Here is a 72,089-nt window from a genome sequence, read left to right on the forward strand (position 1 = left end):
CTTCCTCTTCCAACACGTACCCAGGCAGGGATGTTCAGCTCAGGGCCTGTTAGATCTGACATAGAGCAAGTCTTATCTTAAGCCATTCTCTCATACGAAACGAAGGAGAGAAAACACCCGATTTTTGGTTGAAAAGGTTGTTGAGACAGCTGTGTGTGAAAATCTTCACTGTTGAATCATTGGAAAATGTAAACCTTATGGCCTTCAGTCATATCAATCCCACCATTAAAACAATCAGGTGCATCACAAAGAATGGCTTTGATAGTTTTGTCATTGTGGACCACACATGAAGGACCCCATACACCTAGAATTGGTCTAGGAGACATGATTTCTGTAGTTTTCTGTGGTTTATCTATCTTGAGGTTTCTTGTTCACAAGACAAGTCTAACACTTACTTACACTCAGGCAGACCTACCCCGGAAATAACTGTTTAATTCTACAAGGGGTCACAAGGTCACTACACAGCAGCTCCATAAGTTCACTTCAAAAATTCCCAACTGTTTAAAATGTTCAAACACATTTTCTTTCAGTTCAACAAGATCCCCACACATCAATCATCAGGCCATTACTTTTTATTACAAACATTTGCTTTACTTCAAATTAACAGCTGTACTATCAAGTTACATAACCACACCCTAAATAGTATGAGGACATCTGGACAGGATGCCCTTAAAAGGGCATGAACACAGGACACAGGAATAACTCGTCAATCACTTTTTGACAGCAGCCGTCGACTATATTCTCTCTTACAGTTCTACAGGAATATTAAATGATGTGTTAAATATATTCTCTCTTACAGTTCTACATGAATATTAAATGATGTGTTAAATATATTCTCTCTTACAGTTCTACATGAATATTAAATGATGTGTTAAATATATTCTCTCTTACAGTTCTACAGGAATATTAAATGATGTGTTAAATATATTATCTCTTACAGTTCTACAGGAATATTAAATGATGTGTTAAATGTGTTATTTTTATTGTAATTGAAACAATTGTGTGATTCCAAGTGTCTTATAGTTCGTAACACCTCAGTTTGCTGCTATACGCAGTTAGCTGCCTACTGTGACAGCTAGGTACTGGTTGCAACATTGTAACTCTGATGGGAATAGTTGAAGACCATGTTAAGTTTCCAAGTGCTACTGAATAAGCTAAAGTTCTACTCAAAAGCTCCAACATGATACATGTCATTATTCTAGTCTATCAATCCATTCGAAATCATTATCTGCTGCCATACTTTACATAACACAAGGGCAGCATATATAGCCTAGTGCGTCAGAACTGACAGGATACTGCCTGTTCTCTGAGCTCTTTATGTTTCTGGAGGCTTGTGTCCCTGTATACCACAGGCTGGACAGTCCATGTCCTTACAACAGCAGGTAGAAGTCTGATGTTCCTTTATACCACAGGCTGGACAGTCCATGTCCTTACAACAGGCTGGACAGTCCATGTCCTTACAACAGGCTGGACAGTCCATGTCCTTACAACAGGCTGGACAGTCCATGTCCTTACCACAGGCTGAACAGTCCATGTCCTTACCACAGCAGGAATAAGTCTGATGTCCCTTTATACCACAGGCTGGACAGTCCATGTCCTCACAACAGGCTGGACCATCCATGATCTTACAACAGGCTGGACCATCCATGATCTTACCACAGGCTGGACCATCCATGATCTTACAACAGGCTGGACCATCCATGATCTTACCACAGGCTGGACCATCCATGATCTTACAACAGGCTGGACCATCCATGATCTTACAACAGGCTGGACCATCCATGATCTTACCACAGGCTGGACCATCCATGATCTTACAACAGGCTGGACCATCCATGATCTTACAACAGGCTGGACCATCCATGATCTTACAACAGGCTGGACCATCCATGATCTTACAACAGGCTGGACCATCCATGATCTTACAACAGGCTGGACCATCCATGATCTTACCACAGGCTGGACCATCCATGATCTTACAACAGGCTGGACCATCCATGATCTTACAACAGGCTGGACCATCCATGTCCTTACAACAGCAGGAAGAAGTCTGATGTCCCTTTATACCACAGGCTGGACCGTCCATGTCCTTACAACAGGCTGGACAGTCCATGTCCTAACAACAGCAGGAAGAAGTCTGATGTCCCTTTATACCACAGGCTGGACCGTCCATGTTCTTACCACAGGCTGGACAGTCCATGTCCTTACAACAGCATGTAGAAGTCTGATGTCCCTTTATACCACAGGCTGGACAGTCCATGTCCTTACAACAGCATGTAGAAGTCTGATGTCCCTTTATACCACAGGCTGGACCGTCCATGTCCTTACCACAGGCTGGACAGTCCATGTCCTTACAACAGCATGTAGAAGTCTGATGTCCCTTTATACCACAGGCTGGACAGTCCATGTCCTTACAACAGCATGTAGAAGTCTGATGTCCCTTTATACCACAGGCTGGACCGTCCATGTCCTTACCACAGGCTGGACAGTCCATGTCCTTACAACAGCATGTAGAAGTCTGATGTCCCTTTATACCACAGGCTGGACAGTCCATGTCCTTACAACAGCATGTAGAAGTCTGATGTCCCTTTATACCACAGGCTGGACCATCCATGTCCTTACCACAGGCTGGACAGTCCATGTCCTTACAACAGCATGTAGAAGTCTGATGTCCCTTTATACCACAGGCTGGACAGTCCATGTCCTTACAACAGCATGTAGAAGTCTGATGTCCCTTTATACCACAGGCTGGACCGTCCATGTCCTTACCACAGGCTGGACAGTCCATGTCCTTACAACAGCAGGTAGAAGTCTGATGTTCCTTTATACCACAGGCTGGACAGTCCATGTCCTTACAACAGCAGGTAGAAGTCTGATGTTCCTTTATACCACAGGCTGGACAGTCCATGTCCTTACAACAGGCTGGACAGTCCATGTCCTTACAACAGCAGGTAGAAGTCTGATGTCCCTTTTTGGGAACCCACTAAGTTACTTATGAACTCAATCTGAACCTTTCAGTATTAACTAGTGGTTCTGGTGAAACAGGTCCTTTCAGTATTAACTAGTGGTTCTGGTGAAACATGTCCTTTAAGTATTAACTAGTGTTTCTGGTGAAACAGGTCCTTTCAGTATTAACTAGTGGTTCTGGTGAAACAGGTCCTTTCAGTATTAACTAGTGGTTCTGGTGAAACAGGTCCTTTCAGTATTAACTAGTGGTTCTGGTGAAACAGGTCCTTTAAGCATTAACTAGTGGTTCTGGTGAAACAGGTCCTTTAAGTATTAACTAGTGGTTCTGGTGAAACAGGTCCTTTAAGTATCTCCACAATATCCCCATACGTCTTACTACCTGTTCTGTCTGGATGTAACAGGCTGCCTAGTAAATTACATGTCTTTGGCCCCATTACACCAAAAACCATAAGCACAATGTTGTCCTCATCAATGTAATTTACAATAACAGAATATTCAAACCGTTCTGTATATGAGGTCCCCTGCTCAATACTTTCATCAAACTGTTTCCAACAATTCACACCATTTTTCATTTCTCAATAGGATGCTGATTGTCCTCAACCACAGCAATATGTTCCTCAGTCACATTATCTTCATTCACTTCGCTCATTTAGCAGTTTTTAATTCCAAAGTTCTTTGGTTTAAGTGTAATTAACGTCCTGTCCTTTAATCACTATATATTATTACTATATATATATTATATATGTATATTCCTCCCTTTTTAATCAAGTTGTTTTCCCGCTCCGACATCCGTCTCGAATCCGTTTCTGCCTCCATGATGATGTTAACTCTCTCTGTTAGCTCCACTTCCCTCCATGATGATGTTAACTCTCTCTGTTAGCTCCACTTCCCTCCATGATGATGTTAACTCTCTCTGTTAGCTCCACTTCCCTCCATGATGATGTTAACTCTCTGTTAGCTCCACTTCCCTCCATGATGATGTTAACTCTCTCTGTTAGCTCCACTTCCCTCCATGATGATATTAACACTCTCTGTTAGCTCCACTTCCCTCCATGATGATGTTAACTCTCTCTGTTAGCTCCACTTCCCTCCATGACGATGTTAACTCTCTCTGTTAGCTCCACTTCCCTCCATGATGATGTTAACTCTCTCTGTTAGTTCCACTATGCACTTGCCTCTGCTAGTAATACACTGTGTTAACATTAGCCTAGACTGAACCACAGAAAATAACAGTTTTAAACAGTTGTAAAAACAACTTCTTCCAGAAAGAATAGTTCCTGTAGATTCAGACTCATCGCCAATCTTTTGTTATGTTTTGTGGGTTTCATTACCTCGTCTGTATAACAATTCAATAATGATGAGACGGGAGACAGGAATCAGTTCAACCATTTATCTGGAACGTGATCATCTCAACACATTCAAACCCCCATGATGCTCTGCGGCACAACCCCAAATACACAACAAATACATCAATAAATGAGTAAATGGACAGTAAACAAAACTCAGAGGACATTTCAGTTCTAGAAAGTAGGGCCATGGGACAGGGTCAGAAAGGTCAGTATGTGTGATACCTGGTTACAGAGGTGACATAACAAGCATAAGGTCCATTATAACACAGTGAAGTAGGGCCATGGGACAGGGTCAGAAAGGTCAGTATGTTTGATACCTGGTTACAGAGGTGACATAACAAGCATAAGGTCCATTATAACACAGTGAAGTAGAGGTGGGAGCTAAAAGCAGACATGGACAGTGAGACGGTGTGAGGAGGTCAGGGGTCAAACACTAGATCTGGACAGGTAGAAATGGCAGGGCTGGAAATAGACAGAGACACATTCTGATCATGGCTCAGACCTGACCTGAGACACCCAATCAGAAGATGTCATAACAAAGTCCTGACCTGAGACACCCAATCAGAAGATGTCATAACAAAGTCCTGACCTGAGACACCCAATCAGAAGATGCCATAACAAAGCCCTGACCTGAGACACCCAATCAGAAGATGTCATAACAAAGTCCTGACCTGAGACACCCAATCAGAAGATGCCATAACAAAGCCCTGACCTGAGACATCCAATCAGAAGATGTCATAACAAAGCCCTGACCTGAGACACCCAATCAGAAGACGTCATAACAAAGACCTGACCAGAAGGCTTTATGGGATTTCCTTTCATCAACATCCAGAACATTTAAATGAGGCATCTGTCAATAAAAAGTCACTTTAGAGCTTTAAAGAAAGGACACAACTTCCGCCGTGTTAGGCGGACGATGTCACCGACCTTCTAGCTTCGCTGATCCATTTTTCATTTTCCATTTGTTTTGCCTTGTTTCACCTGCTTTCAATCCCATCAATTACATGTTGTGTATTTAACCCTCTCTTTCCCCTCATGTCCTTGTTGGAGATTGTTTGATTGTATGATGGGTTTTGTACCCACTTTTTATTATTTTTGTATATTTTGGTTTTGGAGTTATTTTTTAGCGACTCCGTTTATATCAAGTTCATTCTCCTTCCGACCACACCATTACAGATGGAATGACTTCAGAGTGTTACTAACATCATATAAAACATAAAAGGCCATAAAAGGCCTAAAACATAAAACATTTACAACTGATCTTTTTTATTACACTGAAAAATAAAATTAAAAGTGTGTGTGTCAATGTGGGTGTTTGTGAGTGTGTGTGTCAATGTGTGTGTGTGTGTGTCAATGTGTGTGTGTGTGTGTGTGTCAATGTGTGTGTGTGTCATGTGTGTGTGTGTGTGTGTGTGTGTGTGTGTGTGTGTGTGTGTGTGTGTGTGTGTGTGTGTGTGTGTGTGTGTCAGGTTATTATTTACAGGGACACTGAGGAGTCATCACAAACCCAAAACCCTGCATAGAGGGGCTCAGTGAATATGGAGGTGAATGTGATCAGGTGGGTCAGTGTGTCAGAGGAGGCTCTATAGAAGGACAGAGTGCCGGCTGGCCAGTCCAGATACACTCCTACTCTGTGGGAGCTGGAGGAGGGGACGTCTATGGTAGTGGGATTATTATTGTGCCAGGCAATGTAATGGTTGTCAGAGCAGTACAGACTCCAGGACTTGTCATTCCATCCAAGACAACAGTTCTTAACCCTTCCTCTCCTGCTGATTCCTTTATATGTCACTCCAATAGCAGCCCTTCTCCCACTCCACTCTACCTCCCAGTAACAGCGCCCAGTCAGACCCTCTCTACACAGCAACTGTTCACAGTCCTCAAATCTCTCTGGGTGATCAGGATACGGCTGCTCCTCTCTCCGACATGTCACCTTTCTGTTCTCCTCAGACAGAGAGAGGAGTCTGTTTACTGTGTTTGGGTCCAGTGTGAGATCACATACATCTGAGGGATGAAACCAGACACAATATTAGAAACCATCATCATTCATAATAGAATGTTAACTCACTTTTCACAAATTCATTTAATGTAGATGTTTCTAGGTATCAAAAGGAGAAGTTAAGGTAACTTGAGACTTGTTGAATGATCATATGTTATACTGTATGGTAATATAAAACACACTTATTCACATTAATCACACACACACACACACACACACACACACACACACACACACACACACACACACACACACACACACACACACACACACACACACACACACACACACACACACACACACACACACACACACACACGCACACACACACGCACACACACACACAGACACACACATTGCCAAAGCAACTCTTTGTAAACTTTGGTGTCCCTGATTTCTGCTTCTGTAGAACTACAGCTGATATTTAATATAACCAAGTCAGTAATGATGGTGGTCTTTGACTTTGACTTAACTTGAATTAAGACTTATTCTTAGTCATATTCTTCACTGCTGTCAACACTCACATTTTCTAAGCCCAGGTTTCATTCTGTTCTCTCCACCATGTTCCACACTGTAGCGGTAAGCAGAAGAACAGACAGTCATTGAGGGATACACCTGAACACACACACACACACACACACACACACACACACACACACACACACACACACACACACACACACACACACACACACACACACACACACACACACACACACACACACAGTCAGCATGTAACTTTGTCCAAGTGGTGGTCAGAATGTTTGTCTTAACCAGCCTGATAAGTCCAACATGTCTGATATGAACATTGACATAAACCCTCTACATACTTGAGTTTCTCCAGTCTGCAGTGTGGATCCTCCAGTCCAGCAGAGAGCAGTCTGACTCCTGAGTCTCCTGGGTGATTGTTACTCAGGTCCAGCTCTCTCAGGTGTGAGGGGTTTGACCTCAGAGCTGAGACCAGAGAAGCACAGCCTTCCTCTGTGACTAGACAGCCTGACAGCCTGCAAAGAGTCAAATCATATTAAAATCACACTGCTATTCTTTGGTGGTGAAAATAGTGGCAGTATATTTTTTTCAGCATATTCAGATACATCAGTGTCCTGAAACCTGCCATATCTATTTAGAAATTAATATATAATTATTATAAATGATCATAATATTACTTGTAGAGCACAAATATTTTAAATATTATGTAATAAGTAAAAATGCATATTACAAATATGTGAGTAGACTGACCAGACCAGTTTAAAAAGCAGTATCAGTCAGAAGACAGACAGTGAGGAATCAGATTTAGATTGTATTGAGTATACAGTCCACACCATATCTATTTAGACAGTGAGGAATCAGATTTAGATTGTATTGAGTATACAGTCCACACCATATCTATTTAGACAGTGAGGAATCAGATTTAGATTGTATTGAGTATACAGTCCACACCATATCTATTTAGACAGTGAGGAATCAGATTTAGATTGTATTGAGTATACAGTCCACACCATATCTATTTAGACAGTGAGGTATCAGATTTAGATTGTATTGAGTAAACAGTCCACACCATATCTATTTAGACAGTGAGGTATCAGATTTAGATTGTATTGAGTAAACAGTCCACACCATATCTATTTAGACAGTGAGGAATCAGATTTAGATTGTATTGAGTATACAGTCCACACCATATCTATTTAGACAGTGAGGTATCAGATTTAGACTGTATTGAGTATACAGTCCACACCATATCTATTTTGACAGTGAGGTATCAGATCTAGATTGTATTGAGTATACAGTCCACACCATATCTATTTTGACAGTGAGGTATCAGATTTAGATTGTATTGAGTATACAGTCCACACCATATCTATTTAGACAGTGAGGTATCAGATTTAGATTGTATTGAGTATACAGTCCACACCATATCTATTTAGACAGTGAGGAATCAGATTTAGATTGTATTGAGTATACAGTCCACACCATATCTAGTTTGACATTTATTTATTTATTTACATATTTAGACAGTGAAGCTAACATTTTAAATGTGTCTCTCTCACTTTATGTATCTAGTCCCACCGTTTGAAGAAGTCATAAATATTCTGACCAATTAACGTATAGTGTATTAAAGTTGTCAAAAGTTAATTATTTGGTCCCATATTCTTTAAATACAATGACTACATCAGCCTGTGACTGGCATGATCGAGAAAAATGATGAATGAATCATGAATAATGATGAGTGAGAAAGTTACAGAGGCTACAACAAAACATACTAACCTCTAACCATTACCAATAACAGAGACTACAACAAAACATGCTAACCTCTCACCATTACCAATAACAGAGGCTACAACAAAACATGCTAACCTCTCACCATTACCAATAACAGAGGCTACAACAAAACATGCTAACCTCTCACCATTACCAATAACAGAGGCTACAGCAAAATATGCTAACCTCTCACAATTACCAATAACAGAGGCTACAACAAAACATACTAACCTCTCACCATTACCAATAACAGATTAAACATTAACCTCAAATAAAAGGTGACATTCTGCACTGTTGCCTAATTTGAAACATTGTATCTCAAATCCAAAATGTTGGAGCACCACACATTTTGTCTGTCATAGTTGAAGTGTACTTATGATGAAAATTACAGGTCTCTCATCTTTTTAAGTGGGAGAACTTGCACAATTGGTGGCTGACTAAATACTTTTTTGCCCCACTGTATGTATGAATAGCCTCAAATAAAAGGTGACATTCTGTACTGTCACCTAATATGAAACATTATATCTAAAATACAAAATGCTGGAGCATAGCACCACATTTTAAATGATAAGCTTCACTGTCCAAACACATGTGGTGTGGACTATGTGTGTCTGGTAAACACAAGTGGATCTGGTGAACAGTTATCACTTGTTGACCAACTACAGGAATACTGACCACAGAGTCTCCAGTTTACAGTGGGGATTCCCCAGTCCAGCAGAGAGCAGCTTCACTCCTGAATCCTTCAGGTCATTGTTACTCAGGTCCAGCTCTCTCAGGTGTGAGGGGTTTGAGACCAGAGCTGAGACCAGAGAAGCACTGCCTTCCTCTGTGACTAGACAGCCTGACAGCCTGCAAAGAGTCAAATCATATTAAAACCACTGGACTGGTTTTAGCGAGCCTGAAAAGTCAAACATGTCTGATATGAACATTGACATAAACCCTCTACATACTTGAGTTTCTCCAGTCTGCAGTGTGGATCCTCCAGTCCAGCAGAGAGCAGTCTGACTCCTGAGTCACCTGGGTGATTGTAGCTCAGGTCCAGCTCTCTCAGGTGTGAGGGGTTTGACCTCAGAGCTGAGACCAGAGAAGCACAGCCTTCCTCTGTGACTCCACAGCCTGACAGCCTGACAAAGAGATCATCATGACTTCACAAACACAGTTAAATTAACACCAGTAGTGTAGAAGGACAATGGCAGATGCCTTTGGTTTATTCTCTCAAACAGCATATATATTCATATTCTGTTTCCTAGAATTGTTTGCTCATACATATAAATAAAGCACTTTATGTACAGTGCATTGCGAAAGTATTCGGCCCCCTTGAACTTTGCGAACTTTTGCCACATTTCAGGCTTCAAACATAAAGATATAAAACTGTATTTTTTTGTGAAGAATCAACAACAAGTGGGACACAATCATGAAGTGGAACGACATTTATTGGATATTTCAAACTTTTTTAACAAATCAAAAACTGAAAAATTGGGAGTACAAAATTATTCAACCCCTTTACTTTCAGTGCAGCAAACTCTCTCCAGAAGTTCACTGAGGATCTCTGAATGATCCAATGTTGACCTAAATGACTAATGATGATAAATACAATCCACCTGTGTGTAATCAAGTCTCCGTATAAATGCACCTGCACTGTGATAGTCTCAGAGGTCCGTTAAAAGCGCAGAGAGCATCATGAAGAACAAGGAACACACCAGGCAGCTCCGAGATACTGCTGTGAAGATGTTTAAAGCCGGATTTGGATACAAAAAGATTTCCCAAGCTTTAAACATCCCAAGGAGCACTGTGCAAGCGATAATATTGAAATGGAAGGAGTATCAGACCACTGCAAATCTACCAAGACCTGGCCGTCCCTCTAAACTTTCAGCTCATACAAGGAGAAGACTGATCAGAGATGCAGCGAAGAGGCCCATGATCACTCTGGATGAACTGCAGAGATCTACAGCTGAGGTGGGAGACTCTGTCCATAGGACAACAATCAGTCGTATATTGCACAAATCTGGCCTTTATGGAAGAGTGGCAAGAAGAAAGCCATTTCTTAAAGATATCCGTAAAAAGTGTTGTTTAAAGTTTGCCACAAGCCACCTGGGAGACACACCAAACATGTGGAAGAAGGTGCTCTGGTCAGATGAAACCAAAATTGAACTTTTTGGCAACAATGCAAAACGTTATGTTTGGCGTAAATGCAACACAGCTCATCAACCTGAAGACACCATACCCACTGTCAAACATGGTGGTGGCAGCATCATGGTTAAGGCTTGCTTTTCTTCAGCAGGGACAGGAAGATGGTTAAAATTGATGGGAAGATGGATGGAGCCAAATACAGGACCATTCTGGAAGAAAACCTGATGGAGTCTGCAAAAGACCTGAGACTGGGACGGAGATTTGTCTTCCAACAAGACAATGATCCAAAACATAAAGCAAAATCTACAATGGAATGGTTCAAAAATAAACATATCCAGGTGTTAGAATGGCCAAGTCAAAGTCCAGACCTGAATCCAATCGAGAATCTGTGGAAAGAACTGAAAACTGCTGTTCACAAATGCTCTCCATCCAACCTCACTGAGCTCGAGCTGTTTTGCAAGGAGGAATGGGAAAAAATTTCAGTCTCTCGATGTGCAAAACTGATAGAGACATACCACCAAGCGACATACAGCTGTAAACGCAGCAAAAGGTGGCGCTACAAAGTATTAACTTAAGGGGGCTGAATAATTTTTCACGCCCAATTTTTCAGTTTTTGATTTGTTAAAAAAGTTTGAAATATCCAATAAATGTCGTTCCACTTCATGATTGTGTCCCACTTGTTGTTGATTCTTCACAAAAAAATACAGTTTTATATCTTTATGTTTGAAGCCTGAAATGTGGCAAAAGGTTGCAAAGTTCAAGGGGGGCGAAAACTTTCGCAAGGCACTGTATTGTTATACTAATGTGAAAATCCATTAATTTATTCAATATGTTTTTCAAAATAATCTATTATACATATTATAATACATATTTTTCTCTAAACTGAATATTTCTTCCTGATGATTAGTTCTTAAATGTAATTTGATTTACTCACAGAACAGCTCTGGAGGCTTTGACCACTGGCAGCAGCCTCAGAAGACCTTCCTCTGATCTGGAGTATTTCTTCAGGTCAAACACATCCAGCTCCTTTTCTGAAGTCATCAACACGAAGACCAGAGCTGACCACTGTGCAGGTGACAGATTGGGTTTTGAGAGACTTCCTGAGCTCAGGTAGAATTGGATCTCTTCCACTAGAGAATGGTCATTCAGTTCATTCAGACAGTGGAACAGATTGATGCTCCTCTCTGGAGAGAGATTCTCCCTGATCTTCTCCTTGATGTACTTGACTGTTTCTTCATGGGTCTGTGAGCTGGTTCTTGTCTTTGTCAGTAGACCTCGTAAGTGCTTCTGATTGGACTCCAGTGAGAGGCCCAGGAGGAAGCGGAGGAAAAGGTCCAGGTTTCCCGTCTCACTTTGTAAGGCTTTATCCACAGCACTCTTGTAGAAAGCAACTTCAGGCTCGTCGTTTGTTTGCAGTTTGTCCAGTAGATTCTCATTGTTGTTGATGAATGAGAGGAACACATATACAGCAGCCAGAAACTCCTGAATGCTCAGATGAACAAAGCAGTACACCTTGTCCTGGTAGAGCACACATTCCTCTTTAAAGAGTTGTGTGCACAATCCTGAGTACACTGAGGCTTCATTAACATCAATGCCAGCCTCTTTCAGGTCTTCTTCATAGAAAATCAGATTGCCCTTCACAAGCTGTTGAAAAGCCAGTTTTCCCAGTGACAGAATGCTCTCTTTATTCCAGTGTGGACCTGTCTCTTCTTTCCCAAGATACTTTTCATTCTTCTGTTTGGTATGAAACACCACAAGGTGTGTGTACATCTCAGTCAGAGTCTTGGGCATCTCTTCTCTCTTATGTTCCAGCATGTGTTCAAGGACTGTTGCAGAAATCCAACAGAAGACTGGAATGTGGCACATGATGTGGAGGCTCCTAGATGTCTTTATGTGTGAGATGATTCTGCTGGACAGGTCCTCATCACTGAATCTCTTCCTGAAGTACTCCTCCTTCTGTGGGTCATTGAACCCTCGTACCTCTGTTACCTGGTCAACACACCATGAAGGGATCTTATTGGCTGCTGCAGGTCGGGTAGTTATCCAGAGGAGAGCAGAGGGAAGCAGATTTCCCCTGATGAGATTTGTCAGCAGAACATCCACTGAGGTTGACTCTGTGACGTCCCAACAGATCTTGTTCTTCTGGAAGTCTAGGGGCAGTCGGCACTCATCCAGACCATCAAAGATGAACAGAACTTTGTACTTGTTGTAGATGGAGATTCCTGATTGTTTGGTTTCCATTGAGAAGTGATTAAGAAGTTCAATCAAAGTGTGTTTGTCCTCTTTCATCAAATTCAGCTCCCGAAAAGGGAATGAAAATACAAATTGGACATCCTGATTTGCTTTTCCTTCAGCCCAGTCCAGAATGAACTTCTGCACAGAGACTGTTTTTCCAATGCCAGCGACTCCCTTTGTCAGCACAGTTCTGATAGGTTTGTCTTGTCCAGTTAAGGGTTTGAAGATGTCGTTACATTTGATTGCAGTCTCTGGTCTTGCTTGTTTCCTGGTTGTTGTCTCAATCTGTCTCAACTCATGTTCATTATTGACCTCTCCTGTTCCACCCTCTGTGATGTAGAGCTCTGTGTAGATCTTATTGAGAAGTGTTGGGTTTCCTTGTTTAGCGATCCCCTCAAATACACATTGAAACTTCTTCTTTAGATTTGATTTGAGTTCACGTTGGCAAATCACAGCAAACTCATCTGAATCTAGAAATAACACAGAGGATATTAATATTACATCTGTTTTAATGCCTACAGTATTGTAGGACTTTTATAAAGTTTTACATTGTAATAATTTGTTCTCGTAACTGACTGTCTAAATCTATAAAAGTTTTTAGAATGCGTTACAGACTGGTGTGACTGATTATATTATTATTGGTATGATTGATGGTATTATTAATGTTCTCTCTCTCTCTAAATTAATCACCACAACACATCCCTGCTGCTACTAATGAGGTCACTAGGTGTTGTGTTAAGGCTGCTACAATATCATTGAGTTACACAGCTACTTTAGCTGTACTTTAGCTACAGCTTTTAAATGTTATAAAACAGCATCAACATGAGGCAGACAGATCTTACATTTCTCCAGTGTGTCAGCAAGCTCCTTCTGGTTCATTTTCCTCAGGATGTGCAGTGTGATCTTCAGAGCCCCCTTTCTGGCACTGCTCTCCTGCTTCTCATCTTCAGCATCCACCACTTCCTTATCCTGCTTCTGACTCTCAAAGCCTTCTGGGAGTTCTGGACTAAGAATCCTCTTGAACATCTTCAGCTCGTTCTTCATAAATGTCATAATTTTCTCTTCAAGCATCTGAAATAAATAAAGTAAATAAGTTAAGCAAGAGACTAAATGCTTTCTCATTAACACATTAATGAATGATTGACAGATCAACTTTACTTGAGGTAAACAAAAACAAATGTACATAACAGGACCACATACACTGAATATGGAGGCCAGGTCTGTTTGATGACTCTGGGAAGACTGACCACTGAGAATCTCTGACTCTGATCTCTCCTGTTGGTTTCTGTGGACAAAACATGAGATTACATCTCCTCATCCAGGGAGTACACACACACACACGCACACACACACACGCACGCACGCGCGCACACGCACACACACACAGGGAGGGAATGTTGTGTTTGTTTAATATTGTTTTACGACTATGAAACGGACAAAATTATTAGCCTATGGATTATGAAAACAACAACAATAAATGGGAAAATGGGAGAGGAGAAATGACTTGAGACAGTGTTGTTTAACTCACTGACCAGGACCCATGAGTTCTTCTTACCTTTGTTCAGTAGAAAAGTCTCCCTCTCTAAACTCTATAGGTAGAAGCATAGACCGGTCACTCTTCATGGACACACAGCTGGGAACAGGGGAGGCTGGTCTCTCCTGCTGGATTGGACTTCAACACAACAGAGACAAACATTACATCTCTCATCTACTCTGAGCTCAGATGGGGAAACATAAGAAGAGTTTCATTCCAAAACGCTATATATCATAAATGTTCAAAAATTAGCTTTAACTTCTGAAATAAATTTTGAAATATATATATATTTCTTCACTATCTAATCATTACCTGGGGTTGTTCACTATCTAATCATTACATGGGGTTGTTCACTATCTAATCATGGCATGGGTTGTTCACTATCTAATCATTACATGGGGTTATTCACTATCTAATCATGGCATGGGTTGTTCACTATCTAATCATTACATGGGGTTGTTCACTATCTAATCATGGGGTTGTTCACTATCTAATCATTACATGGGGTTGTTCACTATCTAATCATGGGGTTGTTCACTATCTAATCATTACATGGGGTTGTTCACTATCTAATCATGGCATGAGTTGTTCACTATCTAATCATTACATGGGGTTGTTCACTATCTAATCATGGGGTTGTTCACTATCTAATCATTACATGGGGTTGTTCACTATCTAATCATGGGGTTGTTCACTATCTAATCATGGGGTTGTTCACTATCTAATCATGGCATGGGGTTGTTCACCATCTAATCATGGCATGGGTTGTTCACTATCTAATCATTACATGGGGTTGTTCACCATCTAATCATGGCATGGGTTGTTCACTATCTAATCATTACATGGGGTTGTTCACTATCTAATCATGGCATGGGGTTGTTGACTATCTAATCATGGCATGGGGTTGTTCACTATCTAATCATTACATGGGGTTGTTCAATGACAGACATGAATTTGTTTATAGTCTATCATTTGTTGGTTTCATTTCAGAGAAAAAGGCTTTTTTTGTAATAATATATATCTGTCTCACTCTCAGAGAAATCAGTAGTGCTGCTAGGTTTTATACAGTAATAATATATATCTGCCTCTCTCTCAGAGAAATCAGTAGTACTGCTAGGTTTAACACAGTAATAATATATATCTGCCTCACTCTCAGATAAATCAGAAGTTCTGCTAGGTTTTACACAGTAATAATATATATCTGCCTCACTCTCAGAGAAATCAGTAGTACTGCTAGGTTTTATACAGTAATAATATATATCTGCCTCACTCTCAGTGAAATCAGAAGTTCTGCTAGGTTTTACACAGTAATAATATATATCTGCCTCACTCTCAGAGAAATCAGTAGTACTGCTAGGTTTTATACAGTAATAATATATATCTGCCTCACTCTCAGTGAAATCAGTAGTACTGCTAGGTTTTACACAGTAATAATATATATCTGTCTCACTCTCAGAGAAATCAGTAGTACTTTGGTTTTATTCAGTCAAATGTAACAAATAAATACATTTTTTAATAAAGAAATGTACAAATGATACACTTATGACATCAATATTTAAATATTTAAAAACAATAATTCAATACAGTAATATGACATCAGTATGTGATATTATTAAGGTTACAATTGAAAATGCTTGTAATCTAACACCTGTCTCAGACCACTAGAACAGCTGAGTAATCTAACACCTGCCTCAGACCACTAGATCAGCTGAGTAATCTACCACCTGCCTCAGACCACTAGAACAGCTGAGTAATCTAACACCTGTCTCAGACCACTAGAACAGCTGAGTAATCTACCACCTGCCTCAGACCACTAGAACAGCTGAGTAATCTAACACCTGTCTCAGACCACTAGAACAGCTGAGTAATCTACCACCTGTCTCAGACCACTAGAACAGCTGAGTAATCTACCACCTGTCTCAGACCACTAGAACAGCTGAGTAATCTACCACCTGCCTCAGACCACTAGAACAGCTGAGTAATCTAACACCTGCCTCAGACCACTAGAACAGCTGAGTAATCTAACACCTGCCTCAGACCACTAGATCAGCTGAGTAATCTACCACCTGCCTCAGACCACTAGAACAGCTGAGTAATCTAACACCTGCCTCAGACCACTAGAACAGCTGGGTAATCTACCACCTGCCTCAGACCACTAGAACAGCTGAGTAATCTAACACCTGCCTCAGACCACTAGAACAGCTGGGTAATCTACCGCCTGCCTCTGACCACTAGAACAGCTGAGTAATCTAACACCTGCCTCAGACCACTAGAACAGCTGGGTAATCTACCACCTGCCTCAGACCACTAGAACAGCTGAGTAATCTAACACCTCAGACCACTAGAACAGCTGAGTAATCAAACACCTGCCTCAGACCACTAGAACAGCTGAGTAATCTAACACCTGTCTCAGACCACTAGAACAGCTGAGTAATCTAACACCTGCCTCAGACCACTAGAACAGCTGAGTAATCTAACACCTACCTCAGACAACTAGAACAGCTGAGTAATCTAACACCTCAGACCACTAGAACAGCTGAGTAATCTACCACCTGCCTCAGACCACTAGAACAGCTGAGTAATCTAACACCTGCCTCAGACCACTAGAAAAGCTGAGTAATCTAACACCTGCCTCAGACCACTAGAACAGCTGAGTAATCTAACACCTGCCTTAGACCACGAGAACAGCTGAGTAATCTAACACCTGCCTCAGACCACTAGAACAGCGGAGTAATCTAACACCTGTCTCAGACCACTAGAACAGCTGAGTAATCTAACACCTGCCTCAGACCACTAGAACAGCTGAGTAATCTACCACCTCAGACCACTAGAACAGCTGAGTAATCTACCACCTCATACCACTAGAACAGCTGAGTAATCTATCTCCTGTCTCAGACCACTAGAACAGCTGAGTGATCTAACACCTGACTCAGACCACTAGAACAGCTGAGTGATCTAACACCTGTCTCAGACCACTAGAACAGCTGAGTAATCTAACACCTGCCTCAGACCACTAGAACAGCGGAGTAATCTAACACCTGTCTCAGACCACTAGAACAGCTGAGTAATCTAACACCTGCCTCAGACCACTAGAACAGCTGAGTAATCTAACACCTGTCTCAGACCACTAGAACAGCTGAGTAATCTAACACCTGCCTCAGACCACTAGAACAGCTGAGTAATCTACCACCTCAGACCACTAGAACAGCTGAGTAATCTACCACCTCAGACCACTAGAACAGTTGAGTAATCTATCTCCTGTCTCAGACCACTAGAACAGCTGAGTGATCTAACACCTGACTCAGACCACTAGAACAGCTGAGTGATCTAACACCTGTCTCAGACCACTAGAACAGCTGAGTAATCTACCACCTGTCTCAGACCACTAGAACAGCTGAGTAATCTACCACCTGCCTCAGACCACTAGAACAGCTGAGTAATCTAACACCTGCCTCAGACCACTAGAACAGCTGAGTAATCTAACACCTGCCTCAGACCACTAGATCAGCTGAGTAATCTACCACCTGCCTCAGACCACTAGAACAGCTGAGTAATCTAACACCTGCCTCAGACCACTAGAACAGCTGGGTAATCTACCACCTGCCTCAGACCACTAGAACAGCTGAGTAATCTAACACCTGCCTCAGACCACTAGAACAGCTGGGTAATCTACCGCCTGCCTCTGACCACTAGAACAGCTGAGTAATCTAACACCTGCCTCAGACCACTAGAACAGCTGGGTAATCTACCACCTGCCTCAGACCACTAGAACAGCTGAGTAATCTAACACCTCAGACCACTAGAACAGCTGAGTAATCAAACACCTGCCTCAGACCACTAGAACAGCTGAGTAATCTAACACCTGTCTCAGACCACTAGAACAGCTGAGTAATCTAACACCTGCCTCAGACCACTAGAACAGCTGAGTAATCTAACACCTACCTCAGACAACTAGAACAGCTGAGTAATCTAACACCTCAGACCACTAGAACAGCTGAGTAATCTACCACCTGCCTCAGACCACTAGAACAGCTGAGTAATCTAACACCTGCCTCAGACCACTAGAAAAGCTGAGTAATCTAACACCTGCCTCAGACCACTAGAACAGCTGAGTAATCTAACACCTGCCTTAGACCACGAGAACAGCTGAGTAATCTAACACCTGCCTCAGACCACTAGAACAGCGGAGTAATCTAACACCTGTCTCAGACCACTAGAACAGCTGAGTAATCTAACACCTGCCTCAGACCACTAGAACAGCTGAGTAATCTACCACCTCAGACCACTAGAACAGCTGAGTAATCTACCACCTCATACCACTAGAACAGCTGAGTAATCTATCTCCTGTCTCAGACCACTAGAACAGCTGAGTGATCTAACACCTGACTCAGACCACTAGAACAGCTGAGTGATCTAACACCTGTCTCAGACCACTAGAACAGCTGAGTAATCTAACACCTGCCTCAGACCACTAGAACAGCGGAGTAATCTAACACCTGTCTCAGACCACTAGAACAGCTGAGTAATCTAACACCTGCCTCAGACCACTAGAACAGCTGAGTAATCTAACACCTGTCTCAGACCACTAGAACAGCTGAGTAATCTAACACCTGCCTCAGACCACTAGAACAGCTGAGTAATCTACCACCTCAGACCACTAGAACAGCTGAGTAATCTACCACCTCAGACCACTAGAACAGCTGAGTAATCTATCTCCTGTCTCAGACCACTAGAACAGCTGAGTGATCTAACACCTGACTCAGACCACTAGAACAGCTGAGTGATCTAACACCTGTCTCAGACCACTAGAACAGCTGAGTAATCTACCACCTGCCTCAGACCACTAGAACAGCTGAGTAATCTACCACCTGTCTCAGACCACTAGAACAGCTGAGTAATCTACCACCTGCCTCAGACCACTAGAACAGCTGAGTAATCTACCACCTGTCTCAGACCACTAGAACAGCTGAGTAATCTACCACCTGTCTCAGACCACTAGAACAGCTGAGTAATCTAACACCTGTCTCAGACCACTAGAACAGCTGAGTAATCTAACACCTGCCTCAGACCACTAGAACAGCTGAGTAATCTAACACCTGCCTCAGACCACTAGAACAGCTGAGTAATCTAACACCTGCCTCAGACCACTAGAACAGCTGAGTAATCTACCACCTGCCTCAGACCACTAGAACAGCTGAGTAATCTAACACCTGCCTCAGACCACTAGAACAGCTGAGTAATCTAACACCTGCCTCAGACCACTAGAACAGCTGAGTAATCTACCACCTGCCTCAGACCACTAGAACAGCTGAGTAATCTACCACCTGCCTCAGACCACTAGAACAGCTGAGTAATCTAACACCTGCCTCAGATCACTAGAACAGCTGAGTAATCTAACACCTGCCTCAGACCACTAGAACAGCTGAGTAATCTAACACCTGCCTCAGACCACTAGAACAGCTGAGTAATCTACCACCTGCCTCAGACCACTAGAACAGCTGAGTAATCTAACACCTGCCTCAGACCACTAGAACAGCTGAGTAATCTAACACCTGTCTCAGACCACTAGAACAGCTGAGTAATCTACCACCTGTCTCAGATCACTAGAACAGCTGAGTAATCTACCTCCTGCCTCAGACCACTAGAACAGCTGAGTGATCTAACACCTGCCTCAGACCACTAGAACAGCTGAGTAATCTAACACCTGCCTCAGACCACTAGAACAGCTGAGTAATCTAACACCTGCCTCAGACCACTAGAACAGCTGAGTAATCTAACACCTGTCTCAGATCACTAGAACAGCTGAGTAATCTACCTCCTGCCTCAGACCACTAGAACAGCTGAGTGATCTAACACCTGCCTCAGACCACTAGAACAGCTGAGTAATCTAACACCTGCCTCAGACCACTAGAACAGCTGAGTAATCTAACACCTGCCTCAGACCACTAGAACAGCTGAGTAATCTAACACCTGCCTCAGACCACTAGAACAGCTGAGTAATCTACCTCCTGCCTCAGACCACTAGAACAGCTGAGTGATCTAACACCTGCCTCAGACCACTAGAACAGCTGAGTAATCTAACACCTGCCTCAGACCACTAGAACAGCTGAGTAATCTAACACCTGCCTCAGACCACTAGAACAGCTGAGTAATCTAACACCTGCCTCAGACCACTAGAACAGCTGAGTAATCTAACACCTGCCTCAGACCACTAGAACAGCTGAGTAATCTAACACCTGCCTCAGACCACTAGAACAGCTGAGTAATCTACCACCTGTCTCAGACCACTAGAACAGCTGTGAGTCGTTAGATGTTTTCTTGCCCTTCCACGTGACTTTATGCACAGAAGATGTCTGCTAAACATAGAATCACATGGTTTATCCGTCTCTCTGTGACCTCCGACAAATTCAGAAAGTTGACACAAAGACAAAGTTGACAACTGATTCAAACAAGGGATGTACACATTTTCTTCATATGAAAACCAAGATGAGCATTAAAATATAAACATCAGGCTTTAGGCCTATTTCAATACTTGTAGGCTACTGTCTGTAATTTGTCTCAATATATTTTATAACGTGTGCGCAATGACGTGCTAAATCTGAGATGTTTTATGTGTCAGCATTAGAATTAGCCACCTCAATATCTGCAGCCATAGGAGCTAATAGAAGCTGAGCTGTGGTCAGTATTGTGAACTGATTATAATGTTAATGTTAACTAATTATGTTATTCTTCAAAAACACAAACTCCAAAGCAAATCAGGGGAAGAAAAATAGGTTTATTCATAGAGGACAAATCAAGATGTTAAGAGGTAGATGTTCAGATCTTTAGTCTCCCCTGTCCTCAGCTTTTCTCCACTGAACAAAGGAACAGGATGCCATTTATAACCCCCCACCCTAGCCTGGGGTTGACCAATCAGAAGTCCCCTGTCCTCAGCTTTACTCCACTGAACAAAGGAACCGGATGCCATTTATAACCCCCCACCCTAGCCTGGGGTTGACCAATCAGAAGTCCCCTGTCCTCAGCTTTACTCCACCAAACAAAGGAACAGGATGCCATTTATAACCCCTCACCCTAGCCTGGGGTTGACCAATCAGAAGGCCCCTGTCCTCAGCTTTACTCCACTGAACAAAGGAACAGGATGCCATTTATAACCCCCCACCCTAGCCTGGGGTTGACCAATCAGAAGTCCCCTGTCCTCAGCTTTACTCCACCAAACAAAGGAACCGGATGCCATTTATAACCCCCCACCCTAGCCTGGGGTTGACCAATCAGAAGTCCCCTGTCCTCAGCTTTACTCCACTGAACAAAGGAACAGGATGCCATTTATAACCACCCACCCTAGCCTGGGGTTGACCAATCAGAAGTCCTTGCAGGACAAATTGGCCAATGGCCGTTGTATCCTGCTCTCGACTCAATGTACAGACCAATGACAACGTGGCCCATGTAGCACATGTCGCTCTGAGTTCAGGAGTGACATTACACAGATTCTAACAGATGTTGAACTGAAACCCAACTCCTATTTACAATTCCCTATTGACCATTACCTACCTCATCCCCACAGTTTTTATTTATTTACTTTTCTGCTCTTTTGCACACCAATATCTCTACCTGTACATGATTATTTATCAATCCAGTGTTAATCTGCAATATTGTAATTATTCGCCTACCTCCTCATGCCTTTTGCACACATTGTATATAGACTCCCCTTTTTTTTCTACTGTGTTATTGACTTGTTAATTGTTTACTCCATGTGTAACTCTGTGTTGTCTGTTCACACTGCTATGCTTTATCTTGGCCAGGTCGCAGTTGTAAATGAGAACTTGTTCTCAACTAGCCTACCTGGTTAAATAAAGGTGAAATAAATAAAAAAATTAGTGCTCCAGTCCTCTCGTCCTCCTAAACTCTCAAACTCTGCGTTGTGTATTTATCTGCAAAATATTCTTACATTAAGGAAAGATTTGAATGGAGAAAACTGATCTGAGAGCAGCGATCCCCTTCTTTAGATCCTGTCAGTATTGATACATGCTCCACAGTACGTGATACCTTGTAGTACTGCTGATCCAGTTTGTACTGGTCTGACTGAGGATATGAACCCTGACCTGTTCACCAGACATGAAACCTTGTAGTGCTGCTGATCCAGTTTCTACTGGTCTGACTGAGGATATGAACTCTGACCTGTTCACCAGACGTGATACCTTGTAGTGCTGCTGATCCAGTTTCTACTGGTCTGACTGAGGATATGAACCCTGACCTGTTCACCAGACATGAAACCTTGTAGTGCTGCTGATCCAGTTTCTACTGGTCTGACTGAGGATATGAACTCTGACCTGTTCACCAGACGTGATACCTTGTAGTGCTGCTGATCCAGTTTCTACTGGTCTGACTGAGGATATGAACCCTGACCTGTTCACCAGACGTGATACCTTGTAGTGCTGCTGATCCAGTTTCTACTGGTCCGCCGCCCGAACAAGGAGAAGGACCGACTTCGGCGGAAGTCGTGACAACACCTCTGAATGCTCGGCAATGAAAAGCCAAACGACATTTACTCCTGAGGTACCGAAAATAATAGCGATTGTGAGGCAGGTTTACTCCTGAAGTACTGACCAATCGCACCCTCTATAACCACTGTGATTATTGTTTGTCATTTATGAACATTTCAACATCTTGAAGAATGATCTGAATTAAATGGCCATGTTCTCTTATAATCTCTCCCCAGCACAGCCAGAAGAGGACTGGTCACCCCTCAGAGCCTGGTTCCTCTCTAGGTTTCTTCTTGGTTCCTGCCTTTCGAGGGAGTTTTTCTAGCCACAGTGCTTCAACATCCGAACATGATCTCTTCAGCACGAGACGACCATTACACCCAATGACGTGTTTCTGCCAATGAGCTTCAAATCAAATTGTATTTCTCACATGTGCCGAACAATAATGAGACTATAAGGAGTACCAGTACTGAGTCAATGTGCAGGGTACCGGGTAGTTGAGGTAATAATGAGACTATAAGGAGAACCAGTACTGAGTCAATGTGCAGGGTACCGGGTAGTTGAGGTAATAATGAGACTATAATTGAGGTAATATGTAGGTAAGGGTATAAGTGACTAGTCAATCAGGATAGAGATTACATCTCCTCATCCAGGGAGTGCACACACACACACACACACACACACACACACACACACACACACACACACACACACACGCACACACACGCACACACACGCACACACACGCACACACACGCACACACACACACACACACACACACACACACACACACACACACACACACAGGGAGGGAACGTTGTGTTTGTTTAATGTTGTTTTAGGACTCTGAAAATGGACAAAATTATTAGCCTATGGATTATGAAAACAACAACAATAAATGGGAAAATGGGAGAATGGGAGAGGAGAAATGACTAGAGACAGTGTTGTTTAACTCACTGACCAGGACCCATGAGTTCTTCTTACCTTTGTTCAGTAGAAAAGTCTCCCTCTCTAAAGTATAGAGGTTGACTCATAGACCGGTCACTCTTCATGGACACACAGCTGGGAACAGGGGAGGCTGGTCTCTCCTGCTGGATTGGACTTCAACACAACAGAGACAAACATTACATCTCTCATCTACTCTGAGCTCAGATGGGGAAACATAAGAAGAGTTTCATTCCAAAACACTGTGTCCACTTTCAGAAATGTTGGTAAATTATATTTGATTGTTTATAGAAATTATTAAATGACTTCAAGTCTTTATAAAGGCTTCTAAAGTCAATTTCACTTAAAAAAGCCAGACTTGATTTGATGAGAAATGGATCAACAACAAAACAACATCTAGAACAGTTACAGTATATAGAATGTAGTATATAGTATATAGTTACAGTGTATAGAATGTAGTATATAGTATATAGTGTCAGTATATAGAATGTAGTATATAGTATATAGTTACAGTATATATAATGTAGTATACAGTATATAGTTACAGTGTATAGAATGTAGTATATAGTATATAGTTACAGTATATAGAATGTACACATAAGCAACATTTTCTGATTTAAACACGTTTTAGAATATACATTCTTAAACAATGTTGTCATCTCACCTCTTAGTTTTATATAGTATATAGTATATAGTTACAGTATATAGAATGTAGTATTTAGTATATAGTATATAGTTACAGTATATAGAATGTAGTATATAGTATATAGTATATTATATAGTATATAGTTACAGTATATAGAATATAGTATATAGTATACAGTTACAGTATATAGAATGCAGTATATAGCATATAGTTACAGTATATAGAATGTAGTATATAGTATATAGTTACAGTATATAGAATGTAGTTTTTAGTATATAGTATATAGTTACAGTATATAGAATGTAGTATATAGTTACAGTATATAGAATGTAGTATTTAGTATATAGTATATAGTTACAGCATATAGAATGTAGTATATAGTATATAGTATATAGTTACAGCATATAGAATGTAGTATATAGTATATAGTTACAGTATATAGAATGTAGTATTTAGTATATAGTATATAGTTACAGTATATAGAATGTAGTATATATTATATAGTTACAGTATATAGAATGTAGTATTTAGTATATAGTTACAGTATATAGAATGTAGGATATAGTATATAGTTACAGTATATAGAATGTAGTATTTAGTATATAGTATATAGTTACAGTATATAGAATGTAGTATATAGTATATCGTTACAGTATATAGAATGTAGTATATAGTATATAGTTACAGCATATAGAATGTAGTATATAGTATATAGTTACAGTATGTAGAATGTAGTATATAGTTACAGTATATAGAATGTAGTATATAGTATATAGTATATAGTTACAGTATGTAGAATGTAGTATATAGTATATAGTTACAGTATATAGAATGTACACATAAGCAATATTTTCTGATATAAAAACGTTTTAGAATATACATTCTTAAACAATTTTGTCATCTCACCTCTTAGTTTTGGTGTCATGTTCCCCAGAGAGACTCATTTTAGAGGCGGTGCCCCCCTCCTCTCTCTCCCCAGAGAGACTCATTTTAGAGCACTGACCCCTAAACAGAGATCCAGCATGTTGGTTGTGGTTAACACAGTGACAACTAAGCAGAGATCCAACATGTTGGTTGTGGTTAACACAGTGACAACTAAACAGAGATCCAACATGTTGGTTGTGGTTAACACAGTGACAACTAAACAGAGATCCAACATGTTGGTTGTGGTTAACACAGTGACAACTAAACAGAGATCCAACATGTTGGTTGTGGTTAACACAGTGACAACTAAACAGAGATCCAACATGTTGGTTGTGGTTAACACAGTGACAACTAAACAGAGATCCAACATGTTGGTTGTGGTTAACACAGTGACAACTAAAAAGAGATCCAACATGTTGGTTGTGGTTAACACAGTGACAACTAAACAGAGATCCAACATGTCGGTTGTGGTGAACACAGTGACAACTAAACAGAGATCCAACATGTTGGTTGTGGTTAACACAGTAATTTTTGAATGTCAATTGTTCTCATTTATTCATTATCTCTTTGAGAAATAAAACATTTACTAACAGACATAGAAACAGTCAGGTGATTTAATGCAATCACATGAATATGTAGTGACATTTCATCTCCATGGCAACTGTCTGTAATAATAATAACAATAATAAGTCACTGTTTGTTAAGGTAGTTATAGACAGTACAGCAACATAAGGCCATGTCCGACACTTATTTTTATTCATTAAAAGTGGCTGAACAAACTCTTATTTTATTATTTAAAGGTGGGCTATTTATTGTCTTTCAATCTGTTATTTTCTAAATGTTTCTGAGAATGCAGACAGAAGGGATAGAACGGACATGATTGATCTGAGGGGGAAATCATTGATCCATTCAGAAAGGTTTTATGCATCAAGTAATAGATGTTATATTATGTAAAGTAGGCTCGGTTATAATGTATAGTAGTGGGTTGTTAGTGATGTGTAGATGTTATATTATGTAAAGTAGGCTAGGTTATAATGTATAGTAGTGGGTTGTTAGTGATATGTTATATTATGTAAAGTAGACTAGGTTATAATGTATAGTAGTGGGTTGTTAGTGATATGTTATATTATGTAAATTAGACTAGGTTATAATGTATAGTAGTGGGTTGTTAGTGATATGTTATATTATGTAAAGTAGACTAGGTTATAATGTATAGTAGTGGGTTGTTAGTGATATGTAGATGTTATATTATGTAAAGTAGACAAGGTTATAATGTATAGTAGTGGGTTGTTAGTGATATGTTATATTATGTAAAGTAGACTAGGTTATAATGTATAGTAGTGGGTTGTTAGTGATATGTAGATGTTATATTATGTCAAGTAGGCTAGGTTATAATGTATAGTAGTGAGTTGTTAGTGATATGTAGATGTTATATTATGTAAAGTAGACTAGGTTATAATGTATATTAGCAGTTTGTTAGTGATATGTAGATGTTATAATATGTAAAGTAGACTAGGTCATAATGTATAGTAGTGGGTTGTTAGTGATATATAGATGTTATATTATGTAAAGTAGACTAGGTTATAATGTATAGTAGTGGGTTGTTAGTGATATGTTATATTATGTAAAGTAGACTAGGTTATAATGTATAGTAGTGGGTTGTTAGTGATATGTAGATGTTATATTATGTAAAGTAGACAAGGTTATAATGTATAGTAGTGGGTTGTTAGTGATATGTTATATTATGTAAAGTAGACTAGGTTATAATGTATAGTAGTGGGTTGTTAGTGATATGTAGATGTTATATTATGTAAAGTAGACTAGGTTATAATGTATAGTAGTGGGTTGTTAGTGATATGTAGATGTTATATTATGTAAAGTAGACTAGGTTATAATGTATAGTAGTGGGTTGTTAGTGATATGTTATATTATGTAAAGTAGACTAGGTTATAATGTATAGTAGTGGGTTGTTAGTGATATGTTATATTATGTAAAGTAGACTAGGTTATAATGTATAGTAGTGGGTTGTTAGTGATATGTTATATTATGTAAAGTAGACTAGGTTATAATGTATAGTAGTGGGTTGTTAGTGATATGTAGATGTTATATTATGTAAAGTAGACTAGGTTATAATGTATAGTAGTGGGTTGTTAGTGATATGTAGATGTTATATTATGTCAAGTAGACTAGGTTATAATGTATAGTAGAGGGTTGTTAGTGATATGTAGATGTTATATTATGTAAAGTAGACTAGGTTATAATGTATAGTAGTGGGTTGTTAGTGATATGTTATATTATGTAAAGTAGACTAGGTTATAATGTATAGTAGAGGGTTGTTAGTGATATGTAGATGTTATATTATGTAAAGTAGGCTAGGTTATAATGTATAGTAGTGGGTTGTTAGTGATATGTAGATGTTATATTATGTAAAGTAGACTAGGTTATAATGTATATTAGCAGTTTGTTAGTGATATGTAGATGTTATAATATGTAAAGTAGACTAGGTCATAATGTATAGTAGTGGGTTGTTAGTGATATATAGATGTTATATTATGTAAAGTAGACTAGGTTATAATGTATAGTAGTGGGTTGTTAGTGATATGTAGATGTTATATTATGTAAAGTAGACAAGGTTATAATGTATAGTAGTGGGTTGTTAGTGATATGTTATATTATGTAAAGTAGACTAGGTTATAATGTATAGTAGTGGGTTGTTAGTGATATGTAGATGTTATATTATGTAAAGTAGACTAGGTTATAATGTATAGTAGTGGGTTGTTAGTGATATGTAGATGTTATATTATGTAAAGTAGACTCGGTTATAATGTATAGTAGTGGGTTGTTAGTGATATGTTATATTATGTAAAGTAGACTAGGTCATAATGTATAGTAGTGGGTTGTTAGTGATATATAGATGTTATATTATGTAAAGTAGACTAGGTTATAATGTATAGTAGTGGGTTGTTAGTGATATGTAGATGTTATATTATGTAAAGTAGACAAGGTTATAATGTATAGTAGTGGGTTGTTAGTGATATGTTATATTATGTAAAGTAGACTAGGTTATAATGTATAGTAGTGGGTTGTTAGTGATATGTAGATGTTATATTATGTAAAGTAGACTAGGTTATAATGTATAGTAGTGGGTTGTTAGTGATATGTAGATGTTATATTATGTAAAGTAGACTCGGTTATAATGTATAGTAGTGGGTTGTTAGTGATATGTTATATTATGTAAAGTAGACTAGGTTATAATGTATAGTAGTGGGTTGTTAATGATATGTAGATGTTATATTATGTAAAGTAGACTAGGTTATAATGTATAGTAGTGGGTTGTTAGTGATATGTAGATGTTATATTATGTAAAGTAGACTAGTTTATAATGTATAGTAGTGGGTTGTTAGTGATATGTTATATTATGTAAAGTAGACTAGGTTATAATGTATAGTAGTGGGTTGTTAGTGATATGTTATATTATATAAAGTAGACTAGGTTATAATGTATAATAGTGAGTTGTTAGTGATATGTAGATGTTATATTATGTAAAGTAGACTAGGTTATAATGTATAGTAGTGGGTTGTTAGTGATATGTTATATTATGTAAAGTAGACTAGGTTATAATGTATAGTAGTGGGTTGTTAGTGATATGTAGATGTTATATAATGTAAAGTAGGCTAGGTTATAATGTATAGTAGTGGGTTGTTAGTGATATGTAGGTTTTATATTATGTAAAGTAGACTAGGTTATAATGTTCAGTAGTGGGTTGTTAGTGATATGTTATATTATGTAAAGTAGACTAGGTTATAATGTATAGTAGTGGGTTGTTAGTGATATGTTATATTATGTAAAGTAGACTAGGTTATAATGTATAGTAGTGGGTTGTTAGTGATATGTAGATGTTATATTATGTAAAGTAGGCTAGGTTATAATGTATAGTAGTGGGTTGTTAGTGATATGTTATATTATGTAAAGTAGACTAGGTTATAATGTATAGTAGTGGGTTGTTAGTGATATGTTATATTATGTAAAGTAGACTAGGTTATAATGTATAGTAGTGGGCTGTTAGTGATATGTTATATTATGTAAAGTAGACTAGGTTATAATGTATAGTAGTGGGTTGTTAGTGATATGTAGATGTTATATTATGTAAAGTAGACTAGGTTATAATGTATAGTAGTGTGTTGTTAGTGATATGTTATATTATGTAAAGTAGACTAGGTTATAATGCATAGTAGTGGGTTGTTAGTGATATGTTATATTATATAAAGTAGACTAGGTTATAATGTATAATAGTGGGTTGTTAGTGATATGTAGATGTTATATTATGTAAAGTAGACTAGGTTATAATGTATAGTAGTGGGTTGTTAGTGATATGTTATATTATGTAAAGTAGACTAGGTTATAATGTATAGTAGTGGGTTGTTAGTGATATGTAGATGTTATATAGTGTAAAGTAGGCTAGGTTATAATGTATGGTAGTGGGTTGTTAGTGATATGTAGATGTTATATTATGTAAAGTAGACTAGGTTATAATGTATAGTAGTGGGTTGTTAGTGATATGTAGATGTTATATTATGTAAAGTAGACTAGGTTATAATGTATAGTAGTGGGTTGTTAGTGATATGTTATATTATGTAAAGTAGACTAGGTTATAATGTATATTAGCAGTTTGTTAGTGATATGTAGATGTTATAATATGTAAAGTAGACTAGGTCATAATGTATAGTAGTGGGTTGTTAGTGATATATAGATGTTATATTATGTAAAGTAGACTAGGTTATAATGTATAGTAGTGGGTTGTTAGTGATATGTAGATGTTATATTATGTAAAGTAGACAAGGTTATAATGTATAGTAGTGGGTTGTTAGTGATATGTTATATTATGTAAAGTAGACTAGGTTATAATGTATAGTAGTGGGTTGTTAGTGATATGTAGATGTTATATTATGTAAAGTAGACTAGGTTATAATGTATAGTAGTGGGTTGTTAGTGATATGTAGATGTTATATTATGTAAAGTAGACTCGGTAATAATGTATAGTAGTGGGTTGTTAGTGATACGTTATATTATGTAAAGTAGACTAGGTTATAATGTATAGTAGTGGGTTGTTAGTGATATGTAGATGTTATATTATGTAAAGTAGACTAGGTTATAATGTATAGTAGTGGGTTGTTAGTGATATGTAGATGTTATATTATGTAAAGTAGACTAGGTTATAATGTATAGTAGTGGGTTGTTAGTGATATGTTATATTATGTAAAGTAGACTAGGTTATAATGTATAGTAGTGGGTTGTTAGTGATATGTAGATGTTATATTATGTAAAGTAGACTAGGTTATAATGTATATTAGCAGTTTGTTAGTGATATGTAGATGTTATAATATGTAAAGTAGACTAGGTCATAATGTATAGTAGTGGGTTGTTAGTGATATATAGATGTTATATTATGTAAAGTAGACTAGGTTATAATGTATAGTAGTGGGTTGTTAGTGATATGTAGATGTTATATTATGTAAAGTAGACTAGGTTATAATGTATAGTAGTGGGTTGTTAGTGATATGTAGATGTTATATTATGTAAAGTAGACAAGGTTATAATGTATAGTAGTGGGTTGTTAGTGATATGTTATATTATGTAAAGTAGACTAGGTTATAATGTATAGTAGTGGGTTGTTAGTGATATGTAGATGTTATATTATGTAAAGTAGACTAGGTTATAATGTATAGTAGTGGGTTGTTAGTGATATGTAGATGTTATATTATGTAAAGTAGACTCGGTTATAATGTATAGTAGTGGGTTGTTAGTGATATGTTATGTTATGTAAAGTAGACTAGGTTATAATGTATAGTAGTGGGTTGTTAGTGATATGTAGATGCTATATTATGTAAAGTAGACTAGGTTATAATGTATAGTAGTGGGTTGTTAGTGATATGTAGATGTTATATTATGTAAAGTAGACTAGTTTATAATGTATAGTAGTGGGTTGTTAGTGATATGTTATATTATGTAAAGTAGACTAGGTTATAATGTATAGTAGTGGGTTGTTAGTGATATGTTATATTATATAAAGTAGACTAGGTTATAATGTATAATAGTGAGTTGTTAGTGATATGTAGATGTTATATAATGTAAAGTAGGCTAGGTTATAATGTATAGTAGTGTGTTGTTAGTGATATGTAGGTTTTATATTATGTAAAGTAGACTAGGTTATAATGTTCAGTAGTGGGTTGTTAGTGATATGTTATATTATGTAAAGTAGACTAGGTTATAATGTATAGTAGTGGGTTGTTAGTGATATGTTATATTATGTAAAGTAGACTAGGTTATAATGTATAGTAGTGGGTTGTTAGTGATATGTAGATGTTATATTATGTAAAGTAGGCTAGGTTATAATGTATAGTAGTGGGTTGTTAGTGATATGTTATATTATGTAAAGTAGACTAGGTTATAATGTATAGTAGTGGGTTGTTAGTGATATGTTATATTATGTAAAGTAGACTAGGTTATAATGTATAGTAGTGGGCTGTTAGTGATATGTTATATTATGTAAAGTAGACTAGGTTATAATGTATAGTAGTGGGTTGTTAGTGATATGTAGATGTTATATTATTTAAAGTAGACTAGGTTATAATGTATAGTAGTGGGTTGTTAGTGATGTGTAGATGTTATATTATATAAAGTAGACTAGGTTATAATGTATAGTAGTGGGTTGTTAGTGATATGTTATATTATGTAAAGTAGACTAGGTTATAATGTATAGTAGTGGGTTGTTAGTGATATGTTATATTATGTAAAGTAGACTAGGTTATAATGTATAGTAGTGGGTTGTTAGTGATATGTTATATTATGTAAAGTAGACTAGGTTATAATGTATAGTAGTGGGTTGTTAGTGATATGTTATATTATGTAAAGTAGACTAGGTTATAATGCATAGTAGTGGGTTGTTAGTGATATGTTATATTATATAAAGTAGACTAGGTTATAATGTATAATAGTGGGTTGTTAGTGATATGTAGATGTTATATTATGTAAAGTAGACTAGGTTATAATGTATAGTAGTGGGTTGTTAGTGATATGTTATATTATGTAAAGTAGACTAGGTTATAATGTATAGTAGTGGGTTGTTAGTGATATGTAGATGTTATATAGTGTAAAGTAGGCTAGGTTATAATGTATGGTAGTGGGTTGTTAGTGATATGTAGATGTTATATTATGTAAAGTAGACTAGGTTATAATGTATAGTAGTGGGTTGTTAGTGATATGTAGATGTTATATTATGTAAAGTAGACTAGGTTATAATGTATAGTAGTGGGTTGTTAGTGATATGTTATATTATGTAAAGTAGACTAGGTTATAATGTATAGTAGTGGGTTGTTAGTGATATGTAGATGTTATATTATGTAAAGTAGACTAGGTTATAATGTATAGTAGTGGGTTGTTAGTGATATGTTATATTATGTAAAGTAGACTAGGTTATAATGTATAGTAGTGGGCTGTTAGTGATATGTTATATTATGTAAAGTAGACTAGGTTATAATGTATAGTAGTGGGTTGTTAGTGATATGTAGATTTTATATTATGTAAAGTAGACTAGGTTATAATGTATAGTAGTGGGTTGTTAGTGATGTGTAGATGTTATATTATATAAAGTAGACTAGGTTATAATGTATAGTAGTGGGTTGTTAGTGATATGTTATATTATGTAAAGTAGACTAGGTTATAATGTATAGTAGTGGGCTGTTAGTGATATGTTATATTATGTAAAGTAGACTAGGTTATAATGTATAGTAGTCGGTTGTTAGTGATATGTAGATGTTATATTATGTAAAGTAGACTAGGTTATAATGTATAGTAGTGGGTTGTTAGTGATGTGTAGATGTTATATTATATAAAGTAGACTAGGTTATAATGTATAGTAGTGGGTTGTTAGTGATATGTTATATTATGTAAAGTAGACTAGGTTATAATGTATATTAGTGGGTTGTTAGTGATATGTAGATGTTATATTATGTAAAGTAGACTAGGTTATAATGTATAGTAGTGGGTTGTTAGTGATATGTTATATTATGTAAAGTAGACTAGGTTATAATGTATAGTAGTGGGCTGTTAGTGATATGTTATATTATTTAAAGTAGACTAGGTTATAATGTATAGTAGTGGGTTGTTAGTGATATGTAGATGTTATATTATGTAAAGTAGACTAGGTTATAATGTATAGTAGTGGGTTGTTAGTGATATGTTATGTTATGTAAAGTAGACTAGGTTATAATGTATATTAGTGGGTTGTTAGTGATATGTAGATGTTATATTATGTAAAGTAGACTAGGTTATAATGTATAGTACTGGGTTGTTAGTGAAATGTTATATTATGTAAAGTAGACTAGGTTATAATGTATAGTAGTGGGCTGTTAGTGATATGTAGATGTTATAATATGTAAAGTAGACTAGGTTATAATGTATAATAGTGGGTTGTTAGTGATATGTAGATGTTATATTATGTAAAGTAGACTAGGTTATAATGTATAGTAGTGGGTTGTTAGTGATATGTTATATTATGTAAAGTAGACTAGGTTATAATGTATAGTAGTGGGTTGTTAGTGATATGTAGATGTTATATTATGTAAAGTAGACTAGGTTATAATGTATAGTAGTGGGTTGTTAGTGATATGTAGATGTTATATTATGTAAAGTAGACTAGGTTATAATGTATAGTAGTGGGTTGTTAGTGATATGTTTTATTATGTAAAGTAGACTAGGTTATAATGTATAGTAGTGGGTTGTTAGTGATATGTAGATGTTATATTATGTAAAGTAGACTAGGTTATAATGTATAGTAGTGGGTTGTTAGTGATATGTAGATGTTATATTATGTAAAGTAGACTAGGTTATAATGTATAGTTGTGGGTTGTTAGTGATATGTTTTATTATGTAAAGTAGACTAGGTTATAATGTATAGTAGTGGGTTGTTAGTGATATGTAGATGTTATATTATGTAAAGTAGACTAGGTTATAATGTATAGTAGTGGGTTGTTAGTGATGTGTAGATGTTTTATTATATAAAGTAGACTAGGTTATAATGTATAGTAGTGGGTTGTTAGTGATATGTTATATTATGTAAAGTAGACTAGGTTATAATGTATAGTAGTGGGCTGTTAGTGATATGTTATATTATGTAAAGTAGACTAGGTTATAATGTATAGTAGTGGGTTGTTAGTGATATGTATATGTTATATTATGTAAAGTAGACAAGGTTATAATGTATAGTAGTGGGTTGTTAGTGATATGTTATATTATTTAAAGTAGACTAGGTTGTAATGTATAGTAGTGGGTTGTTAGTGATATGTTACATTATGTAAAGTAGACTAGGTTATAATGTATAGTAGTGGGTTGTTAGTGATATGTTATATTATGTAAAGTAGACTAGGTTATAATATATAGTAGTGGGCTGTTAGTGATATGTAGATGTTATAATATGTAAAGTAGACTAGGTTATAATGTATAATAGTGGGTTGTTAGTGATATGTAGATGTTATATTATGTAAAGTAGACTAGGTTATAATGTATAGTAGTGGGTTGTTAGTGATATGTTATATTATGTAAAGTAGACTAGGTTATAATGTATAGTAGTGGGTTGTTAGTGATATGTAGATGTTATATTATGTAAAGTAGACTAGTTTATAATGTATAGTAGTGGGTTGTTAGTGATATGTAGATGTTATATTATGTAAAGTAGACTAGGTTATAATGTATAGTAGTGGGTTGTTAGTGATATGTTATATTATGTAAAGTAGACTAGGTTATAATGTATAGTAGTGGGTTGTTAGTGATATGTAGATGTTATATTATGTAAAGTAGACTACGTTTTAATGTATAGTAGTGGGTTGTTAGTGATATGTAGATGTTATATTATGTAAAGTAGACTACGTTTTAATGTATAGTAGTGGGTTGTTAGTGATATGTAGATGTTATATTATGTAAAATAGACTAGGTTATAATGTATAGTAGTGGGTTGTTAGTGATATGTAGATGTTATATTATGTAAAGTAGACTAGGTTATAATGTATAATAGTGGGTTGTTAGTGATATGTTTTATTATGTAAAGTAGACTAGGTTATAATGTATAGTAGTCTGTTGTTAGTGATATGTAGATGTTATATTATGTAAAGTAGACTAGGTTATAATGTATAGTAGTGGGTTGTTAGTGATATGTAGATGTTATATTATGTAAAGTAGACTAGGTCATCTATATCATAGATGACCAGTCTAAACCTGTTCAGATCAGTTCACATAATGTTATAGTCCTACCAGTAGCAGGACAGAGAATGTACTGTATGTAACCTACATATCATAGATGACCAGTCTAAACCTGTTCAGATCAGTTCACATAATGTTATAGTCCTACCAGTAGCAGGACAGAGAATGTACTGTATATAACCTACATATCATAGATGACCAGTCTAAGCCTGTTCAGATCAGTTCACATAATGTTATAGTCCTACCAGTAGCAGGACAGAGAATGTAGCCTCGGCCTGATATTTTTTACAACATTTTCAATGGAGGCCATCAGGTCAGTCGGCATGATAAGCAGTGATGAATTTTTTTTTCTAGGTGAGGGAGCACAGCAAACTATGTAAATGACGTCATAATTTATTGCATCAACGTTTGTATCGACATATGTATTCTATTGAATAGTCTTTCATTACAGGGCTCTCCAACCCTGTTTCTGGAGCGCTACCCTCCGGTAGGGTTTCACTTCAACCCTGTTTCTGGAGGGCTTCCCTCCGGTAGGGTTTCACTCCAACCCTGTTTCTGGAGCGCTACCCTCTGGTAGGGTTTCACTGCAACCCTGTTTCTGGAGCGCGACCCTCCGGTAGGGTTTCACTCCAACCCTGTTTCTGGAGCGCTACCCTCCGGTAGGGTTTCACTCCAACCCTGTTTCTGGGGCGCTACCCCCGGGTAGGGTTTCACTCCAACCCTGTTTCTGGAGCGCTACCCTCCGGTAGGGTTTCTCTCCAACCCTGTTTCTGGAGCGCTAACCTCCGGTAGGGTTTCTCTCCAACCCTGTTTCTGGAGCGCTACCCTCCGGTAGGGTTTCACTCCAACCCTGTTTCTGGAGTGCTACCCTCCGGTAGGGTTTCACTCCAACCCTGTTTCTGGGGCGCTACCCCCCGGTAGGGTTTCACTCCAACCCTGTTTCTGGAGCGCTACCCTCCGGTAGGGTTTCACTCCAACCCTGTTTCTGGAGCGCTACCCTCCGGTAGGGTTTCTCTCCAACCCTGTTTCTGGAGCGCTACCCTCCGGTAGGGTTTCACTCCAACCCTGTTTCTGGAGCGCTACCCTCCGGTAGGGTTTCACTCCAACCCTGTTTCTGGAGCGCTACACTCCGGTAGGGTTTCTCTCCAATCCCAGCTGGAAATAGCATGATTCATCTTATAAACCAACTCATTATTTTAATCAGGTGACTAGTTTTGAATAGTAATGAAAACCTACAGGATGGTATCTCTCCAGGAACAGGATCGGAGAGCCCTGTTTTAGAAGATGGTTAAAATCCATCCTCCAATTTTTTTTACTATTCATCTTCAGCTAACCGTCCTAAAATCTTATTAAAAATGAATATTTTTTGTAACAATAACGTTACCATTTACCAGGTCATTACATATAATTTATTTAGAATTGATCAGAATTATTTCTTCGTGTATTCTCAAAGTGAAAGTGCTCCCTCGCGCTCCCCAGCACTACACACATGATGATCAGTGATCATAGATCAAACCTAATCTTGACTATTAGATGTCTGATGACGACCTAACTTTATAATAGTTTGTATGTTGCCTCTAGACTTACCAGAATCTGCTCGTCTTTCCTTCAAATCAATACTTTTACCAGACTTCTAATGATTACAGAGAAATGTGCGCCACAGTTTCAACATCCATTCTGTAAGTGCATTCGCCTGCAAACTTACTTTCAACTTCATGAGGAAATTACATAACCAGAATTCCTAAACCCAGACGCAACATCCCGAGTCTACCGGGACCGCTGGGAAGAAGACTGTTGGAAGTCGACCGATGCCGTGATTTGGGGTTTGAGAAGTCAGAAGTGAAAAATGATTCCTTAGTTGTACATTTTCTAGAAATCTAAAGGCAAAACCTAGATTCGAGCCATTGTATTAAGTATTTGAAAATGTTATTACTCCAACTTCTTGAAAGTGACAAACTGGCACGTTATTATTTTAGTCAAAAATGACTTTATATCAAAGGAGTGTCTTTAACGGACTGCACATACGCAGTTCGGCGTGAAACGACCGTTAGTCCCGATAATGTGTTTCTGCGCATGAGTTTAGCAACGTTGCCGTGATATGTGCGTCTGTGTCTAATTAGTATAAATGCATGTGCATATATTACACTATATTACACTTTTGGTGCGGCAGGTAACCTAGTGGTTTTAGCGTTGGGACAGTAACAGGAGCTGACAAGGTAAACATCTGTTGTTCTGCCCCTGAAAAAGACAGTTAACACACTGTTCCCTGGTAGACCGTCATTGTAATAAATAATTTATTCTTTAACTGACTTGCCTAGTTAAATAAAGGTTACTTAATTGTTTAATATATATATATATATATATATACACACACAGATAAACTAAGTATGTGGACACCCCTTCAAATTTGTGGATTCGGCTATTTCAGCCACACCTGTTGCTGACAGGTGTATAAAATCGAGCACACAGCCATGCAGTCTCAATAGATAAACATTAGCATAGAATGGCCTTAATGAAAATCTCAGTGACTTTCAGCGTGGCACAGTCATAGGATGCCACCTTTCCACAAAGTCAGTTCATCACATTTCTGCCCTGCTAGAGATTCCCCACTCAACTGTAAATGCTGTTATTGTGAAGTTGAAACATCTAGGAGAAACAACGGCTCAGGTGCAAAGTGGTAGGCCACACAAGCTCACAGAACGGGGCTGCTTAGGGCTGAAGCACGTCTGTCCTCAGTTGTAACACTCACTATTGAGTTCCAAACTCGGTAGTGAGCCTCAGACCAGGCACATCAAGCTGAAGGCCGAGCACAGTCAGAATCTATTTCAAATGGCTCCTTTTGAGCATCTGTAAATACTAAATAAATACCTATTCTGCATTTGAAATAATACCACTTCCGATCGAGAAATCAAACATGTCCGTGGCAAAATATCATGTGAGAGAGATTAAAGTAGACGGCACGCGTCAAAGTAATTGATTCATGACCCTGTGTCCATGATGACGTGTGCATGTCCAAATATGGGCCTCCGGCCAGGCCATCCTGTTCCTGTGGTCACGTGTTAGAGGGTGTGTGTTATTTTATATCTATATGGCATCCTTTGAAGTAGTCATGGTGATTGATGTCTAGGGGCCTGGTTGAACTGGGGGGGGTTGAGTGTTTGAACTTTTGGAACGTGTATGTCCCCCACCCCCAATTCTATTGTCCTTATGGTTGTTATCTATGAAGCGTGTGTGTGTGTGTGTGTGTGTGTGTGTGTGTGTGTGTGTGTGTGTGTGTGTGTGTGTGTGTGTGTGTGTGTGTGTGTGTGTGTGTGTGTGTGTGTGTGTGTGTGTGTGTGTGTGTGTGTGTGTGTGTGTGTGTGTGTGTTAGAAACAAGGTCCCTTGGCATTGTGTCAATTTCGAGCTTTAAACAACAATTAAACAGCCATCTAAATAATGTTTCTCAGCCTAGTTTCCTATTTAGTTCTCTTTATATGTAGAGGCACAGAGCTTCCAGATGGCTCCAGCCTAAGGATTTGCAGGGCCTGCACACCTGGGGAGATTAGAACCCCAAAGAAAAGATCCTAAAGGTCATTTCAGATTCAGGTTCATCATGACAGCCGCTTTATGAAAGGCCTTTACTTATGGCTAAACAGCTTCTACACATCTTATTAATTAATGCTGTGGGATGAAATTAGGTGTTTCTAGGAGGGTTAAACAAATCAACAGTGAAACATACATGTACACTTTACACACATATTTATTGACTTTTAAAAAGACCACAGTAACAGGACAGAATTTGTGCAAATGCGACGAAATCTACTAGTGGATATTAAATGTACAACAGTAGTATTCTGTAACAAGCAATACGTGTTAAACATGAGGCACAGGCAATCATGACAGCCTCTTTATGAAAGGCCTTTAACTATGGCTAAACAGTTTTCTCCACATCTTATTAATTAATGATGTGGGCATACCCAGGATTTACAGGCAGGACGGTTGATCTACACAGGGAGGGAAAACTTACGGAGTTTTGATGGATCGGGCAAGCGCCTTTGCGTTGTTGAATTGGAAACGGATAATGGTCAGGGCTAACCGGACCCTTTATCTGTAAGAAATAGTAAACATTTTGGAATTATAACATGTGTTAAAATGTAGGTACTAAATATTTTGAATTAAATCACAGGTTTTAAAAATGTATCTCACGCTTTAACGATAGGGGAAGAGGGGGTTTAGGGGGGTTATTAACTTTATGGAAAACAATATTCACACTATGTGGATTATAAACATGTACATACATAGAGAGCCAACACATCAAGATCTAACAGGGATGAGGGGGGATTCATAGTACAACAGGATGCTTCTGTAACCTGCAATACGTGTTTAATATGTTTTACATACATCCACGACTGAATGGTTTCACAAACTGCCTTTAAAGGTTTTGTCAGAAAGTTGTAACAGGCCTCATTCAACAGTCTAGAGATGAACCTAGAGACACCAAAAACATCACCGCTTAGAGCAGCTTGGAGATTATTACCCACGTAAGTGGGGAGCAAAAGAGCGGATTTAACCAACTCTGTACAAACCCGACACGGGGTATGATAACTCTGACGCGTACGTCTAATGATTATTGTAGATGTTTACAACTGAGGGAGTTGACAGTAGGTCAATGAGATGTATAAAGGCAAATTGACATAACGGACCTCAAAGACCAACAGCCTACTTTATAATATAGAATGCAGGGGTGTGAACTGAACATGTAACCATTATAATAACAAAAAAAGTTTCGAAACACCTCCTAGTTAGGGGCAGAACATGGAGCATATACTTTAACATTATGTTACCACAGCTTTAGCGCAAACCCACAGCCCCGAATATTTAGCTGCCAGGACAGATTAAAAAAGAGATGTGAATAAGTGAATCTCTCCTAATAGATATTTCTGAAGGCTACTGGACATAAGTGATTGGTAAGCGACTGTTAGACGTAGATTCTCAGAAGCATTTTATAGTCTTTCCTACAATAGTATGTTATAAAGTTTGTAATAATGTACAACTGTTGGCCTCCAATGTTTTTACATAAAACACTAATGATGCATGTTTAAAGAGTAGTACAATTTGGTCATTAATTCTAACAAGTCTTTAAAACGTTTGTACTAAATATTTTGTAATTAAATCACTGGTTTTAAAAATGTATCTCACCCTTTAACGATAGGAAAATGTCCTTTCCCGACATCACCCCGGTCTGTCACGAAGAAAAAGACACGGAAAATCAGGGAGCGTGCATGAGTTTGAGATGGAGCAGCATGAGTGTGTGTGTGACGGGGCAGCAGGAGTGTGTGTGTGACGGAGCAGCAGGAGTGTGTGTGTGACGGGGCAGCAGGAGTGTGTGTGTGACGGAGCAGCAGGAGTGTGTGTGTGACGGGGCAGCAGGAGTGTGTGTGTGACGGAGCAGCAGGAGTGTGTGTGTGACGGGGCAGCAGGAGTGTGTGTGTGACGGAGCAGCAGGAGTGTGAGTGTGACTGAGCAGCAGGAGTGTGTGTGTGACGGAGCAGCAGGAGTGTGTGTGTGACGGGGCAGCAGGAGTGTGTGTGTGACGGAGCAGCAGGAGTGTGTGTGTGACGGAGCAGCAGGAGTGTGAGTGTGACTGAGCAGCAGGAGTGTGTGTGTGACGGGGCAGCAGGAGTGTGTGTGCGTTTCAAAAACAAAGGGTGTGTGTGTATTCAACAGGGGCCCAAGCATGTAGCCCCATTCTATCTGTAGAGAATCGTTTGAAACCAAGGTGTGCACTATCATGCATAAGGCATGTCCAGATATCTGCCGAACACCCGGGGTTAAACATTGATATCTTTAAGCAGAGCCCGGTGCCCCCCACCCCGGGGTTAAACATTGATATCTTTAAGCAGAGCCCGGTGCCCCCCACCCCGGGGTTAAACATTGATATGTCTAATCAGAGCCCGGTGCCCCCACCCCAGGGTTAAACATTGATATCTCTAATCAGCGCCCGGTGCCCCCTCACCCGGGGTTAAACATTGATATCTCTAATCAGCGCCCAGTGCCCCCCGGGGTTAAACATTGATATCTCTAAGCAGAGCCCGGTGCCCCCACCACGGGGTTTAACATTGATATCTCTAATCAGAGCCCGGTGCCCCCCACCCCGGGGTTAAACATTGATATCTCTAATCAGAGCCCGGTGCCCCCCACCCCGGGGTTAAACATTGATATCTCTAATCAGCGCCCGGTGCCCCCACCCCGGGGTTAAACATTGATATCTCTAATCAGCGCCCAGTGCCCCCTCACCCGGGGTTAAACATTGAAATCTCTAATCAGAGCCCGGTGCCCCCCACCCCGGGGTTAAACATTGATATCTCTAAGCAGAGCCCGGTGCCCCCACCACGGGGTTTAACATTGATATCTCTAATCAGAGCCCGGTGCCCCCCACCCCGGGGTTAAACATTGATATCTCTAATCAGAGCCCGGTGCCCCCACCCCGGGGTTAAACATTGATATCTCTAATCAGCGCCCGGTGCCCCCACCCCGGGGTTAAACATTGATATCTCTAAGCAGAGCCCGGTGGCCCTCCCCCGGGGTTAAACATTGATATCTCTAAGCAGAGCCCGGTACCCCCCACCACGGGGTTAAACATTGATATCTCTAATCAGAGCCGGTGCCCCCCACCCCGGGGTTAAACATTGATATCTCTAATCAGAGCCGGTGCCCCCCACCCCGGGGTTAAACATTGATATCTCTAATCAGCGCCCGGTGCCCCCACCCCGGGGTTAAACATTGATATCTCTAAGCAGAGCCCGGTGGCCCTCCCCCGGGGTTAAACATTGATATCTCTAAGCAGAGCCCGGTACCCCCCACCACGGGGTTAAACATTGATATCTCTAATCAGCACCCGGTGGCCCCCCCGGGGTTAAACATTGATATCTCTAAGCAGAGCCCGGTGCCCCCCACCCCGGGGTTAAACATTGATATCTCTAATCAGCGCCCGGTGCCCCCCACCCCGGGGTTAAACATTGATATCTCTAATCAGAGCCCGGTGCCCCCCACCCCGGGGTTAAACATTGATATCTCTAATCAGAGCCCGGTGCCCCCCACCCCGGGGTTAAACATTGATATCTCTAATCAGAGCCCGGTGCCCCCCACCCCGGGGTTAAACATTGATATCTCTAATCAGCACCCGGTGCCCCCCCCCCCCTGGGGTTAAACATTGATATCTCTAATCAGCGCCCGGTGCCCCCCACCCCGGTTGTAGACAGAATGTCTCGACATCCCCTCCTGTTGTTTGAATTCACCGCCTTTGTTCTCTAAAACAAATATACAGGTTGTTGCATACATGATACACGAGTTATTTGTGTTTTAAACAGGGGGGGACAACGGTTAATTTTTATTTATTTTATTTTTTATTATTAACACATTCCACGCCCCAACAACCAACGCACAACTGTGGACCAAGTGCATTGCGCAGAATCACCATAGGTATTAATTCTAGGCATTTACATGTATGTTTTTAAAAATGAAGACTATTTATACAATGAAACAAGGTTTTTTTCTTCACAATGTTTGTAAACAATAACTTCTGCCCTCTTAGGGTCGACTTGACCCGCTTATTGATTAGAAAGTATGATTAGAAACCAAGGCTGTGGAATATATTCTCCCTCACAGGCTATGAAAAAGACAAAAGCGAGGACATTGACTCCTGAGTGTTGAACTTACGCCCACTCTACAACAACCCAGGTTGTTATATGCCCCTGAGGATCATCTACGAACGTTGGAACATCTACAACTATTGAAGATGCAAAAAGGGGTTTTCAGAAATACATTTGGTTTGCGGATATGTATTATTATAAAAATAACATAACATTATTATCATAATCTAAAACACTTTAAAGGAGCTCTAATTCAAACATGCAAGGATATATATATTTATATATATGATACGATTACCCACTTTAAAACTGTTGCTGCAATATCACTTCTCAATGTGTGTACATTTCAAGCTTTCTGTCATGTCTTGTTATGTCTGTTCCTGTCCTTTCTCTTCACTCTGTCTCTCTCTGCTGGTCTTTTTAGGTTACCTTCTCTGTCTCTCATTCTTCAGCTGTTCTACATCTCCCCTAACTAGCTCATTCACTCTCTCACACCTGTTCTCTCTTCCCCCTCTGATTAGGTCTCTATTTCTCTCTCTGTTCCTGCTACTTTCAGTGTCTGATTCTTGTTTGTGTTTTTGATGCCAGAAGCAAGCTGTCGTCTCGTTTGCTTCCACCTTGTCCTATCCTGTCGGAGTCTGCCAGGCAGGTGCATCCTGCACTATACTACGTTCTTTTTGTTCCATTGTCAACGTTGGAAGAGGATTTATGCCATTCCTGTTTTTCATTAAAGAACTCTGTTTTCTGTTAAAACCGCTTTTGGGTCTTCACTCAAGTACATAACAGAAGAATCAGACCAAGAATGGACCCAGCGGCTCCGGACCCTTTTCACTCCGCCGTCGAGATCCAGGGAGCGATGCTAGGCAGACACGAGGAGGAATTGTCTGCTGCTCGACATGCCGTTGAGACCCTGGCCGTCCAAGTCTCCGACCTCACAAGACAGGTTCACCAACTCCACCTCGATCCACCGCCCACTTCCAGGGTTTCCGAGTCTCCGGAGCCCAGGATCAACAACCCGCCCTGTTACTCTGGGGAGCCCACTGAGTGCCGCTCATTCCTCACTCAGTGTGATGTGGTGTTCTCTCTCCAGCCCAACACTTACTCCAGGAGCGCAGCCCGCATCGCCTACGTCATTTCTCTCCTTACCGGACGGGCGCGTGAGTGGGGCACGGCAATCTGGGAGGCGAGGGCTGAGTGTATTAACCAGTTTCAGGACTTTAAGGAGGAGATGATACAGGTTTTTGACCGTTCTGTTTTTGGGGAGGAGGCTTCCAGGGCCCTGTCTTCCCTATGTCAGGGGAATCGATCCATAACGGATTATTCTATTGAGTTTCGCACTCTCGCTGCCTCTAGTGACTGGAACGAGCCGGCTTTGCTCGCTCGTTTTCTGGAGGGTCTCCTCGTCGAGGTTAAGGATGAGATCCTCTCCCGGGAGGTTCCTTCCAGTCTGGACTCCTTAATAGCCCTCGCTATTCGCATAGAGCGACGGTTTGATCTTCGTCGCCGAGCTCGTGGAAAGGAGCTCGCGTTCTCCGTTGCTCCCCTCTCCACATCACTGCCACCTGCCGCATCACTGCCACCCTCCTCCGCCGGCTCGGATGCTGAGCCTATGCAGCTGGGGGTATCCGCATCTCGGCCAAGGAGAAGGAACGGAGAATCACCAATCGCCTCTGTCTCTACTGCGGCTCCGCTGGTCATTTTGTCACCTCATGTCCAGTAAAAGCCAGAGCTCATCAGTAAGGGGAGGGCTACTGGTGAGCGCAACTACTCAGGCCTCTCCTTCTGGATCACGCACTACCTTTCCGGTCCATCTCCGCTGGCCCGGTTCATCTGCTTCCTGCAGTGCCTTGATAGACTCTGGGGCGGAGGGTTGTTTTATGGACGAGACCTGGGCTCGGGAACATGACATTCCTCTCAGACAGTTAGGGAGCCCACGGCCTTGTTCGCTTTAGATGGTAGTTCTCTCCCCAAGATTCAGCGTGAGACGCTGCCTTTAACCCTCACTGTCTCTGGTAATCATAGCGAAACCATTTCTTTTTTAATTTTTCGTTCACCTTTTACACCTGTTGTTTTGGGTCATCCCTGGCTAGTGCGCCATAACCCTTCTATTAATTGGTCTAGTAATACTATCCTATCCTGGAATGTTTCTTGTCATGTGACCTGTTTAATGTCTGCTATCCCTCCTGTTTCCTCTGTCTCTTCTTCACAGGAGGAGCCTGGCGATTTGACAGGGGTGCCGGAGGAGTATCACGATCTGCGCACGGTGTTCAGTCGTTCCAAGGCCACTTCTCTCCCTCCACACCGGTCGTATGACTGTAGTATTGATCTCCTTCCGGGAACTACTCCCCCGGGGTAGATTATACTCTCTGTCGGCTCCCGAACGTAAGGCTCTCGAGGATTATTTGTCGGTTTCGCTCGACGCCGGTACCATAGTCTCCTCCTCCTCTCCCGCCGGAGCGGGGTTTTTTTTGTTCAGAAGAAGGACGGGTCCCTGCGCCCATGCGTGGATTATCGAGGGCTGAATGACATAACAGTTAAGAATCGTTATCCGCTTCCTCTTATGTCTTCAGCCTTCGAGATCCTGCAGGGAGCCAGGTTTTTCACCAAATTGGACCTTCGTAACGCCTACCATCTCGTGCGCATCAGGGAGGGGGACGAGTGGAAGACGGCGTTTAACACTCCGTTAGGGCACTTTGAATACCGGGTTCTTCCTTTCGGCCTCGTTAACGCTCCAGCTGTCTTTCAGGCACTAGTTAACGACGTCCTGAGAGACATGCTGAACATTTTTGTTTTCGTTTACATGGACGATATCCTGATTTTTTCACCGTCTCTCTCGATTCATGTTCAGCACGTGCGACGCGTCCTCCAGCGCCTTTTGGAGAACTGTCTTTATGTGAAGGCTGAGAAGTGCACTTTTCATGCCGCCTCTGTCCCTTTTCTCGGTTCCGTTATTTCCGCTGAGGGCATTAAGATGGATCCCGCTAAGGTCCAGGCTGTCATTGATTGGCCCGTTCCTAAGTCACGCGTCGAGCTGCAGCGCTTTCTGGGCTTCGCTAATTTCTATCGTCGTTTCATCCGTAATTTCGGTCAGGTGGCAGCTCCCCTCACAGCCCTTACTTCTGTTAAGACGTGCTTTAAGTGGTCCGTTTCCGCCCAGGGAGCTTTTGATCTTCTTAAGAATCGTTTTACATCCGCACCTATTCTTGTTACACCTGACATCTCTAGTCAGTTTGTTGTTGAGGTTGACGCGTCAGAGGTGGGCGTGGGAGCCATTCTTTCTCAGCGCTCTCTCTGACGGCAAGGTCCATCCTTGCGCGTTTTTCTCTCATCGCTTATCGCCGTCAGAACGTAACTATGATGTTGGTAATCGCGAACTGCTCGCCATCCGCTTAGCCCTAGGCGAATGGCGACAGTGGTTGGAGGGGGCGACCGTTCCTTTTGTCGTTTGGACTGACCATAGGAACCTTGAGTACATCCGTTCAGCCAAACGACTTAATGCGCGTCAGGCTCGTTGGGCTCTGTTTTTCGCTCGTTTCGAGTTTGTTATTTCTTATCGTCCGGGCTCAAAAAACACCAAGCCTGATGCTTTATCTCGTCTCTTCAGTTCTTCTGAGGTCTCCACCGACCCCGAGGGGATTCTCCCTGAAGGGCGTGTTGTCGGGTTGACTGTCTGGGGAATTGAGAGGCAGGTAAAGCAAGCACTCGCTCACACTCCGTCGCCGCGAGCTTGCCCTAGGAACCTTCTGTTCGTTCCCGTTCCTACTCGTCCGGCCGTTCTTCAGTGGGCCCACTCTGCCAAGTTAGCCGGCCACCCCGGCGTTCGGGGTACGCTCGCTTCCATTCGCCAGCGTTTCTGGTGGCCCACTCGGGAACGTGACGCGCGTCGATTTGTCGCCGCTTGTTCGGTCTGCGCGCAGACTAAATCTGGGAACTCTCCTCCTGCCGGCCGTCTCAGACCGCTTCCCATTCCCTCTCGACCGTGGTCTCACATCGCTTTAGATTTCATCACCGGACTGCCTTCATCAGCGGGGAAGACAGTTATTCTTACGGTTGTCGATAGATTCTCTAAGGCGGCTCATTTCATTCCTCTCGCTAAGCTCCCTTCTGCTAAGGAGACGGCTCAGATCATTATCGAGAATGTTTTCCGAATTCATGGCCTTCCGTCTGACGTCGTTTCCGACAGAGGCCCGCAGTTCACGTCTCAATTTTGGAGGGAGTTTTGCCGTTTGATTGGGGCTTCCGTCAGTCTCTCGTCCGGCTTTCATCCCCAGTCTAACGGTCAAGCCGAACGGGCCAATCAGACTGTTGGTCGCATTTTACACAGTCTTTCTTTTTGTAACCCTGCGTCTTGGTCAGAACAGCTCTCCTGGGCAGAGTATGCCCACAACTCGCTTCCCTCGTCTGCTACCGGTCTATCTCCTTTTCAGAGTAGCCTCGGGTACCAGCCTCCGCTGTTCTCATCTCAGCTCGCCGAGTCCTGCGTCCCCTCCGCTCAGGCTTTTGTCCAGCGTTGCGAGCGCACCTGGAAGGGGGTCAGGTCGGCACTTTGCCGTAATAGGGCGCAGACTGTGAGGGCCGCTAATAAGCGTAGGACCAAGAGTCCTAGATATTGTTGCGGTCAGAGAGTATGGCTCTCCACTCAGAACCTTCCCCTTAAGACAGCTTCTCGCAAGTTGGCCCCGCGGTTCATTGGTCCGTTCCGTATTTCCCAGGTCATTAATCCTGTCGCAGTGCGACTTCTTCTCCCGCGCTATCTTCGTCGCGTTCACCCGGTCTTCCATGTCTCCTGTGTTAAGCCCGTTCTTCGCGCCCCGCTCGTCCCTCCCCCCATCCTTGTCGAGGGCGCACCCATCTACAGGGTTCGTAAGATTTTGGACATGCGCCCTCGGGGCCGTGGTCATCAGTACCTAGTGGATTGGGAAGGGTACGGTCCTGAGGAGAGGAGTTGGGTTCCCTCTCGGGACGTGCTGGACCGTTCGCTGATCGATGATTTCCTCCGTTGCCGCCAGGTTTCCTCCTCGAGTGCGCCAGGAGGCGCTCGGTGAGTGGGGGGGGGTACTGTCATGTCTTGTTATGTCTGTTCCTGTCCTTTCTCTTCACTCTGTCTCTCTCTGCTGGTCTTTTTAGGTTACCTTCTCTGTCTCTCATTCTTCAGCTGTTCTACATCTCCCCTAACTAGCTCATTCACTCTCTCACACCTGTTCTCTCTTCCCCCTCTGATTAGGTCTCTATTTCTCTCTCTGTTCCTGCTACTTTCAGTGTCTGATTCTTGTTTGTGTTTTTGATGCCAGAAGCAAGCTGTCGTCTCGTTTGCTTCCACCTTGTCCTATCCTGTCGGAGTCTGCCAGGCAGGTGCATCCTGCACTATACTACGTTCTTTTTGTTCCATTGTCAACGTTGGAAGAGGATTTATGCCATTCCTGTTTTTCATTAAAGAACTCTGTTTTCTGTTAAAACCGCTTTTGGGTCTTCACTCAAGTACATAACACTTTCAACAACAATAAACCAACCAGCTCAATGTTTCTCAGACTTACACACTGTTGAGTTTTCCTAGTTAGAAAAGAAACAACCACTAAGACAAAACACACAAAGTTGTACTATAATCTGTATACAAGTCATTCTTTACGGAAAACAGGTACATTCTGATTGATCAAGAATTCCCAATAGGTTTGTGTCACGCCCTGACCATAGTTTACTATCTATGTTTATAGGTTTTGGTTGGGTATGGGTGTGTCACGCCCTGACCATAGTTTACTATGTATGTTTATAGGTTTTGGTTGGGTATGGGTGTGTCACGCCCTGACCATAGTTTATTATGTATGTTTATAGGTTTTGGTTGGGTATGGGTGTGTCACGCCCTGACCATAGTTTACTATCTATGTTTATAGGTTTTGGTTGGGTATGGGTGTGTCACGCCCTGACCATAGTTTACTATCTATGTTTATAGGTTTTGGTTGGGTATGGGTGTGTCACGCCCTGACCATAGTTTACTATCTATGTTTATAGGTTTTGGTTGGGTATGGGTGTGTCTCGCCCTGACCATAGTTTACTATCTATGTTTATAGGTTTTGGTTGGGTATGGGTGTGTCACGCCCTGACCATAGTTTACTATCTATGTTTATAGGTTTTGGTTGGGTATGGGTGTGTCACGCCCTGACCATAGTTTACTATGTATGTTTATAGGTTTTGGTTGGGTATGGGTGTGTCACGCCCTGACCATAGTTTACTATGTATGTTTATAGGTTTTGGTTGGGTATGGGTGTGTCACGCCCTGACCATAGTTTACTATCTATGTTTAAAGGTTTTGTTTGGTATGGGTGTGTCACGCCCTGACCATAGTTTACTATCTATGTTTATAGGTTTTGGTTGGTATGGGTGTGTCACGCCCTGACCATAGTTTACTATGTATGTTTATAGGTTTTGTTTGGGTATGGGTGTGTCACGCCCTGACCATAGTTTACTATCTATGTTTATAGGTTTTTGTTGGGTATGGGTGTGTCACGCCCTGACCATAGTTTACTATGTATGTTTATAGGTTTTGGTGGGTATGGGTGTGTCACGCCCTGACCATAGTTTACTATCTATGTTTATAGGTTTTGGTTGGGTATGGGTGTGTCACGCCCTGACCATAGTTTACTATCTATGTTTATAGGTTTTGGTTGGGTATGGGTGTGTCACGCCCTGACCATAGTTTACTATGTATGTTTATAGGTTTTGGTTGGGTATGGGTGTGTCTCGCCCTGACCATATTTTACTATCTAAGTTTATAGGTTTTGGTTGGGTATGGGTGTGTCACGCCCTGACCATAGTTTACTATGTATGTTTATAGGTTTTGGTTGGGTATGGGTGTGTCACGCCCTGACCATAGTTTACTATGTATGTTTATAGGTTTTGTTTGGGTATGGGTGTGTCACGCCCTGACCATAGTTTGCTCTGTATGTTTATAAGTTTTGGTGGGTATGGGTGTGATCTGAGTGGGCATTCTATGCTGTATGTCTCGTTTGTCTTTTCTGTGTTTGGCCTGATATGGTTTTCAATCAGAGGCCTGTGTTAGTCATTGTCTCTGATTGGGAACCATATTTAGGTAGCCTGTGTTGTCATTGTTGTGTGATTGTCTATGTTAGGTGCTTGTGTCAGCACATTTGGTATATAGCGTCACGGTCGTTTTTCACTTACTCACCTCCAGAAATATCCATTAGTAGGGCTTCACAGACTATGTTATGCTGCCTGATGTCTTACGAAGTCGTTCAGAGAGCACACTTTTCTTTTTTTAATATATAAATATTCTTGGGTATGTGATTATTTGGACCTACGGCTGAAATTGTGTGATCGTGAAAGGCGCCGTAAAGGACAGGGCGCAGTTTGCTTCTGAGAATCCACGTCTAACAGTCGCTTCCCAATCACCTATGTCCAGTAGCCTTCAGAAATACCTATTAGGAGGGATTCACTTATTCACATCTCTTTTTTAATCTGTTTTGGCAGCTAAATATTTGGGGCTGTGGGTTTGCGCTAAAGCTGTGGTAACATAATGTTAAAGTATATGCTCCATGTTCTGCCCCTAACTCGCGAAAGTACGGAATGTGTTTGCAGGGCCGTGGTGGGATTTTTCCGGTAGATATCCTGTATGCAACACCCTGTATATTTGTTTTAGAGAACAAAGGCGGTGAATTCAAACAACAGGAGGGGATGTGGAGACATTCTGTCTACAACTGGGGTGGGGGGCACCGGGCTCTGCTTAGAGATATCAATGTTTAACCCCGGGTGGTCGGCACACACACACACACCCTTTGTGAACACACACACACCCTTTGTTTTTGAAACGCACACACACACACACACACTCCTGCTGCTCCGTCACACGCACACTCAGGCACGCACCCTAATTTTCAGTGTCTTTTTTCTTCGTGACAGACCGGGGTGATGGATGGAAAGGACATTTTCCTGTCGTTAAAGGGTGAGATACATTTTTAAAACCAGTGATTTAATTCCAAAATATTTAGTACAAACTCTTTAAAGACGTGTTAGATTAAATTACCAAATTGTACTACTATTTAAACATGCATCATTTGTGTTTTATGTAAAAACTTTGGAGGCCTACAGTTGTACCGCACACTCACGCACGCACCCTGATTTTCTGTGTCTTTTTTCTTCGTGACAGACCGGGGTGTTGGATGGAAAGGACATTTTCCTGTCATTAAAGGGTGAGATATTGTGTATTCTATAATACTTTAAGATCCATAAATTTTTAATGCAAAATAATGAATGCTTAATGTAGTTCAGATAGAGCACGATCAGCAGGGCGGGCGATAGAGTACACAACTGTATCAACGGCTTCAATTTCTGACAAAATAATATTATCATTGTATACAATATATTTATTTATTAGACCTACCAACATACAACACAATATTGAGATACTAAAAAATGTATATGCAACCTGTTGACTGATCTAGTCTATGTTGAAATAATCTAAAAGACTGCAGCGACCCCTTCATTAAAAACTATAGACGCATTTGACCGTAGACCATTTTGTTTTATAATGGTTATATGTTCAGTACACACCCCTGCATTCTATATTATAAAGTAGGCTGTTGGTCTTTGAGGTCTGTTATGTCAATTTGCCTTTATACATCTCATTGACCTACTGTCAACTCCCTCAGTTGTAAACATCTACAATAATCATTAGACGTACGCGTCAGAGTTATCATACCCCGTGTCGGGTTTGTACAGAGTTGGTTAAATCCGCTCTTTTGCTCCCCACTTACGTGGGTAATAATCTCCAAGCTGCTCTAAGCGGTGATGTTTTTGGTGTCTCTAGGTTCATCTCTAGACTGTTGAATGAGGCCTGTTTCAACTTTCTAACAAAACCTTTAAAGGTAGTTTGTGAAACCATTCAGTTGTGGATGTATGTAAAACATATTTAACACGTATTGCAGGTTACAGAAGCCTCCTGTTGTACTATGAATCCCCCCTCATCCCTGTTAGATCTTGATGTGTTGGCTCTCTATGTATGTACATGTTTATAATCCACATAGTGTGAATATTGTTTTCCATAAAGTTAATAACCCCCCTAAACCCCCTCTTCCCCTATCGTTAAAGCGTGAGATACATTTTTAAAACCTGTGATTTAATTCAAAATATTTAGTACTTACATTTTAACACATGTTATAATTCCAAAATGTTTACTATTTCTTAGAGATAAAGGGTCCGGTTAGCCCTGACCATTATCCGTTTCCAATTCACCAACGCTAAGGCGCTTGCCCGATCCATCAAAACTCCGTAAGTTTTCCCTCCCTGTGTAGATCAACCGTACTGCCTGTAAATCCTGGGTTTGCCCACATCATTAATTAATAAGATGTGTAGAAAACTGTTTAGCCATAGTTAAAGGCCTTTCATAAAGAGGCTGTCATGATTGCCTGTGCCTCATGTTTAACACGTATTGCTTGTTACCGAATACTACTGTTGTACATTTAATATCCACTAGCAGATTTCGTCGCATTTGCACAAATTCTGTCCTGTTACTGTGGTCTTTTTAAAAGTCAATAAATATGTATGTAAAGTGTACATGTTTGTTTCACTGTAGATTTGTTTAAGCCCTCCTAGAAACACCTAATTTCATCATCCCACAGCATTAATTAATAAGATGTGTAGAAAACTGTTTAGCCATAAGTAAAGGCCTTTCATAAAGTGGCTGTCATGATGAACCTGAATCTGAAATGACCTTTAGGATCTTGTCTTTGGGGTTCTAATCTCCCCAGGTGTGCAGGCCCTGCAAATCCTTAGGCTGGAGCCATCTGGAAGCTCTGTGCCTGTACATATAAAGAGAACTAAATAGGAAACTAGGCTGAGAAACATTATTTAGATGGCTGTTTAATTGGCTGTTTGTTGGCTGTTTGTTGTTTAAAGCTTGAAATAGACACAATGCCAAGGGACCTTGTTTCTAACATACACGCACGCACGCACGCACGCACACACACACACACACACACACACACACACGCTTCATAGATAACAACATAAGGACAATACAACTGGGTGGTGGCCATACACGTTCCAAAAGTTCAAACACTCAACCCCCCCAGTTCAACCAGGCCCCTAGACATCAATCAGCATGACTACTTCAAAGGATGCCATTAAAATGTTCATTAAGGCCATTCTACTGCTAATGTTTGTCTATGGAGACTGCATGGCTGTGTGCTCAATTTTATACACCTGTCAGCAACAGGTGTGGCTGAAATAGCCAAATCCACAAATTTGAAGGGGTGTCCACATACTTAGTTTATCATATATATATTAAAAAAATATGTAACCTTTATTTAACTAGGCAAGTCAGTTAAGAATAAATGATTTATTACAATGACGGTCTACCAGGGAACACTGGGTTAACTGCCTTGTTCAGGGGCAGAACAACAGATGTTTACCTTGTCAGCTCCGGTTACTGTCCCAACGCTCTAACCACTAGGTTACCTGCCGCACCAAAAGTGTAATATAGTGTAATATGCACATGCATTTATACTAACTAGACACAGACGCACATATCACGTCAACGTTGGTTTGCTAAACTCATGCGCAGAAGCACATTATCGGGTCTAACGGTCGTCTCACGCCGAACTGCGCATGTGCAGTCCGTTAAAGGCACTCCTTCGATTTCAAGTATTTTAGACTCAAATAATAACGTGTCAGTTTGTCACTTTCACGAAGTTGGAGTAATAACATGTTCAAATACTTAATTCATTGGCTCCAATCTAGGTTTTGGCTTTAGATTTCGAGAAAATGTACAACTAAGGAATCATTTTTCACTTCTGACTTCTCAAACCCCAAATCACGGCATCGGTCGACAGTCTTCTTCCCAGCGGTCCCGGTAGACTCGGGATGTTGCGTCTGGGTTTAGGAATTCTGGTTATGTAATTTCCTCATGAAGTTGAAAGTAAGTTTGCAGGAGAATGCACTTACAGAATGGATGTTGAAACTGTGGCGCACATTTCTCTGTAATCATTAGAAGTCGGGTAGGTAAAAGTATTGATTTGAAGGAAAGACGAGCAGATTCTAGTAAGTCTAGAGGCAACATACAAACTATTATAAAGTTAGGTCGTCATAAGACATTTAATAGCCAATATTAGGTTTGATCTATGATCACTGATCATCATGTGTGTAGTGCTGGGGAGAACCTCCATTTTAAGAATACATGAAGAAAATATTCTGATCAATTCTAAATAAATTCTATTTAATTACCAGGTGAATGGTAACGTTACTGTTTCAAAAAATATACATTTCTAATAAGATTTTAGGACGGTTAGCTGAAGATGAATAGTAAAAAAAATTGGAGGATGGATTTTATCCATCTTCTAAAACAGGGCTCTCCGATCCTGTTCCTGGAGAGATACCATCCTGTAGGTTTTCATTACTATTCAAAACTAGTCACCTGATTAAAATAATGAGTTGGTTTATAAGATGAATCATGCTATTTCCAGCTGGGATTGGAGTGAAACCCTACCGGAGGGTAGCGCTCCAGAAACAGGGTTGGAGTGAAACCCTACCGGAGGGTAGCGCTCCAGAAACAGGGTTGGAGAGAAACCCTACCGGAGGGTAGCGCTCCAGAAACAGGGTTGGAGTGAAACCCTACCGGGGGGTAGCGCCCCAGAAACAGGGTTGGAGTGAAACCCTACCGGAGGGTAGCGCTCCAGAAACAGGGTTGGAGTGAAACCCTACCGGAGGGTAGCGCTCCAGAAACAGGGTTGGAGAGAAACCCTACCGGAGGGTAGCGCTCCAGAAACAGGGCTGGAGAGAAACCCACCGGAGGGTAGCGCTCCAGAAACAGGGTTGGAGAGACCTGTAATGAAAGACTATTCAATAGAATACACATGTCGATACAAACGTTGCTGTAATAAATTGTGACGTCATTTACATAGTTTGCTGCGCTCCCTCACCTAAAAAAAAATACATCACTGCTTATCATGCCAACCGACCAGATGGCCTCCGTTGAAAATGTTGTAAAAAATATCAGGCCGAGGCTACATTCTCTGTCTACTACTGGTAGGACTATAACATTATGTGAACTGATCTGAACAGGTTTAGACTGGTCATCTATGATATGTAGGTTATATACAGTACATTCTCTGTCCTGCTACTGGTAGGACTATAACATTATGTGAACTGATCTGAACAGGTTTAGACTGGTCATCTATGATATGTAGGTTATATACAGTACATTCCCTGTCCTGCTACTGGAAGGACTATAACATTATGTGAACTGATCTGAACAGGTTTAGACTGGTCATCTATGATATGTAGGTTATATACACTACATTCTCTGTCCTGCTACTGGAAGGACTATAACATTATGTGAACTGATCTGAACAGGTTTAGACTGGTCATCTATGATATGTAGGTTATATACACTACATTCTCTGTCCTGCTACTGGAAGGACTATAACATTATGTGAACTGATCTGAACAGGTTTAGACTGGTCATCTATGATATGTAGGTTATAGCTCAGGTATAGACCTCGATCTGCATATCACTAACAAACTGCTATTATACATCATAACCTAGCCTACTTTACATAATATAACATCTACATATCACTAACAACCCACTTCTATACATTATAACCTAGTCTACTTTACATAATATAACATCTACATATCACTACCAACCCACTACTATACATTATAACCTAGTCTACTTTAAATAATATAACATCTACATATCACTAACCACCCACTACTATACATTATAACCTAGTCTACTTTACATAATATAACATCTACATATCACTAACAACCCACTACTATACAGTATAACCTAGTCTACTTTACATAATATAACATATCACTAACAACCCATATAACATCAATTACTTGATGCAAAAACACTTTTTTGAATGGATCAATGATTTCTCCCTCAGATCAATCATGTCCGTTCTATTTCTTCTGTCTACATTCTCAGAAACATTTAGAAAAGAACAGATTGAAAGACAATAAATATCCTACTTTTAGTGAATACAAATAATTGTGTTACTGTACTGTCTATAACTACCTTAAACAGTGACTTATTATTATTATTATTGTTGCTGTACTGTCTATAACTACCTTAACAAACAGTGACTTATTATTATTATTATTGTTGCTGTACTGTCTATAACTACCTTAACAAACAGTGACTTATTATTATTATTATTATTATTATTATTGTTGTTGTACTGTCTAGAACTACCTTAACAAACAGTGACTTATTATTATTACAGACAGTTACCATGGAGATGAAATGTCACAACTACATATTCATTTGATTGCATTAAATCACCTGATTGTTTCTATGTCTGTTAGTAAATGTTTTATTTCTCAAAAGAGATAATGGATAAATGTGAACAATTGACATTCAGTAATTAGTTGTCACCATATTAACCACAACCAACATGTTGGATCTCTGTTTAGGGGTCAGTGCTCTAAAATGAGTCTCTCTGGGGAGAGAGAGGAGGGGGGCCCTGCCTCTAAAATGAGTCTCTCTGGGGAGAGAGAGGAGGGGGGCCCTGCCTCTAAAATGCATCTCTCTGGGGGAGATGACACCAAAGCAAAGAGGTAAGATGACCATTTATAAAGAATTTATCGAGTTCATTAAAAAAATAAATAGCTATCTTAAGATGAAACACTATATATCCATTGTTAATCAGGAATGGAATGTTGGTATCCTGTATATTTGACTGTGATATGTGGTTGTCTCACCTTGATATCTTAAGATGAATGCACTTACTGTAAATCACTCTGGATAAGAGCATCTGCTTAATCAGGGGTTCTCAATCCGGGGTCTGTGGAGGTACTGTAGGGGTTCTCAATCCGGGATCTGTGGAGGTACTGCAGGGGTTCTCAATCCGGGGTCTGTGGAGGTACTGCAGGGGTTCTCAATCCGGGGCCTGTGGAGGTACTGCAGGGGTTCCACGGCACCCTGACTGTACTCGTTTCAATGTCTTTGGCATAGTAGGTATCAAGTCCCTTGCCAATAATGTTGCCTACAACGTTGCAACAATGTTCATTTTCATCAAACTCATATTACACCCTAGATGCCTTCAAATGCCCAATTTATAGCCATGCCCAATTTAGGACTATTATTTAACAATGTGATGTTGTGCTCCAAAGGGAGAACTTGAAATAACATGATGTAAACGTGTTTATTATTATACACTCTCAAATAACATGATGTAGATAATTAAATCATCAAAAGAAAAACGTGTTTAGAAAACAAGGTTCCTTATAGAGCCAAAAAGGCTTCTATTACTTCCTTAAAATATGAAATCAATAAAAGTTATATATATTTTGGGGTTCAGTGAAGAAGAACCTCTAGAGTTCTGATCAACAAAAGGTTCATGATTTGAGGATGTGAACCCAGCAGCCCTCCAGTTGTCAAATCAATTCCACCTGTTTTTTCCAGCGCCCGGCCCGGGATTCGAACCAGCCACCTTTCGGTCACAGCTCCAACTCCAACCTGAGTTAATCTTCAAAAATAAGCATGAGTTAATCTGCCAAACTGAAGACAAAATGCTATGCAGTTATACATAATTATTATACATAACTCATTGCCAAAAGCACAAAACTTGCTGTTGCATGTAGGTCTATATTATTTATGGGTTGATCACATAGAAATATAAAACATTATTTTTAACTACTGCAATGCAATTACATGTGGCTCAGGAACCACTGACTCACTGCATTATTCTACAGTATTATCAAGACACCTGCTGTTAACTCTTAACAACTTAGGACAGCTCACGAGGTGTCCTAAATATCTGCCGACTAGGTGGGTAGGTAATTTAGGTAATGGGGAGGTAACTAGGTAATTTATACCCATAAGTGTAAAATGTCTTTATTCTCAGCACTTATACGACCAATTTTCTACTCTGAGACACTTTGTGGATGTGGACCCAGATCTCAACATATTATTATAAAAAAACAGAATGTTTGTTTTACATAATAATACAAAATGAAAATTACCAATGTTACCCACTGTAAAGACTGGGTTTAGTTGATTGTGTTCCACTGCTCATGTCCGCGTTCTGGAACTGTCCGCGTCCCCGTACAGAACTGTCCGCGTCCCCGTACAGAACTGTCCGCGTCCACGTTCGGTGTGGCGCCAAGCCGGTTACGCGCAGAGTGGACTGAGGTGATCTTGGGGAATAACGACGGAGTTTGTTACAGTGTTGAGACACCGAAGTTTACTGTTCAATTTGCTTTTTTCTTTACGGTCAGGGACAGTGTGAGTGTAGCCAGATCCTTTTCACTCTCTATCCTTGTTTCATTTTGTGTTTCACCGGATTCATCATCGAGACGAGGGACAGACGAACGACCTGCTAACTAACCAAGCTAGTCGGTACAGCTCGGTAATCTAGCTAGCTACTCTACCAGCAGCATCCTAGTTATCCTAGCTAGTCGGTACAGCTCGGTAAGCTAGCTACTCTACCAGCAGCATCCTAGTTATCCTAGCTAGTCGGTACAGCTCGGTAATCTAGCTAGCTACTCTACCAGCAGCATCCTAGTTATCCTAGCTAGCGGTAGCTCGGTAAGCTACAGCTACCAGCAGCATCCTAAGCTAGTCGGTACAGCTCGGTAAGCTAGCTAGCTACTCTACCAGCAGCATCCTAGTTATCCTAGCTAGTCGGTACAGCTCGGTAAGCTAGCTAGCTACTCTACCAGCAGCATCCTAGTTACCATAGCTACCACTACATCGTCACCGGCTGTCTGCATTTCTTGTGGACCGATGGAGCCCCCCGGTTGTTTCTTCCACCTGTTAAATCCCGGTGAGGCTTCTCCCTCTCTCGTTGACGGATGCTGCCTACCTCTGTCCGGTTCTCCTCTCTTCACTAGATGGACGGTAACTTTAGTGTTTAACCCCTCTGTGTCCAAGGACCGAACTTTTGAATATTATTTTCAGGACGCCTCAATAGCAGGTATTGAACAGCGGGTAAATAATCACTAGTCAAAACCTCAACCTCAGTATACATTCATTATAAAAATCATCTTAATATCTGATATTGTGAGTAAACAACCTCGAGAGTGCGTCTTCCAGCCCTCCAATTAATTACATCATTCAACCCTCCCGGTTAGTAAATTTACCTCAACATCCCCCGGAGAAGGCAGAGTAACGACACCAGCCTTTTAGCGGGGCTGACAGACTGACTACAACGCTCGCGACGCTAAATGAATGTCGTTATTAATAATGACACACTGCTCTCGCGCCATCAACTAACGTCTGGAAGTCAGTTCTATTTGTGAAACTCTTCTTATGTTTCCCCATCTGAGCTCAGAGTAGATGAGATGTAATGTTTGTCTCTGTTGTGTTGAAGACCAATCCAGCAGGAGAGACCAGCCTCCCCTGTTCCCAGCTGTGTGTCCATGAAGAGTGACCAGTCTATGGATCCTCCTCTAAACTTTAGAGAGGGAGACTTTTCTACTGAACAAAGGTAAGAAGAACTCATGGGTCCTGGTCAGTGAGTTAAACAGCACTGTCTCTAGTCATTTCTCCTCTCCCATTCTCCCATTTATTGTTGTTGTTTTTTGTTGTTGTGTGTGTGTGTGTATGTGTGTGTGTGTGCACTCCCTGGATGAGGAGTGGTAATCTCTATCCTGATTTTCTAGTCACTTTTACCTTTACCTACATGTACATATTACCTCAACTACCTGGTACCCTGCACATTGACTCAGTACTGGTTCTCCTTATAGTCTCATTATTACCTCAACTACCTGGTACCCTGCACATTGACTCAGTACTGGTTAACCTTATAGTCCCATTATTACCTCAACTACCTGGTACCCTGCACATTGACTCAGTACTGGTACTCCTTATAGTCTCATTATTGCCTCAACTACCTGGTACCCTGCACATTGACTCAGTACTGGTTCTCCTTATAGCCTCATTATTCCGGTCGGTAACATTTGAGAGTGAGGCAAATAAATAGCATTTTGAGGAAAAAAAACATGATTATTTGTCTCTCTGAAATGAAGACATCAAGTGATTTTAAACAAATACATATCTGTACATATCAATCCCATACCATGATTAGATAGTGAAAAAACACACAAATCTCTTTCAGAAATGCTTTAAACAATAAAAGCTAATTTACTAACATTTCTGATAAGTGATATATAGTGTTTTGGAACGAAACTCTTCTTATGTTTCCCCATCTGAGCTCAGAGTAGATGAGAGATGTAATGTTTGTCTCTGTTGTGTTGAAGACCAATCAAGCAGGAGAGACCAGCCTCCCCTGTTCCCAGCTGTGTGTCCATGAAGAGTGACTGGTCTATGGAACTTCCTCTAAACTTTAGAGAGGGAGACTTTTCTACTGAACAAAGGTAAGAAGAACTCATGGGTCCTGGTCAGTGAGTTAAACAACACTGTCTCTAGTCATTTCTCCTCTCCCATTTTCCCATTTATTGTTGTTGTTTTCATAATGCATAGGCTAATAATTTTGTCCATTTGCATAGTCCTAAAACAATATTAAACAAACACAACATTCCCTCCGTGTGTGTGTGTGTGTGTGTGTGTGTGTGTGTGTGTGTGTGTGTGTGTGTGTGTGTGTGTGTGTGTGTGTGTGTGTGTGTGTGTGTGTGTGTGTGTGTGTGTGTGTGTGTGTGTGTGTGTGTACTCCCTGGATGAGGAGATGTAACCTCATGTTTTGTCCACAGAAACCAACAGGAGAGATCAGAGTCAGAGATTCTCAGTGGTCAGTCTTCCCAGAGTCATCAAACAGACCTGGCCTCCATATTCAGTGTATGTGGTCCTGTTATGTACATTTGTTTTTGTTTACCTCGAGTAAAGTTGATCTGTCAATCATTCGTTAATGAGAAAGCATTTAGTCTCTTGCTTAACTTATTTACTTTATTTATTTCAGATGCTTGAAGAGAAAATTATGACATTTGTGAAGAACGAGCTGAAGATATTCAAGAGGATTCTTAGTCCAGAACTCCCAGAAGGCTTTGAGAGTCAGAAGCAGGATAAGGAAGTGGTGGATGCTGAAGATGAGCAGCAGGAGAGCAGTGCCAGAGAGGGGGCTCTGAAGATCACACTGCACATCCTGAGGAAAATGAACCAGAAGGAGCTTGCTGACACACTGGAGAAATGTAAGATCTGTCTGCCTCATGTTGAATGCTGTTTTATAACATTTAAAAGCTGTAGCTAAAGTACAGCTAAAGTAGCTGTGTAACTCAATGATATTGTAGCAGCCTTAAAACAACACCTAGTGACCTCATCAAGTAGCAGCAGGGATGTGTTGTGCTGATTAATTTAGAGAGAGAGAGAGAACATTAATAATACCATCAATAATATCAATAATAATATAATCAGTCACACCAGTCTGTAATGCATTATGAAAACATTTATACTGTCAGTTAAGATAATACATTATTGTAATGTACAACTTTATAACAGTCCTACAATACTGTAGGCATTAAAACAGACGTAATATTAATATCCTCTGTGTTATTTCTAGATTCAGATGAGCTTGCTGTGATTTGCCAACGTGAAATCAAATCTAATCTAAAGAAGAAGTTTCAATGTGTATTTGAGGGGATCGCTAAACAAGGAAACCCAACACTTCTCAATAAGATCTACACAGAGCTCTACATCACAGAGGGTGGAACAGGAGAGGTCAATAATGAACATGAGCTGAGACAGATTGAGACCACAACCAGGAAACAAGCAAGACCAGAGACTGCAATCAAATGTAACGACATCTTCAAACCCTTAACTGGACAAGACAAACATATCAGAACTGTGCTGACAAAGGGAGTCGCTGGCATTGGAAAAACAGTCTCTGTGCAGAAGTTCATTCTGGACTGGGCTGAAGGAAAAGCAAATCAGGATGTCCAATTTGTATTTTCATTCCCTTTCCGGGAGCTGAATTTGATGAAAGGTGAAAATCTCACTTTCATTGAACTTCTCAATCACTTCTCAATGGAAACCAAACAATCAAGAATCTCCAACTACGACAAGTACAAAGTTATTTTCATCTTTGATGGTCTGGATGAGTGCCGACTGCCCCTAGACTTCCAGAAGAACAAGATCTGTTGGGACGTCACAGAGTCAACCTCAGTGGATGTTCTGCTGACAAATCTCATCAAGGGAAATCTGCTTCCCTCTGCTCTCCTCTGGATAACTACCCGACCTGCAGCAGCCAATAAGATCCCTTCAGGATGTGTTGACCAGGTGACAGAGGTACGAGGGTTCAATGACCCACAGAAGGAGGAGTACTTCAGGAAGAGATTCAGTGATGAGGACCTGGCCAGCAGAATCATCTCACACATAAAGACATCAAGGAGCCTCCACATCATGTGCCACATTCCAGTCTTCTGTTGGATTTCTGCAACAGTCCTTGAACACATGTTGAGTACAGACAAGAGAGAAGAGATGCCCAAGACTCTGACTGAGATGTACACACACCTTGTGGCGTTTCATACCAAACAGAAGAATGAAAAGTATCTTGGGAAAGAAGAGACAGGTCCACACTGGAATAAAGAGAGCATTCTGTCACTGGGAAAACTGGCTTTTCAACAGCTTGTGAAGGGCAATCTGATTTTCTATGAAGAAGACCTGAAAGAGTCTGGCATTGATGTCAACGAAGCCTCAGTGTACTCAGGATTGTGCACACAGCTCTTTAAAGAGGAATGTGGGCTGTACCAGGACAAGGTGTACTGCTTTGTTCATCTGAGCATTCAGGAGTTTCTGGCTGCTGTATATGTGTTCCTCTCATTCATCAACAACAATGAGAATGTAATGGACAAACCGCAAGCAAAGTCCATTATCTTTTCTCTGCTGTTCAATGACAATCCTGAATTTACTGTCTACAGGAGTGCTGTGGATAAAGCCTTACAAAGTGAGACGGGAAACCTGGACCTTTTCCTCCGCTTCCTTCTGGGCCTCTCACTGGAGTCCAATCAGAAGCACTTACGAGGTCTACTGACAAAGACAAGAAGCTGCTCACAGAGCCATGAAGAAACAGTCAAGTACATCAAGGAGAAGATCAGGGAGAATCCCTCTCCAGAGAGGAGCATCAATCTGTTCCACTGTCTGAATGAACTGAATGACCATTCTCTAGTGGAGGAGATCCAAAGCTACCTGAGATCAGGAAGTCTCTCAAAACCCAACCTGTCACCTGCACAGTGGTCGGCTCTGGTCTTTGTGTTGCTGACTTCAGAAAAGGAGCTGGATGTGTTTGACCTGAAGAAATACTCCAGATCAGAGGAAGGTCTTCTGAGGCTGCTGCCAGTGGTCAAAGCCTCCAGAGCTGCTCTGTGAGTAAATAAAATTAGATTTAAGAACTCATCATCAGGAAGAAATATTCAGTTTAGAGAAAAATATGGATTATAATATGTGTATAATACTATGTTGAAAAAGATATTGAATAAATGCATTGATTTTCATATTGGTATAACAATATGACCATACAATTCTAGTAGACGGAAGATGAATCTATATGTAATTTGAGAGAATAAACCAAATGCATCTTCCATTGTCCTTCTACACTACTTGTGAAATTAACAGTGTGTTTGTGAAGTCATGATGATCTCTTTGTCAGGCTGTCAGGCTGTGGAGTCACAGAGGAAGGCTGTGCTTCTCTGGTCTCAGCTCTGGAGTCAAACCCCTCACACCTGAGAGAGCTGGACCTGAGTAACAATGACCTGAAGGATTCAGGAGTGGAGCTGCTCTCTGCTGGACTGGGGAATCCACACTGTAAACTGGAGACTCTGAGGTCAGTATTCCTGTAGTTGGTCAACAAGTGATAACTGTTCACCAGATCCACATGTGTTTACCAGACACACATAGTCCACACCATATGTGTTTGGACAGTGAAGCTTACAGTTTAAAATGTGGTGCTATGCTCCAGCCTTTTGGATTTGAGATAGCATGTTTCATATTTGTTTTAATTTGTTGTATTTTTTATTTCACCTTTATTTAACCAGGAAGGCTAGTTGAGAACAAGTTCTCATTTACAACAGGTTATAAACTGCACTAGCGTTTATTCTCCAGAGTACTGAACGTGATACAATTTACAACAGGTTATAAACTGCACTAGTGTTTATTCTCGAGAGTACTGACCATGATACAATTTACAACAGGTTATAAACTGCACTAGCGTTCATTCTCCAGAGTACCGACCATGATACAATTTACAACAGGTTATAAACTGCACTAGTGTTTATTCTCGAGAGTACTGACCATGATACAATTTACAACAGGTTATAAACTGCACTAGCGTTCATTCTCCAGAGTACCGACCATGATACAATTTACAACAGGTTATAAACTGCACTAGCGTTCATTCTCCAGAGTACTGACCATGATACAATTTACAACAGGTTATAAACTGCACTAGTGTTTATTCTCGAGAGTACTGACCATGATACAATTTACAACAGGTTATAAACTGCACTAGTGTTTATTCTCGAGAGTACTGACCATGATACAATTTACAACAGGTTATAAACTGCACTAGTGTTTATTCTCGAGAGTACTGACCATGATACAATTTACAAACTAAATGGTGAATAATGTCCTGTCATTTTGGAGTCAGTAAGAATAGAAGATGTTTCTGATCACTTCTACATTCATATGGATGCTACTATGATGATGACTAATCAGGAATGAATAGAGAATAATGATGAATGAGAAAGTTACAGAGGCAGAAAGATCAGACCCCCTCTGTTATTGGTAATGGTGAGAGGTTAGCATGTTTTGTTGTAGCCTCTGTTATTGGTAATGGTGAGAGGTTAGCATTTTTTGTTGTAGTCTCTGTTATTGGTAATGGTGAGAGGTTAGCATGTTTTGTTGTAGCCTCTGTTATTGGTAATGGTGAGAGGTAAGCATGTTTTGTTGTAGCCTCTGTTATTGGTAATGGTGAGAGGTAAGCATGTTTTGTTGTAGCCTCTGTTATTGGTAATGGTGAGAGGTTAGCATGTTTTGTTGTAGCCTCTGTTATTGGTAATGGTGAGAGGTTATCATGTTTTGTTGTATCCTCTGTTATTGGTAATGGTGAGAGGTTAGCATGTTTTGTTGTATCCTCTGTTATTGGTAATGGTGAGAGGTTAATATGTTTTGTTGTAGCCTCTGTTATTGGTAATGGTGAGAGGTTAACATGTTTTGTTGTATCCTCTGTTATTGGTTAGGGTGAGAGGTTAGCATGTTTTGTTGTAGCCTCTGTTATTGGTAATGGTGAGAGATTAGTATGTTTTGTTGTAGCCTCTGTTATTGGTAATGGTGAGAGGTTAGCATGTTTTGTTGTAGCCTCTGTTATTGGTAATGGTGAGAGATTAGCATGTTTTGTTGTACCCTCTGTTATTGGTTAGGGTGAGATGTTAGCATGTTTTGTTGAAGTCTCTGTTATTGGTAATGGTGAGAGGTTAGCATGTTTTGTTGAATCCTCTGTTATTGGTAATGGTGAGGTTAGTATGTTTTGTTGTAGCCTCTGTTATTGGTAATGGTGAGAGGTTAGCATTTTTTGTTGTAGTCTCTGTTATTGGTAATGGTGAGAGGTTAGCATGTTTTGTTGTAGCCTCTGTTATTGGTAATGGTGAGAGGTAAGCATGTTTTGTTGTAGCCTCTGTTATTGGTAATGGTGAGAGGTAAGCATGTTTTGTTGTAGCCTCTGTTATTGGTAATGGTGAGAGGTTAGCATGTTTTGTTGTAGCCTCTGTTATTGGTAATGGTGAGAGGTTATCATGTTTTGTTGTATCCTCTGTTATTGGTAATGGTGAGAGGTTAGCATGTTTTGTTGTATCCTCTGTTATTGGTAATGGTGAGAGGTTAATATGTTTTGTTGTAGCCTCTGTTATTGGTAATGGTGAGAGGTTAACATGTTTTGTTGTATCCTCTGTTATTGGTTAGGGTGAGAGGTTAGCATGTTTTGTTGTAGCCTCTGTTATTGGTAATGGTGAGAGATTAGTATGTTTTGTTGTAGCCTCTGTTATTGGTAATGGTGAGAGGTTAGCATGTTTTGTTGTAGCCTCTGTTATTGGTAATGGTGAGAGATTAGCATGTTTTGTTGTACCCTCTGTTATTGGTTAGGGTGAGATGTTAGTATGTTTTGTTGTAGTCTCTGTTATTGGTAATGGTGAGAGGTTGACATGTTTAGTTGTAGCCTCTGTTATTGGTTAGGGTGAGAGGTTAGCATGTATTGTTGTTGCCTCTGTTATTGGTAATGGTGAGAGATTAGCATGTTTTGTTGTACCCTCTGTTATTGGTTAGGGTGAGAGGTTAGCATGTTTTGTTGTAGCCTCTGTTATTGGTGATGGTGAGAGGTTAGTATGTTTTGTTGTAGTCTCTGTTATTGGTAATGGTGAGAGGTTGACATGTTTAGTTGTAGCCTCTGTTATTGGTAATGGTGAGAGGTTAGCATGTTTTGTTGTAGCCTCTGTTATTGGTAATGGTGAGAGGTTAGCATGTTTTGTTGTAGCCTCTGTTATTGGTAATGGTGAGAGGTTAGCATTTTTTGTTGTAGTCTCTGTTATTGGTAATGGTGAGAGGTTAGCATGTTTTGTTGTAGCCTCTGTTATTGGTAATGGTGAGAGGTAAGCATGTTTTGTTGTAGCCTCTGTTATTGGTAATGGTGAGAGGTAAGCATGTTTTGTTGTAGCCTCTGTTATTGGTAATGGTGAGAGGTTAGCATGTTTTGTTGTAGCCTCTGTTATTGGTAATGGTGAGAGGTTATCATGTTTTGTTGTATCCTCTGTTATTGGTAATGGTGAGAGGTTAGCATGTTTTGTTGTATCCTCTGTTATTGGTAATGGTGAGAGGTTAATATGTTTTGTTGTAGCCTCTGTTATTGGTAATGGTGAGAGGTTAACATGTTTTGTTGTATCCTCTGTTATTGGTTAGGGTGAGAGGTTAGCATGTTTTGTTGTAGCCTCTGTTATTGGTAATGGTGAGAGATTAGTATGTTTTGTTGTAGCCTCTGTTATTGGTAATGGTGAGAGGTTAGCATGTTTTGTTGTAGCCTCTGTTATTGGTAATGGTGAGAGATTAGCATGTTTTGTTGTACCCTCTGTTATTGGTTAGGGTGAGATGTTAGTATGTTTTGTTGTAGTCTCTGTTATTGGTAATGGTGAGAGGTTGACATGTTTAGTTGTAGCCTCTGTTATTGGTTAGGGTGAGAGGTTAGCATGTATTGTTGTTGCCTCTGTTATTGGTAATGGTGAGAGATTAGCATGTTTTGTTGTACCCTCTGTTATTGGTTAGGGTGAGAGGTTAGCATGTTTTGTTGTAGCCTCTGTTATTGGTGATGGTGAGAGGTTAGTATGTTTTGTTGTAGTCTCTGTTATTGGTAATGGTGAGAGGTTGACATGTTTAGTTGTAGCCTCTGTTATTGGTAATGGTGAGAGGTTAGCATGTTTTGTTGTAGCCTCTGTTATTGGTAATGGTGAGAGGTTAGCATGTTTTGTTGTAGCCTCTGTTATTGGTAATGGTGAGAGGTTAGTATGTTTTGTTGTAGTCTCTGTTATTGGTAATGGTGAGAGGTTGACATGTTTTGTTGTAGCCTCTGTTATTGGTGATGGTGAGAGGTTAGTATGTTTTGTTGTAGTCTCTGTTATTGGTAATGGTGAGAGGTTGACATGTTTAGTTGTAGCCTCTGTTATTGGTAATGGTGAGAGGTTAGCATGTTTTGTTGTAGCCTCTGTTATTGGTAATGGTGAGAGGTTAGCATGTTTTGTTGTAGCCTCTGTTATTGGTAATGGTGAGAGGTTATTATGTTTTGTTGTAGTCTCTGTTATTGGTAATGGTGAGAGGTTGACATGTTTTGTTGTAGCCTCTGTTATTGGTAATGGTGAGAGGTTAGCATCTTTTGTTGTAGCCTCTGTAACTTTCTCACTCATCATTATTCATGATTCAGTCATGATTTTTCTTAATCAAGGCATCATCCGGATTAATTCATTATTGTTTAGAAACATGGTATCTACTCTCTTAGACAGAAAATTACCCCACTCATCATCCACCATTTTATTGTTGCTCAAAACACAACCCAAAAAAACGACTAAATACTAAACGTTAGACTACTTTAATACACAATAAGTAAATTTGTCAGATTACTTATGTCTTCTTCAAATGGGGAGACTAGAAACATAGTGTTTTAATTTTTAATCGCGAAACAGATATGTATTTAAATACCCTCAAATTAAAGGTGACATTATATATTGTCACCTCGTATGAAACATTTGATCTCAAATCCAAAATGTTGGAGTTTCGAACCATATTTAAAATGTTAGCTTCACTGTCAATAGATATGGTGTGGAATATATACTCAATACAATCTAAATCTGATACCTCACTGTCTAAATAGATATGGTGTGGACTGTATACTCAATGCAATCTAAATCTGATACCTCACTGTCAAAATAGATATGGTGTGGACTGTATACTCAATACAATCTAAATCTGATTCCTCACTGTCTGTCTTCTGACTAATACTGCTTTTCAAACTGTTCTGGTCAGTCTACTGTAATGTTTGTACTATACATGTTTCTATCTGCAGGCAATACTTTGATCATTTGTCATTTTTAATGATGATACATTAATTTACGAATAGATATGGAAGGTTCCATATGTTGACAAAATATACTGCCACTTTTTTCACCACGAAAGAATAGCAGTGTGATTTTAAAATGATTTGACTCTTTGCAGGCTGTCAGTCTGTCTAGTCACAGAGGAAGGCTGTGCTTCTCTGGTCTCAGCTCTGAGGTCAAACCCCTCACACCTGAGAGAGCTGGACCTGAGTAACAATGACCTGAAGGATTCAGGAGTGAAGCTGCTCTCTGCTGGACTGGGGAATCCCCACTGTAAACTGGAGACTCTGAGGTCAGTATTCCTGTAGTTGGTCAACAAGTGATAACTGTTCACCAGATCCACATGTGTTTACCAGACACACATAGTCCACACCATATGTGTTTGGACAGTGAAGCTTACAGTTTTAAATGTGGTGCAATGCTCCAGCATTTTGGATTTGAGATATTATGTGTCATATTAGGAGACAGTACATAATGTCACCTTTTATTTGAGGTTAAAGGTGAGAGGTAAGTATGTTTTGTTGTAGCCTCTGTTATTGGTAATGGTGAGAGGTTTGCATGTGTTGTTGTAGCCTTTGTTATAGGTAATGGTGAGAGGTTAGCATGTTTTGTTGAATCCTCTGTTATTGGTAATGGTGAGAGGTTAGCATGTTTTGTTGTAGCCTCTGTTATTGGTAATGGTGAGAGGTTAGCATGTTTTGTTGTAGCCTCTGTTATTGGTAATGGTGATATGTTAGCATGTTTTGTTGTAGTCTCTGTTATTGGTAATGGTGAGAGATTATCATGTTTTGTTGTAGCCTCTGTTATTGGTAATGGTGAGAGGTTAGCATGTTTTGTTGTAGCCTCTGTTATTGGTAATAGTGAGAGGTTAGCATGTTTTGTTGTAGCCTCTGTTGTTGGTAATGGTGAGAGGTTAGCATGTTTTGTTGTAGCCTCTGTTGTTGGTAATGGTGAGAGGTTAGCATGTTTTGTTGTAGCCTCTGTTATTGGTAATGGTGAGAGGTTAGCATGTTTTGTTGTAGCCTATGTTACTGGTAATGGTGAGAGGTTAGTATGTTTTGTTGTAGTCTCTGTTATTGGTAATGTGGTGAGAGGTTAGCATGTTTTGTTGTAGCCTCTGTTATTGGTAATGGTGAGAGGTTAGCATGTTTTGTTGTAGCCTCTGTTATTGGTAATGGTGAGAGGTTAGTATGTTTTGTTGTAGCCTCTGTTATTGGTAATGTGGTGAGAGTTTAGCATGTTATGTTGTAGCCTCTGTAACTTTCTCACTCATTATTATTCATGATTCATTCATGATCTTTCTCAGTCAAGGCGTCACAGGCTTGATGTCGTCATTGTGTTCGAGGAATATGGGACCAGATATACTTTTGACTAATTTAATACACTTTAAGTGTCAGAATACTTATGACTTCTTCAAATGGGGGACGAGATACATAAAATGCTTTAATCTTTCTAAACGTTGAAACAGATATGTATTAAAATATCCTCAAATAAAAGGTGACATTATATACTGTCACCTCATATGGAACATTTGATCTGAAATCCAAAATGTTGGAGTATAGAGACACATTTAAAATGTTAGCTTCACTGTCTAAATAGATATGGTGTGGACTGTTTACTCAATACAATCTAAATCTGATACCTCACTGTCTAAATAGATATGGTGTGGACTGTATACTCAATACAATCTAAATCTGATTCCTCACTGTCTAAATAGATATAGTGTAGACTGTTTACTCAATACAATCTAAATCTGATTCCTCACTGTCTAAATAGATATGGTGTGGACTGTATACTCAATACAATCTAAATCTGATTCCTCACTGTCTGTCTTCTGACTGATACTGCTTTTTAAACTGGTCTGGTCAGTCAACTCAAATATTTGTACAATACATTTTTCTATCTGAAGGCTATACTTTGATCATTTGTTATTTCTAATAATGAAACATTCATTTATAAATAGATATGGAAGGTTTCAGGACACAGATATATCTGAATAGTTTTTACATCTGAATATTTAAAAAAATATACTGCCACGATTTTCACCACCTAAGAATGTTTCTATCACAAATGAACAGTGAAGCAATACTAAACAACTAAACATAGAATAACAACCCACAAATAAACCAAGAAATATGGTTCCCAATAAGAGACAACGATAAAAAGCTGCCTCTGATTGAGAACCAATCCAGGCAACCATAGACATATAAACACCTAGACAAGGCAAACCCCATAGACATATAAACACCTAGACAAGGCAAACCCCATAGACATATAAACACCTAGACTAGAAAACCCCATAGACATATAAACACCTAGACTAGGAAAACCCCATAGACATATAAACACCTAGACAAGCCAAACCCCATAGATGTACAAAAACTAAACAAGCCCTCGTCACACCCTGACCTAACTAAAATAATAAAGAAAACAAAGTTAACTCAGGTCAGAGCGTGACATCTGCAGTCAATACTTTGATCATTTGTCATTTATAATAATGATACATTCATTTATGAATAGATATGGCAGGTTTCAGGACACTGATGTATCTGAATATGTTGAAAAAATATACTGCCACTATTTTCACCACCAAAGAATATCAGTGTGATTTTAATATGATTTGACTCTTTGCAGGCTGTCAGGCTGTGGAGTCACAGAGGAAGGCTGTGCTTCTCTGGTCTCAGCTCTGGAGTCAAACCCCTCACACCTGAGAGAGCTGGACCTGAGCTACAATCACCCAGGAGACTCAGGAGTCAGACTGCTCTCTGCTGGACTGGAGGATCCACACTGCAGACTGGAGAAACTCAAGTATGTAGAGGGTTTATGTCAATGTTCATATCAGACATGTTGGACTTATCAGGCTGGTTAAGACAAACATTCTTACCACCACTTGATAGTTAAGATAAACATTCTTGCCAACACTAAGTTGTGTGTTCAGTGTTTCCAGTGTGTCTGTGTGTCTGTCCAGTGTCTGGACACATTCACACTGGACACATACTGGACACACACACACACACTGGACACACACACACAATGGACACACACATACAGACAGGACACACACACACACACACACAGACATACAAAACATTCTTACCAATGATTGACCCTGTGTGTGTGTGTGTGTGTGTGTGTGTGTGTGTGTGTGTGTGTGTGTGTGTGTGTGTGTGTGTGTGTGTGTGTGTGTGTGTGTGT

At 40.2% G+C, this 72,089-nt stretch overlaps 3 protein-coding genes across 9 annotated transcripts in view; 1 reads left to right on the forward strand and 2 right to left on the reverse strand.

Annotated features, from left to right (window-relative positions):
• Positions 1-1,315: 1,315 nt before the first annotated feature.
• LOC135553886 (keratin-associated protein 4-1-like) lies at positions 1,316-2,026 on the reverse strand. Its single transcript, XM_064985812.1, has one exon. The coding sequence runs from the start codon at positions 2,024-2,026 to the stop codon at positions 1,316-1,318; it is 711 nt and encodes a 236-aa protein (XP_064841884.1).
• A 2,317-nt stretch (positions 2,027-4,343) lies between these two features.
• LOC135554792 (NLR family CARD domain-containing protein 3-like) lies at positions 4,344-41,198 on the reverse strand. The gene is made up of 13 exons (XM_064987229.1): positions 40,900-41,198; positions 39,728-39,808; positions 25,449-25,547; positions 23,936-24,052; positions 14,492-14,608; positions 14,137-14,221; positions 13,779-14,007; positions 11,636-13,406; positions 9,522-9,695; positions 9,247-9,420; positions 7,143-7,316; positions 6,837-6,883; positions 4,344-6,317 (listed from the first exon to the last, which is right to left on the reverse strand). The coding sequence occupies exons 3-13, from the start codon at positions 25,529-25,531 to the stop codon at positions 5,794-5,796; spliced, it is 3,495 nt and encodes a 1,164-aa protein (XP_064843301.1). The 5' UTR covers positions 25,532-25,547; positions 39,728-39,808; positions 40,900-41,198; the 3' UTR covers positions 4,344-5,793.
• Positions 41,199-51,262: 10,064 nt separating this feature from the next.
• LOC135554791 (NACHT, LRR and PYD domains-containing protein 3-like) overlaps positions 51,263-72,089 on the forward strand; it is a 29,140-nt gene continuing 8,313 nt past the window's right edge. For 4 of the 7 annotated variants that reach the window (XM_064987225.1, XM_064987227.1, XM_064987228.1 and 1 more), the window contains exons 1-11: positions 51,269-51,306; positions 51,511-51,553; positions 56,790-56,933; positions 59,690-59,806; positions 60,579-60,695; positions 61,029-61,113; positions 61,235-61,463; positions 61,832-63,632; positions 63,917-64,090; positions 69,013-69,186; positions 71,529-71,702. In XM_064987225.1, the coding sequence (XP_064843297.1) occupies positions 51,273-51,306; positions 51,511-51,553; positions 56,790-56,933; positions 59,690-59,806; positions 60,579-60,695; positions 61,029-61,113; positions 61,235-61,463; positions 61,832-63,632; positions 63,917-64,090; positions 69,013-69,186; positions 71,529-71,702 (3,092 nt within the window). In that variant the 5' untranslated portion in view covers positions 51,269-51,272. The other 3 variants (XM_064987224.1, XM_064987223.1, XM_064987226.1) reach the window with 3 other exon arrangements.

Source organism: Oncorhynchus masou, chromosome 14 (assembly GCF_036934945.1).
Source record: "Oncorhynchus masou masou isolate Uvic2021 chromosome 14, UVic_Omas_1.1, whole genome shotgun sequence".
Classification (NCBI taxonomy): Eukaryota; Metazoa; Chordata; class Actinopteri; order Salmoniformes; family Salmonidae; genus Oncorhynchus; species Oncorhynchus masou.

Coding starts and splice junctions, on each gene's coding strand:
- LOC135554792 (XM_064987229.1), bottom strand. CDS start 25,531: ATGAGTCTCTCTGGGGAGAGAGAGGAGGGGGGCACCGCCTCTAAAATG. Junction 24,053..25,448: donor CATGACACCAAAACTAAGAG/GTGAGATGACAA, acceptor GTTGTGTTGAAG/TCCAATCCAGCAGGAGAGAC. Junction 14,008..14,136: donor ACCTGGCCTCCATATTCAGT/GTATGTGGTCCT, acceptor TATTTATTTCAG/ATGCTTGAAGAGAAAATTAT.
- LOC135553886 (XM_064985812.1), bottom strand. CDS start 2,026: ATGGATGGTCCAGCCTGTTGTAAGATCATGGATGGTCCAGCCTGTTGT.